The sequence below is a fragment of the Petromyzon marinus genome, chromosome 33, assembly GCF_048934315.1.
Source record: "Petromyzon marinus isolate PM22_M1 ecotype Great Lakes invasive population chromosome 33, UKy_Petmar_22M1.pri1.0, whole genome shotgun sequence".
NCBI lineage: Eukaryota > Metazoa > Chordata > Hyperoartia > Petromyzontiformes > Petromyzontidae > Petromyzon > Petromyzon marinus.
In genome coordinates this window covers 2,659,524-2,725,364 of record NC_133699.1, presented here as the reverse complement: position 1 = coordinate 2,725,364, position 65,841 = coordinate 2,659,524, and the positions used below count along the sequence as shown (strand labels likewise).

At 45.9% G+C, this 65,841-nt stretch overlaps 1 protein-coding gene across 4 annotated transcripts; it reads right to left on the bottom strand.

Annotated features, from left to right (window-relative positions):
* Positions 1-7,483: 7,483 nt before the first annotated feature.
* On the bottom strand, positions 7,484-48,467 carry FRMD6 (FERM domain containing 6). Of its 4 annotated transcripts, none has more exons than XM_032964850.2 (15): positions 48,256-48,467; positions 42,836-43,214; positions 36,122-36,212; positions 35,072-35,151; positions 33,600-33,676; positions 32,107-32,293; positions 30,395-30,550; positions 29,131-29,196; positions 24,020-24,091; positions 21,225-21,399; positions 18,275-18,528; positions 15,910-16,063; positions 14,983-15,120; positions 14,283-14,374; positions 7,484-13,617 (listed from the first exon to the last, which is right to left on the bottom strand). In XM_032964850.2, the coding sequence occupies exons 2-15, from the start codon at positions 42,935-42,937 to the stop codon at positions 13,438-13,440; spliced, it is 1,824 nt and encodes a 607-aa protein (XP_032820741.2). In that variant the 5' UTR covers positions 42,938-43,214; positions 48,256-48,467; the 3' UTR covers positions 7,484-13,437. The 4 variants fall into 4 exon arrangements, with proteins under 4 accessions (XP_032820741.2, XP_032820743.2, XP_032820742.2 ...); XM_032964852.2 differs by lacking the exon at positions 48,256-48,467 and adding an exon at positions 48,026-48,249; XM_032964851.2 differs by lacking the exon at positions 48,256-48,467 and adding an exon at positions 48,042-48,249.
* Positions 48,468-65,841: the final 17,374 nt, after the last annotated feature.

The window sequence follows — 65,841 nt, the reverse complement described above, 5'->3', positions numbered from 1 at the left end:
CATTGACTGCACACAAAAAATACCATTGCTTAAAAATGTGGTTCCGCACTTCATAAGACATTTTTTTCGCTCTGATGATTAAATATGTTAGTTTCACTGTCATGTGATGAACATTACTGTCATGTACAGAGTAGGCGGGGAAGCGCTGCTCGCTCCTGGGTGGACTGGAGGCGACTTAGATCGATCTCAGCGGTAGCTCTATGATATCCCCTTTCTTGAGTTTTTTGTCTAACGTGAAGAGTCGCACTGCTCTGCAAGCTATCCGAATGGATTCTTCGACTCAACATTCTGCTGATAGGATATACAATTTTGGGGGAACATAAACACACCAACATTTCCATTCAAAACATACTGGGCCTGGCCTGGTCCATCACCTGCTGCAGGAGCAGACATTGTAACTTTGAGGATATTCTATCTCCGAACCAATTCGTCCACGTACTGACTTGCTGGAGACATGACCACTCGCACCATTGTCCCTGAACCAGTATCCACTGGGGTCAGCCCTTGAGCTTACGAGGTTTGGGTGTTGATCCACGACCTCCAAGGGCCCCTTGCTACCCCCCCCCCCCCCCCCCCCGTAAGTGCCGATCAGATACAGAAATCGTCACCCGTAGCTTGTTGGAATAATGAGCCACTGTCAGTGTCCTCGACTCTAAAGGTTGCAGCCATTATCGCAGGTGGCCACTCACCTTGTTAACAGGAAGTGTACGTACGTGTGTACGTTGAACTCCTTTCCGCACCATACGCAGCCAACCGCGCTAATCGGAGGTGCGGGAATCACTTGGTTAGCCCCCTGCAACATGAAGCCGGCGACCCGAGCTCACTTCACAACGTGAAGCACAGAGGTGAGGACTGGAGAGTGGTGACGGAGGAAGAGCACATATGGGAGGACAAAGAACGTGGAGAAGTTTGGTACGTCAGCTGACCTGGCAATAAGTTGGACCAGAGGGTGGATCATGACGACGATGATGATCATAGAGTCTTAAGACCTCTTTTTCACGAGTGTCCTAAACACTGAGATAGCTGGCCAATCCACTCAAGAGTGTGTGGCTTTACATGAGAGGAAACTGGAGATGCCTGGAGAAAGCCTATCATGCATATGAGAGGCAGACACTCAACACAGCAATACGTTTGCCATCCTGCAACCCCACCCATAGAACACCTGGCAAACCTTTGAGATCACCCGTCCAAATTACTAACCGGCCGTGACCCTTCGTAACTCGTACAATCCAATGCGATTGGGCGCATTTGTGGCTATTATGGTCCGAGGCAGTGGAAACGCACGTGCTACTCTCAAGCAGGAGCGTACGAAATGTTCAAACTGCCACCAGTATAGAGCGCGGTTTACAGAGCCTAATGGCAATGCTGGTTGCCCTTCAAAAGGGTTTCTTTTTTTAGTGCAATTGTTACTAATTGAATAACAATTCCGTGAAAGGTTTCGGGAGCAAGTGCGGGCGATCCCAACCCTCCCCAACCCCGCGACCTCCCATTTCCTCCAGCCACTGACCGCTCGTTACTTGCGTGATTTCGCACAAATCTGCGGGTTTCGTCTTCTCTTTATCATTTTATTCCCCTACCCAATTAAATTTCAATTGTGCTCTCAGCACCGCATCAAGAGACAAAGAACTTTCCATTCTAAACTCCGCAATGAGCACCCATTGACCCTTTACCAGAGAACAGAACGTCCACGGATGATGACATCACATAATTTACTTGTGAAGGTCACGCCATTTGATATCTCGCAAAGATTGTAAAACCAAAACAATACAAAAATGAGTGGACACTGCCGGATGTGGTGTATGGTTCAGAAACGAAGTCAATAGCGGAATTTGTTTTAACAAAAACGGAACAGTCCACAGAAAAGCATGTACAGACGCATGCTTGGAAATACATTGAGGAAAAGTGGAACGCGTGGATTAGAGAGCGCACACTGAGTAATGGAATAATTTAAACTCTTAACAACAATAAGTGTGCTTGGGCAGGAAACTTCATGAGAAGTAATGATGGTCAAGAATAATGACTGAGGTCCAGCAAAGCAATGGAACGCGACGTACATCTTAGAGACGGAGTGATTAATTCAGCTCGTGCGCAGGTGCCCGGTGCATGATTGCATTATAGGATCATGAGAGATGGCGGTGGCTTGGGTAGGCCTTCATCCAGCAGTGGATTGACCATGACTAATGACCATGACTAATGACAATAATTGAATATTTTTTTTGATAGTATGTCAATAAAGGTTAAATATGTATCAGACCTAGAACAAGCCAAATTTATAGAAAAAATACGGATATAATTTTACGAGGGTTTTTGAGCATTGGTGACTAGAATAAGACCATCAACTCACTGCACTTGTAAATCCACTTTACTAGTTCAGTACTCTGACTGGCCATAATCGCTTCAGCAACTTGATATCCGATTTTAACTAATACTATTGCTTTACAAAACAATGACCGACACAGATTCAGGACTACTATACTTATTAAACAAGTTAAATTAAACGTAAAATTAAACCATTTTGTATAAATTCATATGACCGGGTCATAGGAAAATAATGCAACATCTAAGTTGGCTTCTCGTTCATGAATTGTAATGTTTAAAAGGCAGTATGGTAGTTAACAAATAATATACTAAATAAAGTCAATTATAATTTAGATTTGGTATTCGCACCATTCTTACACCATTCTCATCACAAAAGAAACCATGTTTCACAGGCAGTCTGCGGTATGTTCACAGCAGGGGGCGATGTTGCTACGTGTAATCCTAAATGATTCGTAGCAGGAGGAATTTTCCAATTTTGACAAAAATTTGGACCCAGTGGCCCCACTCATGTTGAATTATCTCAGGGGCTCTCTAACGTCCAAATTCAAGCCGCGAACCTCTGCAAAAAAAAGACAATGCAAACACGCTACCGCTGGGCAGTGTCAGCAATAATGTACTAAATAATTTATCAAGAATAGTCTCAATAATGTTTTGCAAGGAGGGACCTACATTTGGACGTTTGACCAATTCCATTAAAGGCGGATTTTGTCCAATCGTGAGAGTACAAAAGCACCTGGATGATTCTCATCCATTCTACGGGACAACACTCAATCCTCCACGCAAATGCATCGCTGTATTTCCAACTCCTGACCACTTCGCAAGCCATCTTTCACACATTCGAGCACATGCTCTAAATTGGATTGCTTAATCAAATCCTGCATGAAAAAAAAACAGATGCAGTTCAGTTTGTATTAACGCACGTGTGTGTGGCGGCTGTGCATCCTGACAGCACAATGGCATTGCATTTCGGATTTGCCCCCTTGCGAAGCTACGCGCCGGAGAGGTCGTTTTTACTTTTCATAGACGGAATATATATTGCATGCGTGCATGCATTCATCCGTGGCGAGCCCTGACCCTTCCCATGGGCCCATGCATCGTTTGGAAGTGGATGATGGTAGTGTCGATGGAAGGGAACGAGGGAAACCAGAACCTTGGTGGGGGGGGGGGGGGGGGGGTAGAACAAGCGGTTAAGAATTAAGCTGCTGTGACGATGGCTTTCGCCAAAATAAAAATCATAATCCCTACCATGTGCCAAGTTCCTGTGCATTGTACGTTTTGTTTTTACAATGAGGCTCATTGATAGAAATAAACACGTACACAAACCGGCCTCATTGCTGCATGGATTCAGATCTCCCGACGCTTTGCAAATCGTGGATGTTATTTTACCATACTTTGTGCCATGCTGGTCAGTGTGGCGTGATGGTGTCGATCATATAAATTATGGTACAACAAAGGATCTTTTTGTACTCTGCGTTGCTGGCCACCAAGTAACTATGACAACCTGGTGTGCCGGGACAGGTGCCCCCCCCCCCCCTTATGCAATATCCAGGTTCGAGCCGGCTTGGCTTCCAGGATCTAATGAGATCACAGACGCATTCTGGGTAGTGTAGTAATTGGAAGAAGAAACTCCCAGCCCTATAAGCAAGCAGTACACAATAGAATAACGTCCAAAGATATTCGCCTCTTATTTCCCGATGCAGTTAGTCAATGGGGAACACTGACGTGTGTGGAAAAAGAGATTGTGCGAGTGACGGCCGTGAAAGCAAAGCCTTGGAGTATTGGTGGCAAGAGCTGTAATGATGCTTACCGACTTACTTGACAAAGGTGATGGGATTGAGAAGCTACATTGTATGTCATTGCGATCACTAATTAATGCCATCATCGACGGAGCTTTACCAGTTCACCTATTAATTGAACAGGGAGGTTTCTCTTTATTTGCGGCCGCCTGGAACGCTCTTCCTTCCAAAATGAAAACTCATTCATTTAGAACTGCTTTTTGTGTTTAATTTGTTGTCCTTACCCCGCACCTCCAATTAGCACGGTTGGCTACGTACGGTGCGAAAGAAGTTCAACGTATATATTGGATGAGGCACCTCCGTAGCAATTTGGATGCCACAAAAATACTGGACGTCAACTGCGTAGGATTTCACGGTTATGCTGTATGACTTTTCCCGATGTATTTTTGGGTTGTGCGGCACGTGCCGGCTGCTTTTTAAATGAACTCAGGAATTGGGCCAATTCATTTCCTGACGATGCCCTCGAGCACGTGGAGCGATTTGCCGGACACAAGCCGAACACAACGTGGTCCAACCCCAAAAAAAAAACATCCTAGAGATTTTGGATGTCAAAAATTTCACACCGCGACCAAACAGGGGAAAGTGTGATTCTCAAGCCTGTAGCCAGCGTCGTGGGTTCAACTCCCAGTTAGTGTCGTCATCCAGCAATTGTTGCCCTCGTCGACCTAAAGTGAAGAGTGACGACACGGTGACTGGGTGGGCCAGGGGTGAGGGCACTAAGCCGGCACCGCCTGGATCCTGGAATGAAACTCCGGGCAGCCATTCGCGATTACAGTAACCTGCTCTCTTAAGTGCGGCAAGTTTATGGTGTCAGCCCAGTCACCAATAGCTGCACAAAACAAACATTACATCGATGTGTTTTGTGCACCAATAGCTGCACAAAACAAACATTACATTCGATGTGTTTTGTGCACCAATAGCTGCACACTTAAATTCGATGCCAGCTCCGAGAATTCAATATCAAATGGTTGATTGACGTGTGAGAAACGCACGTTGACCGTGTCCCTGGGGTGGATAAAGACTTCAGATGTAGGTCTGTGATTCCGCCAATCAGGGCACACTACTCGCATCCAGAGCTCCAAATGGAAATGTATTTGATCTATTTCATGTCACGCCGGATATGGCCAACCCCCAGGTGAATCGCATTCATCGTTTTCAGGAGTCCTGCATTGAGATATTTGGCAAATTCCATCATGAATGAGCATGCGGCATGCTTGGAGGACACTATAGTACCTACAGAAAGCAGAATGTAAAAAAAGCTCGGAACGGATAAGGTTCAGTAAATCATCAATGTACTGCCATCTCGTGGTCGTGCCACGGCCACGCAAAAGTGTGGCCTCTTTCACTGTCCGACACAACCCCCTGAGCGAATTGCGGGAATGAGTGAATCAGAGGAGACGCACAAATGGTCGAACCGTGAGAATGTTCCCCTTGACTGACCCGGACTCACCGTGACCCAGAGGTAGACTCAGACTGCCACCAAGCGTCTAGTTGGGGTTATGAGCAGCAGAGGAAAATAGAGAGGGCAATGTTGTCCACCAGAGGGCAGTGAGCGCACAGAGCAAAATAAGATTTATATTTACCACCATGCTAAGATCCAGGTCCAGAAAGCAGGTGATGAAATAATATACGCAACAATAAGAGTCGTTGCATTATTACACAATTATCCAATGGCTTAATAAAAACTACGTTCATTAAGCAGACATCAAGCATTGCAACTGCATCAACACACTGGACGAGTGGTTCTTAACCTTCTCTGCAGCCTTGCACTCCCCCCCCCCTCTTTGGTTCTGAATCGTAATATAAAATGTGTTAAATACATAGGTTATGTTGAAACAAAGTATATGTACTGACGTGCCCGTGCTTAGTTTGTGTTTTAGATTATTTACCTACTAAAACATCTGGCATGTATCGCACGCCCAGGAAGAGCATCTCGCACCCCCAGGGGGTGCGTGCAGCCCGGGTCAACTACTGCACTGGACTATGGAAAACATGTTACACAAACGTATTACAATTACACGAGTGTAGAGCATTGGCCATGATCGATAACACTAAAATATTGGAATTGTGCAGTGGATGAGTGGCGGAGTGGTTAATGAACTGCGCTATGAACCTAAAAAACCCGAGTCGGATCGGACAAGGCTAACATTCGTGGCGAGTGATATCTAAACCAGTCCTGGGTCCCACTCTCACGAGCCTGCACTGATCAGTATGGTACAAAGTATGGTTAAACAAGCTCGATGACCGGCAGGGCATTGGGAGATTTTCGTTCCACAGTGGATTGACAAAGCGATGTCGATTGTGTTTTAATTATTTATATACTGTAGAACCAATAAGTTTCACAATGTTTTACTTACGTTTTGATGAATTAGTCATCATCATTACTAGTATATCATGCACACTCCCATAATCTGCATTGGAAGCTTACGGAATTCACCACATGTTTATTCAACACGAGTCCATGCTATAAAAAAAATCACACGTTTTCACTTTGAAATAAAAGACCCATTGAACAAAACTGACTCGTATTGAAACAATGTGACAGGTGCTGATAAAAATGGGGTTAGTGTCAAAGAAGGGGCATTGGAAAGATGGGGGGGTGCTATGCATGTTTTCGAATATTCTCGCAGACTCTGAAATCTGTTTTTCACACGAGAAATCTGAATTTCACTAAAAGTCACATGGCCCGCCAGCTGACAGACACCGCAAACCTTTGTTGTCTTCTAGGAACACAGATTCCATTCAATCCAAGGATTATATCCCCCCCCCAACCCCCAAACCAGCTCTCTTGGCTGCACATTGGTGGACATTTGTGCAGCCCAAAGCCTGCCCGCTCATCCTTATCTCTGGCGACAAAAAAAAACAAGCAACAGGAATTCTCTATGCACTGCTGAATGAATGTCTGCATTAGAAAGGGGGTACTCGCATTCATGTGAACGTTTATAGCCCTTACGTCAACGCCAACAAGATCCCCTCGGCCGATTGGGTGCCTTACAAATGACACAGACCTCCATCTCTGCGAACCGTCCCCAGCATCTTCCACGACTGTATGAGGGCCTACTCACACCGTGCAGGTCTTGTGGGTTATTTAACCACAATTCACCACGCCGGTCAGTGAAGGTGAGGGAGCATCGATGTTGAACAATAGAAGTGTAGTACTGTACAACAATGGATGAAAAACAAGTGTAGTCAGTTAATGTTTTACTTCCATTTTCTGCACCCTCTCTTGGAGAGCCTTAGAGCCTGGTGGAAAAACAGCATTTTATTATGGCAACGTGCAACACTTAAGAGGTCAAAACACGTTCGGCATTTTAAACTCAGCCTGTGATCAATGAAGAAAGTTCATCATCAAATAACTTCACAAGTGGTTTTATATCATAGGTTTAAATTTTATTCAAAAATCTGTAATTGCAGATATATACAGTACTCTGCAGGCTGGGAAATTAATATACTGCACTGTAAATACACTTACAAATCAAAGCACTTAATTGGAGATGCACTGCATTGAATACTCAAACGAAGTTTCGCATATAAACGCGTAGAAAAATATACATTTCAGATATGACAAAAAAAATGTATAAAAAATACTTAACATGTATAAAAAAGGTGCTATTGTAATACTGAAAACATCGGACCCACTTGCAGACAACCCCGCGGAGGCTCGGGAGACAGCGCGAGTCGTGGTTGGGAAACGCGGCACAAGAGCGGTGAATTCCCACCATCGTGAACACGGCACACAACGCTCCCTCCAATGTCCAGCGTCGCAAGCAGGACGGTCCGCCGCGTCTGAGATACAACAGCTGTCCCGCCACACTTCAGGGGATGAATTAATAATTCAGCCAAAGGGTGATCACAAAACTACGCTTGTTTTGCCGACATGGCCAAACCCAGTGCGGCTGTTACATCGGACAGCACCGTCTCCCACAGACCAGACACAAAACCTTGCCACCTAGGGCATTGGCACCACAATACGTAGACAAATAACCATGGGCAGAATCTATGTGAGAATGGCGCCGTCATCTTGGGGTGCAGAGCATGCCGGGGATTTCCTCTTGTGCTTTCGCCGTAAAAAAAACACGTTACTCGTGTTTATCATCATTAACTGGATATTTTTGTGAGCTTGCTAAATTGCCTGCTTCCTTTCTCGTTTATTAGCACTGCTATTGCCCAATGACTCACGGGGCAAAGATGAAGTGGAACTGTTTTAAAGCAGTGTTACAATGACCTCCCGTGAACAATACTTCTCCCAGCGGTCCAGGGTCTATACCAGGGGTGGGGAACCTTTTGTCTTCCAAGGGCCATTTGGATATTTACAACATAATTCGCGGGCCATACAAAATCATCAACTTAAAAATTAGCCTGTTATATTTGGTCAAATATTTCATTAACTCACCCCTAATGTGATGGCTGGAACTGCTTCTCTTTGGCGAGGCGTGTGATGATGTTAGCTGGTATTGATGATGTTGCTACTCGCAACTGCTTGTGCAGGTTTGCTCCAAGATTTATTGAATTTCGAGCCCCGCCTGCGGTTGCCTTGGCAGGGCCAGACCAAATGATTTTGCAGGCCTTATATGGCCCGCAGGCCGGACGTTCCCCACCCCTGGTCTATACAATAGAGAGTTGTGATTACTGTTAAACAGGCAATCGTTAACTTCTCAGAAATTCCATAAATTGTCATGGTTTAGTGTCACAACTCGATTAAAAAATCGATTATTTCTTGTATTGGTTTGACGCATGCCGTTGACAATATTGGCTCGCTTGCATTGTGTTGTGTTGCATTTGCATTGTGGTATACTGAGACTAATTGTAGCATTATCAGCATATGATTTGCACGTAACTTAAGTGTAAGAATGTATGTTCATCGATGCGTTGTTACCTAATTTTCTATGGTATTACTGCACTTAACATAATTTTAAAACTGTTGTGCTGGTAAGCAAGGAAAAAAGCTAGTACACCAGACAATAACATCTGACACTTTGACCATGATGTAAGTATTACAATTGACTCTCTCCATAGTAAAGAATGCCATCGATCCTTGCAACAAACTCAGGGCATGACCGTTCAACAAACCCTGCAATGATCGTGTACAAACTAATTGCCAAATCTGGTCACAAACGTTCATTGCACATCGCCCGTGCTCCGTTGTTAACTAGCTTTGTCGTCGAAATAATGCGAGTGGATATATACCGCGTCACCACAATCTAACGGGGCTCATTGGGAATAAACTGAAACTCGTCCTCCCGGAGGTGAAAGCGATCAGCGTGTAACGCAATAATGCTGGCTTGTTGTTGCCAGCTGCATCTCCACGCCGAGTGTGAACGTCGCACAGCGGCCAGTCCCGGGTTAGCTCCAGACAGCAATGACCACGTGGCACCATATGGTGCGTTCCAGAAATGTCTTGTGACTTTCAGTATTTTCAGTGGTGCGTTATTTTTTTTGTTACCGTTCCTTTTTGTTGCTTATAAATGCTTGCTACAATATAAAGAGCAATAGCAATAATGCAATTACAGCCACCTAAATAGGCATCGTGGAAATAATGATTCACCAGGGCAGCCCACCCCCTGAATTAGCCCGCTATTTCGAGGACACCCTATTGCTCAGAAACATTCGCTGCACCGTCACTTCACCCTGTACGATGAGCACCAAGTTTGACGAGCACCATTTGCGACTCCCGCTTGTTATCAAAATTACAAGAGCAACAAGTAAAAATGCCAAGTTCGTCATGTAAGTCACATTGTGCATAAAAATGATGGACCGCTGCGCTATGCGTCACACAGTCAAGCGACACCAACCTTGCAAGAAGTGTAAACCGCGGTTCAAAGTGCCCCGTCTATCAGGGACGAAGCCACACTTTCCAAGTAGGGCGTGTCCTCTAACTGGCACATTTTTTCCCCGGTGGTTATCGGTGAGATCACAGATAGGATCCACCGAGTTCATCCCCACCTCTGGGGCACAGATGAGTTCTTACTGCACAACTACTAGCTCCCGTCATCAGCATTATCAGCATGTATCAGCTCGTGGACGGGAGAAATACGCAGACCCCAAAAATGTTCGGGTTTTCGTCGAAAACGTTGCGGGTTCTCTTTAGCCGCATCTAAAATATTTGAGGGCGTGTAAACACTCACGACAGCCCCCAGTTGCTCCCCACCCCAGCTATCTGCAGCAGAGATCTGTTCAATGTGAGAGTTGAGCTCAAAGAGATGGTCTTTCTACCATGTGTCCAAAGTGCTCTCCCACACTCCGAACATCACTCACTAAATCACTGCTCTTCAATTACCGTTTCACTATCCTTGTACCACAATAGAGGCCATGCGATGCATGGCTGACAAGTGTGCACAAATTGGTACTGTACAAGCACTGCGCACACAAGGCAAAACCGTCCATGGGACTTGTCTAAGAATTCTGCATTACCGTGCGCTCCGGTGCACTGTGCGCTACTATAATACTGATTTAAGCCTTTTGCTGAAAGAAGTTCACCTCCCTCCTTTCCAGTCTTCATACAAGCCGCCGGGCTGGCTGTGCGACTGATCCATCAGCCTCAAGTCGCTCATAAATGGGGCTGCTGTGAAGATTTAAATTCCACGCGGGACCTCCCAGAGTCCATCGCCTTCCATTCCCACCGCATTTGGAATTCTGCCACTCCTCCATGAGAAATCTTTGAAGCGGAGCACACACGGTCATCACCGCGTCACGGGTGGCAATCTGTCTCTCGTCTTCCTTCATATGCACATTGAGAGCCTTTAAAAAAAAAACAGCCTTTTAAAGCTTGCACCCATGAGCAAGTATGAATAACACATCTTTACAATTTTATATATATACAGGACACGTACGTTACGTGTATATATATTTTTTACAATCTTTTTGTCGACCTTCTGCTGGATGAAGGTCCCCCCCATGCCTCTCTGCCATGAGTTGCTTGACCATACTTCGCCACGTTGGTCAGTGCGGGTCGGTGAACGGGTAGCCCACGACCAGAGCGATGACCAACGCTGCTGGTGTCGACTCTGGGAATCGAACTCGGGTCACCTGGTTCAAAGCGCAGTGCACCGACTACCTACCGTTCCCTCCCACCTACATGCAATTGCACTCCATAATCTAGTACTGCGGGATATTCAATGTGTTTTTTTTTACCCCATTCGTAAAGTTCCTTGGCGTAATATTCTTCACAAACAACATTACACCAAGCTTTGGAGATCACTACTTAATCGAAGAAAAATAAAATCGGTCAACTTACGAAATACCGACGATTAAATTTTCAACGTAATACTGCACTCAAGTCTCTGCTGCAGCACTGCTAAAGTTGGGAAGCCAAACCAAATAGCAAAAAGGTGCAGCCTTGCAATACACACCACTGCTGGCGAAAGGGTCTCCCCCACTAGAGTGAACCACTCTAAACGGTATTTGGCCTACTCTTCCATGCTAGCCAGATGCTTTGGAAGAGGTGGGAGTACCCACACAACCTGCCCATCAATTAAACTGGTGTGTTGATTTACACCGCTGGCTGCACATGGGTGAAGGGCTTTCTAGAACGCAAATTTAACTGGCGACTTTCGGATTGCGAATCCAGCGTGCTTACCATCATCGCACAACGGCATCGTCAAAGCGAAAAGCACGCAGAGGAAAAAAAAAACCACACACACACACTTTTGTAATGATGAGACATCACAGAAACATTCATAAAAGGGGTCGATAGCAATATCCCAAAGAACAATCGCTCACTGCCACTGCCGCCCCTTGCATGACCCCTGCTGACCCCCCATGAGCCCCACTTAAAAGATTCGATGCTCCGGTGGTGCCGCCGCTGCCGCCGCTGCCGCCGCTGCCGCCGCTGCCGCCGCTGCCGCCGCCCTCTGGTTAATAATTGGAGCAGTTTTTCAAGAAACGATTCGGTTTCGCGCCCGCTGATGTAATTACTGAAGCCGTGGCGCAATATATAATATATAATACGAAGAGGGCTCGCTCATGGCTATTGGTGGCATTTTCAAGTAAAAAAAAAATAAAAACGAATGGGACACTGTCGGGGATGCGCTGGTGCGTATATTACGTCGACACACGTTACGTCTCACATGTTACATCTACACACGTTAGGTCTACGCTGCCATTCATTTTACAAATTTAGCAAGCCTCCACATAGTGGAGTGGCAACATTTTCAAGGGCTGTTTTCTCTGTAGATTTTTGAAAACTATGGATGAAGTAACATTTTTTTTCATTATTAGGTTAGAGAGCTTCCTCGAAGAGCAATTATTTCCCCTTTCCTACAATCTGTCATGATTTTCTCAACAGAATACACACTCGGCATTGTTTTAGAATGGAAGCATAATTGATTGCATATGCCCCGTTATGACGCTGCCATGGAAATATGCGCGGGAAGAGGTAAATTATGCACATGGCGCGCAACATTTGACGTTTTTCCAACGCTCGGGTTGAGTACGGAAGCAGCACCTGACGTGCACGGGTTAGTAAATGGGCGCAAGATAATTTCAGAGACTCGGTCGGTCAAGTGCACAAGCATCCAAATCGTTTCCATGTACACCTCCATGCCTCTTCACCACGTGTACGCTTTTGCGTTTGTTTGCTTTAGAAAAAAGGTTCCCTGGCATTGCTACTGGACACACTTCACACCTGCCCAATGCCTTCGCCGCAACATAATGGATCGGTGCCCACCCTGTGGTTCCTGAATTCATCGGCTCTATTAACCCCGATGCACTCTGCAAGAGGGACACCCCATTGGGGGAGTACCAGAAAAGCGGCCGTATTTGTCGGATTAGATTTCAGAAGAAAAAGAGGTTAAGAGCGTAGGGGATCTTACCCGGTCAAAACAAGGGTCATGCTGACCACAAACGACTTTGACGATGAATGCTAGGCTTGACTTCCAAATGGCCTGCACTGAAGCCAACGCTGCCCACATTTGGTCTTCCTCTTATCTATGTATACCACTTTCTCATGAACCCCTTCCAACTACAACCATTGCGGGCACATTATAATACAAGTTACGTAAAAATAAGCGCCATCTTGCTAATTCACATATATATGCAAAAAGAACAACTCCTAAAGCACCCATCATATAGAAGCAGGCCACGCGGCGGTGGTGTTGGCAACCTTTCGTGGCGAAGATTTTATGGCGATTCACCGGCAATCGCAGCGACGCCGCGGTTGTCCCTTTGCGAGAGCTTGCCGGTCGCCCACTTTCGTTTTTTGACGAGCTTCGAAAAAAGTCAAGGCACTGCTTGGCGCGAGGACGACGTTATATATTTATGTATAGACGTGGAAGCCACGGTTCGAAGCCAAGGGGGCCGGTGGGAGGGGGTGTAACTCCAGGGGTCAAACCACAAACTCGGGGAGAGACTCGTCATCCAGCAAGGCCATGGCGGCAGATGACGCAGAGACCCCGGGCCAGGGTCGCCCCGCTGGGAAGGAAGTCTCCGCCAGTTTTGACGTCTTCGCTCCGAACGCCGGGCGAGGGTACCGTCCCGTCTTTGGACTCTGGGCCTTCAGCGCAGCCTGGCCCGAGATCACCCCCGGCCGCCCGAACCCCAAGCCCGCCCGGCACGGACAGTCGAGAGAAAATTGGGTGCACAGTCAATGGGCGCACAGCAATTGTAAGGACTCGATCAAGCGAGCACACAGGTGACGTGTCCCCAAATACAACCCGTGTCCGTTAAACCGTGTAAATCTCACCTAAAATGCAAGTCTTGTGCTTCTCCGGTTTAAAAACAAAAGTTCGGTGAATATGCTTCTGGATATGCTGGCAAAGTGCCCAATGCCTTCACCGAGCAACAATTGATTGGTGTGGCCACCCTGTGTTTTTTTTTCCCATTTAAATCCCGGAGTGGTAGCAGTGTAGTCCCAGCTTGAAAAGGCTGTCGTGGTGAAGTTGGGGTGCGTAAGGCTCGCTGGAATGCTTGCGGCTCAGCAAGAAATGTGCAAGATTGCTTCGCAGAAAAAACCCGTTAAGTGCAGCTTTTTTCAAACCAATAAGAAATGAGGCATGCAGAAATGTTATGCAGAAAATAATCGAATGACAAGCGAAGATGTATGGCAGGAAATGGAATTGCCGTGAAAATATACACGCGTGCACGCTCCATGCCACTGAAAAATGAGGCCACACTCGGTGTTCACGTTCCTTATTTCCGTGAGGTCTCGGTGCAATGGAGGAGAGAACGTACCTGCCCTTTTTGCGAGGACGTTATGCCTGGGCTGCCTTGCAGTAAATCCGGAGACTCTGATAAGCCACAACTCAACATCTTTACCACCAGCCCTACAATAAAACATGATATATTCGTAATAAATTATGATGTATTTTACGGTCACCAACCATGTAAAAAATAAAAACCATATACCTACCTGACATTTCACTAGAATTCATGCTTTGCACTGGTGGAGCTGATAAAGCGGCGATACTGAAGAGTAATAGCAAGTGCTCTGAGCCGGCCACTGCTGAGAACTGGGTTCAAATTCAGTTTTCAGGGGCACCGTGATTAAACCAAGGTTCTCGAGTGACGTGAGTGGATGGTCTCAGCCCGGTTACAATTGTGTACAAAAAATCATTTTAAAAGAAAAAAAAATTCTCAACCAGGCTAATATTCAGTTGTGAGAATTTAAAATAGTTAAAAGTCATTCAACAAACATGTCTTTGTCTGCGCAGCAAATGTAAAAGTGCAGCACCCCCTAAGTGCGTGCCGAACAGAGGCCACTTGAATAGATCTCAGAAGCAGTAGTATACCATCTGCTTCCACTGGCTATTTCTCCAACAGTGGCTGATGCACAGCTGTGAGCGATTTACAAATTGATTATTTGTCTCATGACATGATTGGCCAATAGCGCAGTAGGAATAAACTGTGGGCGTGCATGTACATTCGTCTTTACCGGCGTGCGTGTTAACACAGGGAGTCTCCAGGTCCTCCTGGGTCACGTAGATGTAGGTGGAGGAGATGGAGTCATCCGTGCTGTCCGCTCGCTGGAGGAACACCAAGTCGCTGGGGTCGTCCACCAGCATCTCCACTTCTGGACGACCGGGAGGACAAAGGGCAACGCGCGACAGGTCAGGGGGTCACAAAACCTCCTCGTGGAATGCCCACTCAAGAGTCGGCGAAGCAGGGGCAGGCCGAGACGCACTCAAAGACGATTTCGCGTGGTGCATTCCGTAACGTCGCGAAATTACGTCACAAATAATCAAGTCACCGCGAGGTGCGCGCATGGCGTGTGATGTCATCGCTTAAGCCGAAAAGGTTTATTTGTTGTACACACAGGTGATGTCATTGTGAGGTTTGTTCCTCTGTTCCTCACCGAGCCCTCACTCTGTACACAAAAGTCCAGTCACTAACACTCAGCATCACAACACCATTCCAATGATTTAGCACTTTGTCTCCTCTTGAAACACATTCCCAATTTGAAAACTACCTCAAATTTAAGTGAATGCTTTCCCCACGATAACTGCCACTGAAAGGATCTCCACACTTCAATGAGCATTGGACAGTGGTCAGCCCAACTGGCGGTACCCCGAGCCAGTGATAGACAATGACACATTCAGCACCAGCACCAGTCCCTCCACATGACACCAACCAACCGTTCACTTCCCACAAAGTGGCTGCCATTTCATAAACCACGGAGCTGCACAAATCGCACCGAACTGGGATTAAAAACACACAAACCCCTTGTGAGACCAAATCGACCGTCGGGCAGAGTATGAACCTTTCGGACTTTGCGATCGCGAGTCAAGTGGTCCACCACAGTCGCCGTTTAAGAAGAACACGTTGGGTGGGTGGGTGGCGGGGACGAAACGGAGGCCCTCACCGTGGAGGGGAGAGTCGCCCTCGTGGTGCTCTTGCCCGGCACTTCCGACGCCGGACGTGTGCGAGCTGCCGTGGCTGTCCACCGAGCTGCACGCCTGCAGTGGCCCCTTGCGCCCGGTGGAGACGCACGACATCCTCTCCGAGCCGGGACTCCGCTGAGGCGGGGCGGGGCGGATGGACGGGGGAGGGGGGTCAAGAGCGCCAGGGCAGACCAAGTGGACAAGGCAACAGTTAGCAGCTGCGAATGAGCTTCGATCGCGGGCAGTGTCGCGAGGCAGGCCAAAGGCAACGGACGTGCAGCAGCCACGTCGATTGAAATATCTCTGCAGCAGGTAATAGGCACCCCTAATATAAGCACAGTTCTGATATAAGCAACGCAAGTAGAAGCCAGATTGTAAGCGCACATAATAGAAGCACATTTATGATAGAAGCAACACAACCTTATATTATACTGGTGGTGGTGGGGGGGGGAAGGCATAAGGCAGCTTCTGACGTAAGCGCACTTTGGTTATAAGCACACATGACCTTGCTCCTAAGGGGGGTATGCAGCTTCAAATCTACTTAAAACTAATCACCCAGTTGTGCGTTTGGTATCATCTCGCTACGACTGTGGCCGTGCCTGCAGTTGTCGCCACGATGGATGGACGATGGCCTGTCTCAGCCACGTAACTCGCAGAGAGCAGTGAGGCGCTGCTCGCCAAGCCGTTAATCCTCAAGTCTGCCCATTTCTTTGCCTGCTCTCTCCACTATCTCTGTGACAAAACTGTGTTCACGGCGATGGCACCTATGCTTTTTTTTTCAAATCGTGCTTGTAAAACAAGACCAAAAGCAGCCACAGGTGCGTTATTTACAACGTCAATGCAAGTTGGATTGCAGGCACGTCCCACGTGACTCGAGATTCAGGTGTACCCCGCTACTTAAGTAGAATTCTACTGCCTATACTCTTTGGTTCTATTCGGTAAAGTCACGTAGGTAAAAAAGAAAACAACAAAAATCACGACGTTTCGGCCACAACACAAGTGGCCTTCACTTGTGTTGTGGCCTTCACTTATGTTGTGGCCTTCACTTGTGTTGTGGCCGAAACGTCGTGATTATTGTTGTTTTCTTTTTAATTTTTTGCCTACGTGACTTTACCGAATAGAACCAAAGAGTATGGATCCTTGCAGTCACGAAAGCTTCAAATCTAGAATTATACTGCCTCTTTACTGTTCAGCAATGGTTATAATTGGTTTGCTTCTTCAAACTGCAATACAGCAATACCCCGGAATTCCCGGACGTCAAAGTTACTTGATATTGACAGCATAGGTGAAGTAGCCAGTGGCCCAATAGACTAATACCACGTGAAAGAGCCACTGCTAAGACCCTGGGTTCAAACCCGGGTTTCAGCCACTTGCGATGAAACGGCAGTCTCAAGTGTAGCGAGCTATTTGTCTTTGGAGTCAATAATTCCAGGATGAAACATAGTGAAGTTGGGTTTCACTTACTTAAACATATTCCAGCTCACACAACGTAAAATTGTTTTGGTTCAATTGCCAAATGATGAACATTGTTTTCAAGGCATACAAACGGTGTACCTACAGTATGGATACAGTGGCTATTTAAAGTGGCTTCAGAACAAGTTGCGTGAAAATAAATATTTTCATTCTCAAGAAAGAATGAAGTTGAGGGCCCAAAATTGGAGTTTCATTGGTAAAATTCAACGCAGTACAGATATTTCAACAAAGCATAAGGAACAAAAGTTAAAAAGTGTGCAAATAGGCGTGGAGAAACGCAGTACAGACATTTCAACAAAGCGTAAGGAACAAAAGTTAAAAAGTGCGCAAATAGGCGTGGAGAGACGTGTGATTACATTGAGAGACAGAAAGATAAATACAAGGATTTGAATACGTATCATAGGTTAGTGACATCATTCAAACTCCAGTCTTAAGTGGGCTTGAGTAGGATACGTCGCCAGAAGGGATGATGGCTGATGAGCGGGCAGAACAATTGACTGGCAGCCAAAGGAGGGAACGCACCCAAGCTGGCGTTCACCACCAAGAGTTGAGCGACAAGATCAGCTCGTTTGCAGGTGCCGTGTGGATTGCTACGTCACAGCACCATGCCGGATGTCGCCGCCTGAGAAGGCCTTCATCCAACAGGAGACGGATCGTCCCCGACGATGACAATGACAACGCTTAAGACATTGTTGCCGAGAGAGTCCGAATGCATGTCGAACTTCTTTCGCACCGCACGTAGCCTACCATGCTAACCGGAGGTGCTCTAGAAAGCCTCGTGTCGCCTCGCGGTAATGACGACGACTTCACGCAGAGAGTCAAGAAACAGCAAGGAAGGTTCGCTTTTCAACGAGAGAGCGAAACGTCGCCCACCGGGAAGCGCGAGCAAGGCTCCTTCCCCGGCTGGGTTTTGGCGTCCGACTCGATGCCCGACGTGTTGGTGCTGCCCACGCTGCTGAAGGAGCCGGCGCCGGCCCGGCCGGCCGCGATGCCGCCCGCGACGACGCTGCCGTTGCCGCTGTTGGTGCCGCCGCTGCACTCGCCGCTGCTCCTGGCCCTCGATCCCAGCCGCTCCAACTCCATCTCCAGGGCGTCGCTGATGTAGGACTCGCGGTATCGCTTTTGCGCTGAGCGGTGAGCGGGGGTGGGGGGGTGGGGAGATTGAATGGGGGACAAACGAAACGTCGTTGATGCGCCCACCAGCGGTGCACGGCTGGTCTGTATATATCGGTGTATACATGTGTACGTATATGTGTACAGATATACATATATCAATAGGGTGCGGAAGTCCGTGAAGGTGGGGGAGGGAAGGAGGGTGAAAAAAGGTCAAAGGTGCAGCCCTGCAATTATTCGTTCATGTCACTGCTGGTGGAAGGTCCACCATAAGAGACAGCCAGGCACCTATGATTAGTCACCACCGACACCCGAAATTCTTGAATTTTCTATAAAGTAAAAATGATTGCTTTCAGATTGCGTATGAATAGCTTAAAATGTAGTGGACAAACAAGGGAGCAGAATCAATCACATTTTAGCCTTTCAATTTTGTTTATTCTAGTTCGTGGTGAATATTGGCTAAAACATATTCAACCAATATACTCCCACACCTCCGATTAGCACGGTTGGCTACGTGCGGTGTGAAAAAAGTTCAACATACATATACAGTGAGGGAAAAAAGTATTTGATCCCCTGCTGATTTTGTACGTTTGCAAACTGACAAAGAAATTATCAGTCTATAATTTTAATGGTAGGTTTATTTGAACAGTGAGAGACAGAATAACAACAAAAACATCCAGAAAAACGCATGTCAAAAATGTTATAAATTGATTTGCATTTTAATGAGGGAAATAAGTATTTGACCCCTCTGCAAAACATGACTTAATACTTGGTGACAAAACCCTTGTTGGCAATCATAGAGGTCAGACGTTTCTTGTAGTTGGCCACCAGGTTTGTACACATCTCAGGAGGGATTTTGTCCCACTCCTCTTTGCAGATCTTCTCCAAGTCATTAAGGTTTCGAGGCTGACGTTTGGCAACTCGAACCTTCAGCACCCTCCACAGATTTTCTATGGGATTAAGGTCTGGAGACTGGCTAGGCCACTCCAGGACCTTAATGTGCTTCTTCTTGAGCCACTCCTTTGTTGCCTTGGCCGTGTGTTTTGGGTCATTGACATGCTGGAATTCCCATCCACGACCCATTTTCAATGCCCTGGCTGAGGGAAGGTTCTCACCCAAGATTTGACGGTACATGGCCCGGTCCATCGTCCCTTTGATGCGGTGAAGTTGTCCTGTCTCCTTAGCAGAAAAACACCCCAAAGCATAATGTTTCCACCTCCATGTTTGACGGTGGGGATGGTGTTCTTGAGGTCATAGGCAGCATTCCTCCTCAAAACACGGTGAGTTGAGTTGATGCCAAAGAGCTCCATTTTGGTCTCATCTGACCACAACACTTTCACCCAGTTGTCCTCTGAATTATTCAGATGTTCATTGGCAAACTTCAGACGGGCATGTATATGTGCTTTCTTGAGCAGGGGCACCTTGCGGGCGCTGCAGGATTTCAGTCCATCACGGCATAGTGTGTTACCAATTGTTTTCTTGGTGACTATGGTCCCAGCTGCCTTGAGATCATTGACAAGATCCTCCCGTGTAGTTCTGGGCTGAATCCTCACCATTCTCATGATCATTGCAACTCCACGAGGTGAGATCTTGTATGGAGCCCCTGGCCGAGGGAGATTGACAGTTCTTTTGTGTTTCTTCCATTTGCGAATAATCGCACCAACTGTTGTCACCTTCTCACCAAGCTGCTTGGCAATGGTCTTGTAGCCCATTCCAGCCTTGTGTAGGTCTACAATCTTGTCCCTGACATCCTTGGAGAGCTCTTTGGTCTTGGCCATGGTGGAGAGTTTGGAATCTGATTGATTGATTGTTTCTGTGGACAGGTGTCTTTTATACAGGTAACAAGCTGAGATTAGTAGCACTCCCTTTAAGACTGTGGTCATAATCTCAGCTCGTTACCTGTATAAAAGACACCTGGGAGCCAGAAATCTTTCTGATTGAGAGGGGGTCAAATACTTATTTCCCTCATTAAAATGCAAATCAATTTATAACATTTTTGACATGCGTTTTTCTGGATTTTCTTGTTGTTATTCTGTCTCTCACTGTTCAAATAAACCTACCATTAAAATTATAGACTGATCATTTATTTGTCAGTGGGCAAACGTACAAAATCAGCAGGGGATCAAATATTTTTTTCCCTCACTGTACATGCAGTTCAGAGTCATTTGAATTTTGAAAAATGTGCTACTGGTGCCAAAAGTGGGGTCCAAAAAAATATTTGGAGAGTTAACAACTGGTTGACAGGTTCCATCTATGTTGCCAACCAATGGTCTATCATAAACAGATGGTCATTGCCCGTGAGATCGGCAGTTCACGAGCATCGACTTCAAGCCAGCCTGACTCTGCTGATGAGACACTGTTGTCAAAAATGGTCCAGAGTTTGTACATCTCAATACAATGCTGGTGAAATTATGCAATCCCAGAAGGCTGTGCGTCTGATGGATTGAGTAAGACTTTGATTTATGTAGAGAGACAGACATATGAAGGAGACGAATTGTCTGCTTATTTATTATTATTCATACTCTCCACAAACGATGCAAACGATTATTTTGAGTTCTGAAGTGCGTATTAATGCACGTTCATCAACTTTCACACCGTACGTAGCCAAACGTGTTAACTGGGGGTGCTAAGTCTATAGGCAGACCGGCCTCCCAAACTTCTACATGACGACCGGAAGCGTTCGTATTGGGCGCGCAAACTCTGGACTCACCCTCGGAGTCCTCGAGGCGTCGGAGATGTCTGAGCAGCGGCTGCACGGTCATGAAGAGACGGTGGCTGGTGCTGAGGAGCAGCAGGAGGTGACGCGAGCGAAGCGGCGACCCCGTGTAGAACACGAGCTTCCGGGCCGAGGGCAGTCCGTCCGGCTCCATCTCAAACTTCTTCCCCTGCGCACCAGCATGAGCACGATCGTCATTATCATCAATGTCAGCCATGATCCATCCACTGCTGTTGAAGGCTTCCCCCCCCCCACCCCTACAAGCTGTCGCCATCCCCATTGTACATCCTAAAATGGCACTGACAGTAAAAAGAAACCGCTATCACCAAGCAGAGTGCCACGTCGTGTAAGGGGATGGTCATGTGATTATAAAACCACACGCTTGTTTCCGCAGTCACTTAAAAAACTTACCCAAGTAGGAGAGAGATTGCTTTTGCGTTTTTGAAATTAAAATAATTTCCGGCCACTCTCAATCGACCAAATGAATGAAGGCCTCCTGATTCCCATGTCGGTTATGGGAGTTTTCCTAACCATACTTCACCACGCTGATCAATGTGGGTTAGTGTAAGAAGGGAGGGAGGAGAACAGGACCGATTCAGATATAACTTGCCACTGATGTTAGCCGTGGCCAGGAATTGAACTCGGGGTTGGCGACGTACTCCACTCGCGGGCTCCTCAATACCAAACATAAAACAATTTATTTTTTTATTTGGATGTAGCCCTTAGCGGTGGAGAATTGCTTATGCAAGGAAGTCAAGTGAGGCTATATATCTTGGACCGTAAGCCATGGCAGTTAACTGGTTACGACAACTATTGTACCTTGCGGTGCCATCCAGAGATAGCATTGCTTAACCCGTTTGATCTGCGCCTACTCAAGACAAAGCCTGTTTGTAACCTCATTGTCTCGAAGGGAAATGAAAATGACAAGGGCTTCTGCTCTGATAAAATTGTTATGCATGCACAAGCAAATGCAGCGTACACAGTAATTTATGAGTGTCATGAAAATAATAAATAGTAAGATGAACAGCCCAACTTATTTAAGGTGAAAATGTAAGTCAATATCCTTTAAGGAAAGGTGCTCACAATGGAGAGGGCATTGTTTTCATAATAAAGGTTTTTGGGTTAAATCGCGTAAGTATAAATGTGTCAAAACCCTATCAAATCAGTAAGGGATTTGTGACGTTAATAAAACGTCAATTAGTTACTACTTCAACCCACCGGTGTGTTTGAAGAGTGAATCCACAACATTTACAATTTGAATACGACGTTTCGCTGGTAATTACATCCAGCATCATCGGCCGATTTGCCAGAATAGTGTTAAACTGAGGGTATTGTTTTGTCTGGCTTGTTATGTTTTTATTATTAAACTGGATTTATTAATATAAAAATTAAAAATACATTTCAGCCAACATGTGTGCATATTTTATATATGCTGCAGAAATTAACACAGGTCGAATTATACAATTCGTGGGTATTCAGTTACCTAACGCAGTTACCCAATTCATCCACTTGGCTCCACAATATTTTATTTAAGCACAGGTCTCTCTTGAAAAGGAGACTATTTTGCGCAGTTGTTGTGTGCGCACAGCTGTGCAGGTTATTGCTTTCGGGAAGTGCGCTGTATTTCCTCGCGCGATGGTGATTGATGCCGTGGATTCAGGGGGAGGAGGGGGAGAGGATTGCTCCAGTCGTACAAGGCAGCGGTGGCTGCAATTGAACGAGCACAGGGCACAATGAGACTAATTTCAGAAAAAGGGAGCCTTGAATTTGAGACAGGCCCAACTCGGGCAGGCATTAAGCGACGGGAAAGTGAAACCACTGGGTTGAATGGGGGGAGGGGGGATGGTGGGGGAACAATCCGCAATTAATATATACGGCACAAGCAATCTCTCTTGAGGTCACTAATGCTTTTTAAATGAAGCACTTTAACTACGCCGGAGAAAATATCCGCATCGTTGCCGTGGAATTATACATTGTACTTTGGTAAAATAAATAAAAAAAACACCGCTTGGCACTTTGTGGCAGAAGCCTTGAGCCAGTGGAAGCACCGAGCAAGATGGAAACGACTTTGCCTGGTATACACAGGAGGTCGTGGGTTCGAACCCGACCCTGACGCCTGTTGTGTATTTGGAATTTGCATGTTCTCCCTGTGGTCGCGTTAAATTTTCTCCTGGTCCTCCGGTTTTCCCCTCCACATTTAGAAACATGCATTTAAGAGTATTCGGCTGCTATAAATTTCCACGTGATAAGCCACTTCGTTGAGCTATCATTTGTGGCCAGGTCGCTTCTGAAAAAGAGCTTTCTAGCTCAGTGAGCCTTACCTGGTAAAATAAAAACTTTTTTAGTCTTAGTTAACGCTGAGGGCTCCCAAGCAGCTCAAAGGCCAAATAGATATTAGACGGCCTCCACCAAGGCCATGTATATCCATGTTCTCATACCATCTTCTACTACTCCATCTCGTAATAATCTCTCCTATCTATGCGGTCTGTTTTGGCTCTTCTCTCATCTACACACATCTTTCTTTTGTCCAAATTTAAGACTACATTTAGATATTTTACACCTTTCATCTACACATATACCTCGTCTACATATATCTTCTCTCGTTACACTACATCGCTGTTGTCTACATCTCTTGTCATAACAATGTATTTTTATTGTCGACCAACTGTCTGTCATCTCACTCGTGTTTGAAAAATAAAATCTCCTTAGGGCTTCCAAGAGGCCAGCACCACCACTGCTGCTATAAACTAATTAATGAATCACGCTGGCATCGACCTGTCACTCCTTACCATGAATATGAGTTTTCCAACATTTGACCACGGGAAGTCGTACAAAAGCTGCTGGCTCTCGGCACTCAGTCCCTGTGGAAACACACACACACTTGCGAATTACAATCCCGCACACGCAGCATTATGGCATTTTGAAGTGTAAAAGTAAAAAAAAGGTATCTCATAGGCAGAGTAAAAAGGCAGCACACAGGCACTGCCTTATCTGCGATCGTTCAGGGGGGAAATGTGCAATGCAAATTTAACCACCCATAATGCATTTGTTTTTATTAAATCGAATTAAAAGTAAATGAGCTCCAGATTGGATCTGTTGTCTCATTGTATCTACTGCCTACAGAACAAATATATATAAAAAAATCGGATGCATCATTAACGCTCCCTTATATCCAGGGATTAATTTCAGCCGGGTCTGCCCGAGGCAGCGGCCCCTGGCACAACCCATCCAGTATACAGCACCTCTGACTATGGCTGCGGCTACTAGTCACGTGCCTAAAATATAAAATCAACCAAACGATTTTTATTTTACCAGGTATGGCCCACTGAGCTATATAGCTCTTTTTCAGAAGAAAACTGGCCACAAATGATAGCCCAACGGAGTGGCTTGTCACGTGGACCCGGATAAAAATCCACGCGACCAACGGGAGAGTATGCAAACTCCCAAATATTGAGGCTTCAGAGTGGGATTGAACTCACGGCCTCCTGTATACAATGCAAGGCAGTTAACATGTTGCCACCGTGGTAACCCTAATATAAACTGCATTAGGCTGACATTTCTGACAATGGCCTTACTTCAGATCTAAGATAGGGAATCGAGTTATACTGACCTTTTAGTTGGAGTTTGCATTTACACTGAGGCCCTCAGAAAACTGGGGACTGTTGGGAAAATTGACCAATGAGCAGCTTTGAATTAATATTTGAACAGTTTACCATTTAGTAGACATTGCTTATCAAGCAAATCGGAGGAAAGTATAAATGGGAAAATTAAAATAATTAAAAACTGACTTTCCATATTGCAGTTCTTCAGTCGCATGAAATATATATTTTTTTCTCATTTTCATATGTTCATATAGAACAATGTTCATGTCATTTCAAATTTGTAAATTCGTCAATTCTATTATAAGTGTCCCAGTTTATCCCAGCGTCCCACAGTATACTAAGTAGGTCAATCTACGCCCTCGCTTTGCTGTTTTAAAGAAAGGCCATTGCCTGAAACATCGTGATTGTCGTCTATCGTTCCGATGCAAGGCAGCAATAGGGTGGTCGTGGTGGAGAATTTTTATTATTCACGTTGGTGCACGGCTGCCCATTCTGTTCCTTAATTCACGTTGCTGTTTATTGTATGCGCATCGTTTAGCAATCCTGCTTTTCATAAGCAAGCCACAGGTTTCATTTGTTGCTTTTAATAACAAAAAAATGTCAAGGCATGTTTTTTGTGTAGAAGCGTATTAATTAGTTAATTCATTCATTGCTGTACCCTTTTGTTCCATTTATTAAGGTGCAATCTCTAGCCAGAAGGTATGATGAAAAGCGATTGCATATTTTACACCATCATTTCGAGCAACAGCAGCACCTGGTGACACATGACTAACAGCAACAACAGCTACCATTCACCACTAAATGATGGTGACATCATCCCACAGCACGTCTGCCAGGCGAGGTGCACGTTGAGACCACGTGCTGTACTGAAGGCTCGCTGGTAAATGATCACAAGATAATCCCGGATGTTATGGGTTAACTGACTGAGATGACCGAGAGATGCACCACCGCTCCCCAAACATGCACACACGGACAAAACAAGTACAAATGTGCCCCGTGTAGCCTTTAACAGACTGCTGGGGTAAGTTGTTAGCGAGCACCCATAATGGCCAGCATGGTGCACGAAGGGGTGGTATGGCCAACACCATGTACATAGATTGACCTGTGCCAAGCTTGGTGCATTTACAAACGAGCACTGCGAGACCCGCATGAAGGCGACAGCAGAGGCGTACCGGGGTGGGGGGGGGAAGAGGGAGTGCGGTCATTTGACTCCAGAACCCAAATCATTTTTTTTTGACATCCATCGTAAGGTCATTGACCATTTTAGAAATCTGTAATGTGTTATAAATTTTGATTTAAAGCTTTCGTGACTGCAGGGATTCATATTCTTGGTTCTTTCGGTAAAGTCACGTAGAAGGGATGATTGCTTGTGTTGCAGTCGAAACGTCGTGAGAATTTTATTGTTTTATATTTTTATTATTTTATTGTTTCCCTTCTACGTAACTTTACCGAAAGAACCAAGAATATGTTATAAATTGTAAATAAGTAATGCCTCATTCTTGATGAATACCTCTTATTAGAAACATTTAACAAAATAAAAATGAAAACTTAATTTACAGGCAATCAATATCGTTTCCTGAAATTAATGACTCTGCACTGCCGTTGAAACAATTTCCCCCCTCCAAATTGTTCAGCTGGGTGCGCCAGGGGTGATACCGCCACACAAGCGATGGGCATTTGGCAAAATAACTCATGACCAGAGCTGATGTATTTCCGGCTGCCAAGCCATCATAATTGCACATGGGGGACCAATAACGTGCAGATATGGGGAAAGGTAAGATACAACTTGCCAAGAGCAGGGAGTTTGGCCTGCAGGAAACCAATTAAGTCTCACTGAAGCAGATTAATTCTGAATCGTGAGTTATCCTGGAGAACATCGTACTCAGATTGTAAATGTTGTGGCTTGGCTCTCCAACACACCGGTGTGCTGTATTAGTGACGAATTGGCATGTCCTGTTTACGTGACCCTTGCTAGTTGGCTGTGTCGGGTGGTGGCGAGTTTTATCGACACATTTATATATTTACGCGATCTAACCCAAAACTAAAAACACCCCTCTATTATGGATGATATTGGTCACGAAAGCCTACGTGTTAAACAGATATCCGATGAGCTATCGAGCTCTATTCATCACAAATATACAGCATGAAGATGATACTTAAATTCAAATGATAAAAACAGGTTTTGTTTGGAAAAAAAACCTTGTAATGCAAAGCAATCGTAAAAATAAACTAAAACTCTTAATTAGTCAAATAGTGGATGAGGGGTTACCCGTGCTGTGTCGGTCACGGGGGGTTGTCACCACCCTGACTAGTGAAGACTGAACCAGAGGAAAAGCACTGGTCTAGTTGACTGTGGCCTAATCCTATGGTAAGCAGAGTGTGATAAATGGGGAAAATAATTTGTAGACATAACTGACAAATCCTCGAATGAGTTCGCCTGGAATTTGTTTTTCGGGTGACAGGTGCCGCTCCAAAGAGATTTTCGTGATTTACTCTGCAGAGTCTAAGAACATATGGCCATATCTCATAGCGAGGTGGCATTACAAAAATGGATTATAGCTTCAATCGTGCAGATCTTTTGAGCGATATCCCGTTGTGTGCGATTTTTCTCTGGGTGCTCAACTGTCTTTCCACGTGCCAAACAGGCAAACATTCATGAACAGCATTGGGAAAATATCCACAATGTGCAGGGCTCCCAGAAAAATAAAAAAATACACTTTTATTGAGATTCAGTGAGATTCCCCTGGGTAAATAACAGACATTTTAATCATTATTGTTATGATGCTGCCATGGTTGCAATGGTTAGCACTGGACTTGCAAGCCAGAGGTTGCCGGTTCGATTCCATCATCCGGCGCGGCAGTTGAAACAATGGTGGGAGGGGGGGGCGAGTTTCTCCAATCGCGCCCCAACGCCTTTGTCCATCCAGCAGTGGAAATGGGTTCTCCACAGTTGGTTGGACCGGCAGATATGTGGCCAGTGTGGAGGAGTAGGCCAAATACTCTCTAGAGGGGTTCTCTAAAGCTCCATCTATTGGAGGCCCTCCCTGTCAGCAGTGTCTTGAGAAAGCAAATCGCAGGGCTGCATCTTTACCTTTTGACCTTTTATTATTGTTGTAACGGAAGACTCTCATAAAAAAAAAAACGCTGCTGTGATAGAAGTTGGACCAATGAACAGCAGCAAGAGGTCACAATGAGCATTTCCCAAAAGGTGTGTGAGAAACGGACAAAATCCAATCCATTCATCAAGTAGGCATTGGTTAATCTGGCATCAATCTGAACGGACTGCACTCGGCTGAGACAGCATCCTTTCTAACGCGACACACGTTGCGTTGTCACTGGAGAGACCCAAGGTATTTCATCCCTTAAGATGAAAATAGAGCTGTTTACACCGATGCCAAGCATTATTGATGAATATCATGTTGCTCCACAAGGCAGGCTAGGAATGCCTGGCCCGAGAGAAATTCCACCGGCTCATGCCGTCGTGGCTACACACACGCGACTCGCGTTCCAAAACTATATTCACCGACGAATTCATATTTATAGACTCGTTAATGTGGGCGCAACAAAGCAACCTTTGGTCTAAAAGAACTCTCCAGAAAGACTAAACAAAGGCCTCTGAGAACGCAGTCAGCTGTCCGTGGGGGTCCAGACATGAAAGGGTCAAACTGTAAACATAAGAATGCTGACATGCCCCAACGAAACTCTAGACTGGTGAGAACACCAGAGACAGTTTAAAACTCACAACCGTTTTGCCAAAGCGGTAGTAAACAACAAAATGTGACCAACATGTGAACGCACTGTATGTGCTATATATATATGTTTTGTGGATAATATTTCTTTTGAAATGTTATCCGGGGTTTATATAAACCGACCTTACCGCTCCAAATCAAAACCAGTAACAGCCACGAAAAATATAAATTCCACATTTTCCACGCCGCTGTTGCTAAAATCAAGGCCAGTGTCCGGTGAACAGGCGAATGTCTGAGATAAATACATTAGCCCCCTGCACTGACCCCACTTCGTATATTTTCATTGCACATTATAGAGGTTCACTTTACATAGACTCTCTACCATTCAACCACCCTGGGCCCACACACCCTCGCACTATATAAACTACCACCATGGATTTAAAAAAAAAATATTACAAAAAACCGCCCTGGCTCAGTCCCAGCTTTATTCAATATTTTCACTGCAGCCAAGTCCGCACCACGGTGTTGAAGATTTGTTGATATTCTTTTCGGGGTTCCATTGAATGGAGTGTTTGGGTAGGGGTTGAACCTGCTGTGTTAGGCACTGACCTGGTAAATCTGGAGACCTTTAAGAGTCAATCCTAACAGCAAAGTGGGTTCATCGTCTTTCTTCTCCTGGTGGAATGAGACAAAGACAAAGTGTAGACTTCAGCAGACTGTTAGGGCAAGTGCTGTTAGCGGGCACCTATGAAGGCTGGCATGGCACACGAGGGAGTGGGTGGCCAATTCCATGCCCGGCCACTTTGTCTCGCAGTGGTGATGTTTTCACACCACACCAGCTGAACGATCGCTCCAGAATGAGAATACACAAAACATTACAGCATATGGTATTAATTAATAGGACGCCACTGTATTAAAATCAACAACATATAAATGGAATCAATATAAAAACAAAATGGAGCACCAACATCATTGAAAACAGTGAATATTTATTCACAACGCTTTAGTCTTCTGTCGTGCAAGTTTGAAAAGAATTGCCGAAAAAACGCATTCAAACGTGAGGTCAACAAAGATTGCGTACACGGGGGAAACACAAGCATATAAATGCATACGTGTGACTGACATATCAAATACTGATGGCGAACAGATAGACACAAAAGACCCCCGTATAGCCTTAACAGACTGTAGAAGCCAGTGCTGTCAGCGAGCACCTACGAGGAAACACGCACAGAAACAAAAGGGTAGGCAGGCAAGAAGACAGGCGGGACAAAAAAACACAAGACAACAGACAAACAGAAGTGGATGACACACGACAGGCAGCCGGCCAAATGCAGAGGCAAAAAATATTGACCAACATTCAGACACAGGAAGACCCATACACTCACAAGCAGCTCGGCAGAAATCCCACACGCAGCAATGAGAGGCAAAAAGTGCAAATATGCAAATAGAGGCAGGCAGACAAATAAACAGACGAAGCACCAAACTAACACAATCAAATTTCCCCGTATAGCCTGAATAGACTTTTGGGACAAGTGTGGTTTAGCTAGCACCTCATGAAGGCCGGCACAGCACATGAGGGGGTGGGATGGTCAGAACCACGCCTGGTCATCTTTTCCTCCTCAGTAGCGATGTTTACACACTGCACCAGACATTAATTTGAGGCTGAGTTGGCCTAGGGAAGACCCAGGACCGGTTCAGAAAATCGTCACAGGTGTTGGCCTATGAGCGGGAATAGAACTGGGGTCGCTGGGGTCGCTGGGGTCGCTGGGTTCGTAGCGCAGCGCGTCAACCGCTGCACTAGCACTCCTCGCAACTAACACGCACACACACACACAAACAAGCAGGCAGATACACAGGCACAGCAATGACCAACCTTGAAGAGGGCATAGAAGTGCACGGGCACATCCTCGAGTCTCGCCGCCTCGCGGATGTAGCATAGCTGGCTCTCGTTGGCAGACATTCCGGCCTGATCCTGGTGCATGGCTGGCACGTGCCTCACGATGTAGTCGCCGCCGCGCTTCTTGATGACCTACAAAAGGGAGGGTGCGGAGCCGAGAGGGTCAGTCAAGGGGACAGCACAGCACTTGCCGGCCCGAGAGGGTCAGGGGACAGCACGGCACTCAGAGGGCCGAGAGGGTCAAGGGGACAGCACGGCACCCAAGGGGCCGAGAGGGTCAGGGGACAGCACGGCACTCGCGGAGCCGAGAGGGTCAGGGGACAGCACAGCACTCGCCGGCCCGAGAGGGTCAGGGGACAGCACGGCACCCAAGGGGCCGAGAGGGTCAGGGGACAGCACGGCACTCAGAGGGCCGAGAGGGTCAGGGGACAGCACAGCACTCGCTGGCTCGAGCGGGTCAAGGGACAGCACGGCACCCAAGGGGCCGAGAGGGTCAGGGGACAGCACGGCACTCAGAGGGCCGAGAGGGTCAAGGGGACAGCACGGCACCCAAGGGGCCGAGAGGGTCAAGGGGACAGCACGGCACTCAGAGGGCCGAGAGGGTCAAGGGGACAGCACGGCACCCAAGGGGCCGAGAGGGTCAGGGGATAGCACGGCACCCAAGGGGCCGAGAGGGTCAAGGGGACAGCACGGCACCCAAGGGGCCGAGAGGGTCAAGGGGACAGCACGGCACTCAGAGGGCCGAGAGGGTCAGTCAGGGGGACAGCACGGCACTCAGAGGGCCGAGCGGGTCAGGGGACAGCACGGCACTCAGAGGGCCAAGAGGGTCAAGGGGACAGCACGGCACTCAGAGGGCCAAGAGGGTCAAGGGGACAGCACGGCACTCAGAGGGCCAAGAGGGTCAAGGGGACAGCACAGCACTTACGCCACACCTCGAGATGAGCAAGCAGATCCCGTCGTTACACCACTAACTGTGGTGCAGATAAAGTGGCTGCGTGGCTGAGGGGGTCACAGTGCTGAACTGGCAATGCTGACAACCTGGGTTCAAATTCGGGTTTAAGTTGAGCCTCAAAAACGCAGCTCCTAGTAAAGTCCAGGTCGCTCGTTAGGTTAATACAAAGCGCTGAGATAGCACCACCGAGATCCAAGGTTCAAATCCAGAATCAGAATATTTATTTATCCTGGAGGAATTTGATGAGCTCTAAAGCTCTTTTTGCACAGAAGTCTAGTAGCGGTGGGTCAGCACATTACAACAAATACAAATTCCAGCCACCTACAATGAAACCATATCTCAAAGTGTCGCTGAGTTTATGGTCTCAGCCCAGTCACCAATGACCCATCATAGTTAAATGTGGTCTTCCAAATAATTTAGCTCTTCGATTTGAAAATTGCAGTTGTATTCCCCTCTGTATCCCTAATGTGGATAAAGAGGTCTAATGAAGCGACTTCAGAAATAACAAAGCTTTAGATGTAAATCAGACGGCCCTGAACACGCAGCCTGGTCCATCCAGCAACATCATGACCGGTGCTTGGCTGTTTGGGTTGCATCTGAATTCCTATAAACACTTGATGAAAGGACTCCACCACCCAAAACTTTTCACACGGCAAAAACCGATCGTATATTTTTCACAAAGGGCGGAACTGACTGTGTGTGGACGCGAGCCAGCAGAGGAGCACAAAGCACCTACCCATGCTGGGAAGTACGCCTCTGGCTGGAAGTAGCGGCCCTGGTGCCTGGAAGGCCGGAAGTCCCCCAGGTCGGCCTGCAGGGCGTGCGCCGCGAGTAGGAAGTACGCCTCCTCCCGTAGGGCGCACTGCGAGCTCAGCACCTGGCTCTTCAGGTGGTTGTAGTAGTAGAAGCGTGCCACCCTGTCACTGCGCAATACCCGCCGAGCAAAACCACCCAAGCAACACGCAGACACACACACAGGTCGTGAGTACACAATGTGTCCGCGTGCATCTATGCGCGCTGGCAGCTTTCTTACTCTGAAAAGAGTTCCTGACGAAGCTTCCACCGCCTGGAGCGAAACATTAAACATCATTCCAAACAAGACACAGCACAACCTAAAGACATGGCAGAGAGCTGTTCAACAGCAATAACAACAACAATCGCAATTCGTCACCAAGTGGCGATGACGTCTCCACGGCACTTATGCCAGGCTATGTGCCTGGCACATAGCAGGGCCACGTGAAATGTCGAATGCCAACTGGCAGGTCACGGAACAGACCCAGGTGCCATTAGTTGACTGAATGAGATGACTGGCAGGTGCACCAGCTGTGCCCTCAACTGTGCCAATTTCTGTGCTTTAGCTGCCCGACGCTCCACTCGTTGTTGTGAGCGTTGCTTCTCTGCCCTCCATTGTTGCTGGAGGGCGACTGCCTCCAACTGCCCAGGAGCGTCCCTCCTTCTTTCACAGAGGCCGATCTTGACACCAATGGTACCAGTCATTAGCCAGTCCACTCAACAGCAGAAGCGCAAACACCTCTGCAATAGTAATGTCACACAATTACACACCTCCACCTACATCGCCGCTGATAATTAAAATGCACTCCCAAAAGACTATGTGCAAATATGAGGAAGCGGCATTATATATTTCATTTTCACATTTATACGTTAATATTCTCCACAAACTCTCCTAGAGATTATGTTGTATTAAATTAAGGGACAGCATTGGCAATGACACACCAGCACAAGTAAATAATGCAGTCCATGTTTCATGCAATTTAAATCAGTTTACTCAAAATTGGGTGCAGTAATCATCGCACTGCACTATGAATCCAGCGACCCCCACGGCAATTTGACATATTGTCACAATTCAACATTTGCGATTACATCCTCTAAATTATTTAATTGCAAGCACTGCATGGATGACATTTAATGGCAATTTTCAGATTCTTAGCCCTTCTAGACAACAAGACTCCTTTGTAAAGATGACCGATTGTATGTGTTAGAAATAAACGTACATATTGGCAAGCAGAAAGTGGGGAGCATGTCCGAAAAGATGACCACAGAAGAGATGGAGCAATGAGATCAGTTCATGTGCAGCAGCATCAGCAGCAGCTGTGATGAATTGTTGCATCGCAGGACCACGAGAGATGGCGACGACTTGGAGAGGCCTTTATGGTTAGCGACGATAGACTGCACAAACTCACAGATGGAGACTCACAAAGCCAAAGTTACCTGATCAGCTTTCCGTTCTCAACGTAGTATTGCACTCGGAAGTGAATGTTGAAGGGCGGCCCAAAGTGGTCAATCCCCTGCAAAGAAGAGAGGTACTTTCAGACAGCGTGGGCAAGACAAGAGCCCCTCACCCACCACTCACTCACTAACAAAGACCTCCAAATAGCCGTTATGGGGGGGAGTGGTGGCACAGTGGTTTGCCCACTCAGCTCTGAACCTGCTTAACTTGTGTTCGATTCTCAGCCACAGCCAACATCAGAGGCAAGCAATACCTAAACCAGTTCTGGGTCCTCCCTCTTCAACTCCCACCGACCAGAGTGAAGTATGGTCAAACCATGACTGAGACAGTGTGGGGAGGGCTTCATTCAGCAGTCGGGCTGTATATTATTACTCATTATATTCATAGCTATGACGTACTTCCAGGACAAGTGATTTTAACACGTAGGCTTTTGCGACCAATATCATCCAAAAGAGGTTTTTGGGTTAGATCGCGTAAATTACGAGATCTAACCCAAAAAACTCTATTATGGAGGGCAAGTGATGTTTGCAGTACATAATGCAGGGAGTGTGGTCAACATCACACCCGGCCACCTTTGTCTCCCCATTGGCGATATTTTACACACTCTGCCAGGTCGTCATTTAAAACAAAGATCCACCCTGTAACCTTGAGAAGACTGTGGTTTTCACACCTGATGATGATTGCTTGTGTTGCAGTCGAAACGTCGTGATAATTTTATTGTGTTATATTTTTATTATTTTATTGTTTCCCTTCTACGTGACTTTACCGGAAGAATCAAGAATATGAATCCCTGCAGTCACAAAAGCTTTAAATAAAAACTTGAAAAAACTGTTGGGGCAAGTGCTGTAAGAGAGCCTCTATGAAGGCCCAACATGACACATGAGGTGGTGAGTGGCCAACACCACACCCAGCCGCCTTTGTCTCCCCAGTTCTGATGTTTTAACACGACACCAGGGACACATTTAAGGCCGATTCAACCTCAGAGAAGCCCAGGACCAGTTCAGATAATTGTCACTGGTGTTGGTCGTGGGTGGGAAATCAAACAGAGACCACAGGGTTCACAACGAACTGCACTAACCACTGCACTACCGCTCGCCACGCACACTCGAACACACACACACACATAGCCGCTGTCACTTCCACAACGAACATCAGAATCCAATTAATCACGGCCCAAGCGTAATGCTTTTAAAACTCAATGACCAGTTGCATTTTGGTCACGCAGCAGGGATGTTTTTTAATGCTCGTTTATTTATTTATTTACCTACTTCGACGAGGTGGGGGTGGGTGCTCATTCAGTCGGGTGCTCAATGCTCTTTTTCTACTGTGTTTTTTTTTCTTTCCTCTGGCTGTTTCTGTTTTCTCTCTCTCTCTCTCACTCTCTTCCGCAGCCTTTTGAAGTGAGAGCCATTGTGACGCTGTCAGCGCGCTGGGTGGGTGAGTGTGTGCTCACCCTGCTGGCTTCTTTCTTCCACTCCTTGGGGCAGTACTTGGTTAGCTTCTGCTCAAGGTCCATGAAAATGTGTTCATTGTCTGCACAAAGAGGGTGGGAGGACGGAAAGCGCCGAGTTGCCCAAATCGATAGCGCAACGCAGCACGTCTTCATTCTGCGCGACGCCCGCTATGGGCAGCATATTGCACGCACGCGACAGCCCGTGTGTGTTGACTGGACTTCCTGTAATCTTGTGCCCCCCCCACCCCCGCCCCTGAATCAACCCGTGTAAAATCCCGTTATCCTCCGAAACTTTCCACGTACAAGGAATTGACCTGGAAGTGTTGGCACATTCATAGTAGTGTCCGCGTTCAACCCGGCGCTTTACCACTCGGACACGCATGCTTTGCGCGGAAATACAAGGACAATGCGACGCCACTCTCACGCTCCCCCAACACATCAAATCGCATCAGAGGCGTTTCGTTTCGCAAAGCAAATGGCCATTGTGCACACACGGTACTTCTGGTGATAAACGCATCGCCAAATAATTTGTTCACCAACTCACGGGCCAAGCAGGCGTTGTGCTTTACTTCGATGCTCACAAGCCCGGCTCCCCGGCCTCACCAAGCTGCACTGATGAGTGCAGTGAAGTATGGTGAAATAACCTCTCCCATGCCCCCGCAAGGCATGGAAAGGCATTCATCCAGCAGTAAATGGACGAGGTGGCTGTGCACACCCATGCACGGATGAAGCTAACATGTGTGATGCGCCCATCACAGTTTCGTGGTCTCTGGGCGGTCAGAGACCACAAAACCTGGAACAAGTTACCTGCAGATGTTCGGGATCCATCCTTGAGTACGAGCCAGTTTTTCAACAGACTTTAAAAGCAGTGTTGTTAAAAAAAAAGATGACTACTATACGAGATGAGCGAGCATTCGTGATGGACTGGACTCACAAGAGCATGTGATAACAAGCGCTCGGTCATCCTTTCTTACGAATACCAAGTCGGTGGTGTTCATGTTGTAGTCATGCCGTGTTCATGCGAACGAATGAAAGGATTTGAGAACCTACTTGTCAGAACGCTGAGCCCAAAGAAATTGGGGTCCTTCAGCTTGAGGAGGTCGCACACCTGGGAGAAGAGCTCTCGGCAGGTAGTCTTTACCTGGTGCAAAAGACAAAGATCCCCCATATAGCCTTAACAGACTGTTAGAGCAAGTGCTGTTAGCGAGCAGCACCTATGAAGGCCAGCAAAACAGATGAGGGGATGGGTGGCCAGCACCACACCCGGCAACATTTGTCTCCCTAGTTGCGATCTTACACACCACACCAGGTACTCAGTTGAGGGTGATTCGACCTATGGGAGGCCCAGGACCAGTTCAGATAATGAATCGTCACTGGTGTTGACCATGATCGGGTCGTCGGGTTCGAGTTGCCGGGTTCGCAGCGGAGCGAGCTAACCACTACACCGTCACTCCCCACATATACATGTACCAACACACTCTTCCTGACACATTTAAACAAACATCACGATAGACATATCCACACATATGTATGTGTGTAGAATTTATTTCGCACCATAAGTAGCCAAGCTTGCTAATCGGAGGTGCGGAGGAAGGACAACAGACTGAACACAAAAAGCAGTTTCTAAAGAAATGAGTTTTAAATCTCAATAAAAAATGTATTATAGTATCCAGATACACACCAACACACACCATTTAGATACACCCCATTACACAAACAGATATACACATTCAGATACACACATCCCGACTATGTGATATGCATGTCTGTGTATATCTGAATATGGTGTGTGTGTGTGGAGATTTTCTGAAATGGTTCTGGGCCTCTCCGACTCAGCCTTAAATTAGTACCTGGTGTAGTGTATAAACATCGTCACTAGGGAGACAAAGGCGGCCGAGAATTGTGCTGGCTACCCATCCCTTCATGTGCCATACCGGCTTTTAGAGGTGGTCACTTACAGCACTATCCCCAAAGACTATTGAGGCTATACGGGGGGACGCTATCTTGTCTTGATATATGTCTATAGGAACATGGTATGTCTCTGGATGTGTGTTGGTGTGTATCTGAATTTGTGTTGGTGTGTATCTGGATGTTATATTATTAGTTAATTATTACCTCTATTATGGATTATATTATGTTTGTTTACCCAGAAAGCCTCATTCAGTCTCAGGATACTGCCACATTTTTTGCATCTTGACAACCATACTGAGTGACATACATACCCGCAAAGAGAACGCAGCTTTCATTGCGACCCATCATTATTTCCCAGAATGCAACACGTTTTATTGCGTTTCTCATTACAACTGAAGTAGAGAAACAACTAGAAATGTCCCTATCGCACAAGCTATCCCCGCCCCCACCAATAAACCTCAGGATCTCAGGTCAATTCCCCCTCTGAGTAAAAACTGCAAGAGAATTTAAAACCAAGGTCTGGCGTTTTTACTCCCCACTATTGCCAATTCAATTGCAGGCCCTCTGACTAAACATTAACGGAATGTATGAAAGCACGTGTCGCACACCCACTAACCAGTGGGAAGGGGGAGGGTTAAATTTCTACAATAGACTACATAAGCAGCATGCTACCTGGGATGTGAATGGTGGAATTTCACTTCACTGCAGTAGCGCGCAAAGCCGTTGAACAAATCACGGTGCAAGAAACATGTTGCTCATCGATCTATTGTAGCAATTCAATGCCAGTCAGGCCTATGCACTGGCCAGTGGCATAGCTATCCAGTGTGCAGGTGGTGCAATGACACACAGAGGGGCCCGTGAGTCAGAGGGCGGCCCAGGCAATGGGCTTCAAAGAGGAAGGGGGATACTGGGCAGGGTCGGAGCTCATTCAATTAATTGCATGAGGGCCTACGCGGAAGCACAGTAAACCACTGGAACTGACTTATAATTAGCTTTTTAAAAATACAAAATCAATAAACGATTTATCAAAATAACTTTAACAATTACATATTGAATGTGATATGGATGCGGGGGGGGGGGGCTCATTGGAAGATTCCAAGAATGCACCACGACAGAGGTTATGAACCAGAGGCATGCATTTCAAATGTGGCATGCAAGACACCCAAACTCCCGAACATGCCAGTGGCCTTTTATGCAAACCGATAGGCATGTCCAAATGCATTTACAACGTGACACGTATACTTCCACACACACAATGTGCACACAAGCTGCATTTCATCGTAGCATCAAAATTATGGTTGCTGATGTCGGTTTTGGAAGAGTTATCAATACATTGCACGCAAAAATTCGATAATTCGATATTATTTGTTTGCCGAACGTATACGAATGTCCAATGACAGATGTAAAAGTACTGCCGTGTGTGTGTCTGTCTTTGTGTCTGTTGGCCGTACCACACGAGGGCTGACGACAGCTGCTGCCGACTGGTCCTCGTTGAAACGTGCCGAGTGGTTTGAATGTTCGCACATGCCAGTCGGTTCAATAGTTACTAAAATTGAACTGGGTTCCACCATCAGTTCTCGGGTTTTTAGAATGTATTCTAAAAATGTATGGTTTTTAGAATGTATTCTAAAAACTATCATCGAATAATCAATAAGCAATTTCCCATCCGACTGCTAATTATACCATTTTACCTGTTTAATCCATTGGTCAAACATCATTAATGTAATTCTTACATTAAACTAGTGACCCTTAAGAGCTATGGGATGTATCAGTGATGTATTGAAAATCACAGTATTATAGGAACATCATCAGCTATGATTAATCGGTAGCTGAATCAAGACCTCACCAAACAGTTAGCCAATCTCTAACAATCCTGCAATGTAACAACACCACCTGAACACGAGCTGATTTTATGGCTCCATCACCCTCGTAATAAGTAATCTGGGACAAGTTCCAGTCCTTGGCTGCCACTCCTGTCATCCCCTAGAGACAATTTCTGTTTAGGAATCAGCATGCACTACAGTCATTGTGAGCTGGACAAATTCCACATGGAAGTGTGAATCGATCTGTAGATGTGTGCAATGTTTATTAAAGAGTGTGGTACAAGAGGAAAAGTGTTGTAAGATTGATTGACATGGGGATACGGGATGTCTGTGACCCACAAAAGGCATGAGGTTTCCCTTCTGAGGCCAATGTATTAATACATGGAGCATGCAAAAAACTGGGCTTACGTTTTTTAGAACGGATATTAATTTTCACCGTCCACTTTTGCACTTGGGCAAATAATTTATGAGAAGAGGTGAAGAGCGCTAAGCAGTATATCATTTCGGTTCTCCTGCTGGGAAAAAAAAACCTCTCCTTCATATTATGAAGCCAATTAAAACAAAACACAACGTAGCATAATAATTATATATATTTTAATTACATGCACATTTAATCGGATTCCAAAAAGTGGACCGTGTAATTTTGGAAAGATATTTAATTTGGACGTTTCATCCGTCATACAAAGTCCCCAGATATAATAGCATTCCCTGCAGCATGGCTGATTATATTTCTGGCTGATAGGGCTCCACACTAGTGCCATTAATCCCGATTACTTTAACAAAATTCTGGCCCCAACATCCATTCTGCATCCAGCAGATTGCACTCATTTCAATCATTTTGACGATTGCCTTCAAAAGCTCGGCCAACAAAATCACGTTTTTTTTCTTCATGAAACTGAAGATGCCCTTGGCACCTCAGAGTTACGGGCATTTACGTCCCTGAAATATTGTGCGTGTTATAAATTGCATTGTTATTGTTATTAAACGTGCCCTATATTCCCCAGATGCGAGACATTTTCCCGTCGTCCTCATTAATTATACTTTACTACACCCGGCTTCGCCCGGGACTTGGATTCACCACGCCCAGCCGCCTTTGTCTCCCCAGTGGCAATGCTCACACACCACACCAGTTACTCGTTTGAGGCTGAGTCGACCTAGGGGATAATCGTCACCGGTGGTGTCCGTGAGCAGGAATCGAACTCGGGTCGCCGGGTTCGTAGCGCAGCGCGCTAACCACTACACTACCGCTCTCCCCACACACACGTGCGCGCGTCCATAGGTACACATACACGCGCTTGCTGCAGACACACAACTTTCAGGGTGCGTACGGCAGCAGTAAACGACTCAAATAATAAAGCAATGCTGCGCGAAGAACGCCTTAGACCTGCAACACATTTGTATGGCACTTTACCCGTGGAGGGTTGGGGGGGTGCGTGACATCAGCAGAAACACTGCGTTACGCTTCCGCATACGGGTGACATGACAGATGTGACGTCACAGCTCACTTGCCGTGGTGCAAATATATATGCATTATTATGCCCACCCCCCCAAAAAAAATACAAAACTTTATTTTTATAATTTTTGCATGGTGTACAGTCTGGAAAGTACCCACATGGCAAATTTTAAGTTTGTTGCATGTCGGGAAGTATGCTAAGCATTTTGAACAATCACACATAATCACAAATTTCCCTTTTATATATACAGTAGATGACTTAACGATGCTAATATTTAAGGAAAGTCAAAACATTAATTTATTTTTCTGGAATGTGTTACTCCACTAAAATACAGCGTTAATAACAATAAATAATCCATATTTGTTTTTGAGTTGGGTTAGTTAGTTTAATGTCAAAATTTGTGTCATTGACCCTCCACCACCCAACAAAGATGTTATTAACACATGCCAATATATTTCTAGCATTAGATTTTTCATTACTGAATTCAAAATTTAAATATGACGTTGCGTTCAAACTGCTTTAAGCTCCATTAGGTAGTGAACTCGTAAACTGAGGATGCTTAAGAACCACATTCTCCACAGAAGTCATAAGCAGGTGGGCATCACTCAATCAAAAAGATGGGGTCCACAGAGACTTGCACGACTGGACCAGTAAAAACGTACACGTGCGTGTACAGCTCTGCAGTCAATTAATTACTGGATGAGGGCCTCCGCACGCTGTGCGGGCCGTGGGAGTTCTTTAATCATACTTCACCACGCCGGTCAGTACGGCTTGAAGGCAGGGGAGGACACAAGCACAGCACGACAAGAGATTCTGCCACACTGCCCTCTGGGACGCTCGCCACGTAAGCTTATTCCCCGCAGCCTCCGATGACAACTTGGCGTGCACAAATAAAATATATCGCTCGTGATTGGAAGCAACCACGGCGAGGGCACCGATCATCATTGAGCAGACCTCGCCGGAGTGTTCAGCCACCCGTGAAAATGCACACAGCTCACTTCCCGCGAGTAAGACCTCGGCGTGCCAAGACGTGTTTGGCAACGGCGGCGCGGGGTATTGAAGGGACAGTGGTGGGTGGCTGCCGCCGTCTTCCCCCCCCCCCGCCCCGCACACAGTCCCAAGCCAAGCCTTGACTGGCAATTAGATCTTCGTTTTGGATGCAGCACTTTGTGAAGTGGGCTTGCCGCCGTGGGGTAACGGTTGGCTCGTCAGTTCAATTTAGTCGAACTGGCCGTGGCAGTTTAAACAATGGGGAAAGTTTCTTAAATTCACCCCGCACCTCCACCCAGTAGGATAAATGGGTACGTGAGTTAGTTTATCATGTTGTGGGGTGTAGAGTAGTCAGCCAAAATACCCTCGATAGGAGGCTCTTCTACAAGCAGTGGAATGAGTAGCCATTGCAGGACTGCACACTTACTTTGACTGGGTAGTCTGCTTCTATACAAGCTCACCGAGATATGGTACTGTTGCATCGGTCTGAAAGTTTTTACAGCAACTGTGCTACACATGTAGTGTATGTGTTGGCAGCAATTGGTGTGCACATTTATGGGAGATTTTAGCTGTGAATGCATGCAAATGTTGTGTTGTATGTACGTATATGTTGAACTTATTTTGCACCGTACGTAGTCAACTGTGATATTTATTACCAAGAAAAGACAATGTAGGCGATCGCTCAGTCTCATAGCTCGTGAAATGAGAGTTAACGCTCGATTATCTGTCGACAGCATATTACCCCGGTTGCAAAATAACAGCTGTTGACAAATTAAAAATATAATATATCCGAATTAATAGCTTCTCCTTATTTGTTGTTGATCAGTACACAGTACCCAGGTAATCATGGCCACATCGGCAAGTAAACCGATTAGAGTACTTTAAAAGGTAACAATAAATAGATGACCCCTTATTTGTATTCAGACTCATTTACATGTCTCGATAGGTTTACGTAGCCGTGATTTTGAGCTATGTAATTTTGAGATGAACCCCAAGCAACATGGCACAATCCAAAAATGCACCGGTCAGATAATTTACATATGTTATGCATTATCTGTGTTTTTGTTTAGCTGCACCACAACCCTTTCTTCCCTCTGCATTATGCCAGATAATGACTCTCCAAATGGGGCGTTTGGGTTGTACCGGGTAACAAATGTTTAGGATCATCGTGCCGATCCTGGATAAGCTCCGAGCACGAGGAGTGAGACATCAGACAACCGTGCCAAACAGCTCGCGGCAACAACCAGAAAAGATATCGAAGAGCTGAGCAGCACAACCGTAACAGCCTACACGCTAGTTTGACTGCACAAAACAGCCCTCTCTTCCAACGCATAGGCTTACGACTATGCCGGCTCACGACTCTGCTTCATTTACATTCGTTTTGCATTGTGCGTGATTTTGTTTTCTCCGGGCCACCCATTCTTCGTTCCTCCCACCCATTATCCTGGATAACCGAGTGATGATTGTACACAACTGCCACCTATTCTGAATCCTGGGCTCACTATCGCGCGTGCGTGCGTGTGTGCATGCGTGCCACTGGGTGCTCTGTGACTGCAGCGGTGGTGGGGTGGGGGGGATGAGCTCACGGGGATGATGATGGAGAGATCGTCGCCGGTGGGCAGCAGCACTCGGACTCTCCTCCTTTCCTGCATCCTGCGGTTGTTCTGGAAACCCAAGCGTCCACTCATGGCTCAGGGGAAACACTCGGCAAGGGGGCCCAGTGGGGAGGGGGTTGGGGAGAGGGGGTCACAGGGAGCTTGCCCAACCCCTCCCCTTGAGATTTCTAAACTCGCCTTTCACTGAACCCTCCCCTCCACTACCACCCCCCTGCCTCAAAAACCACTCCACGACAGACACACGCAGCTTGTCCGTCCGTCCGGGGTTTGAGATTTGCTGCCGCAGAGTGATCGGGGCCTCAAGGTCCACCAACGTGGGGCCGCCAAGCCGTCAGCAGCGCCATCGCATCTGCGGACAGAACGCATTCGCTTAACATTTGCCAAAAGCCATGATAATAACACGATGAATGATTTACAGCCCTTGTCAATGAATTGCTGGATGAATAGCTTCCCAAGTCATGTTGTGTTTGATTCTACTTCACCACGTTGGTCAGCGCAGGGTTGGTGAAGGGGCAGAAGGCTCACGACTGTTTCAGATATCACTGGTCACTGATATTAGCCGTGGCCATGAATTGAACTCACCGAGTAAATAGCATTGTGCACACAATCCATATATATTAGGAGTTTTTTAAATGTTAAGCAATTAATGTCCACCTGTGTAATATTTAGAGGGTGTTTTTTAATCCTTGTTTGAGATTTATTCATAAGCTGCTCACAGCTGATTACAGTACATCATATTCCCATTTGACAGTGGGTGCTATGATAGCGTTTGAATTAATTTAGCTCAGGACCGGCTTGCCTGCAAGATTAGCGTAGTCTCAAAGCCACCCTTGCACAGCAGTCATACGTTGTTATTATTTTGATCTTGAGCATTCACCCGTGACATTTCATTTTGCCTTCTGCATGTCGGTGATAATGGCAGTTTTGGTTCAATGAAACATATCTTCATAGGACATTTTATGTAGCCAGGGTGGGATTATTGTTATGGTTGGAAAAACATCTACAATGGTCTTGAAAACCCACCGTAGATCTAAATGTAGTTCCAGAAAAAAGTCGAAAGAGAAAATGGGTTTTCATGAGGCTGCGTTGCAAACTTATATTCATGTACACATTCTGACATTAATTTAGCATGACTTTATCCTGTGTAGAGTTATATTTACAATAATAGAACTCAAATCTGCTACTTTATGTTTTTTTTATGAGATGGAGAAGTGGTGCAGTCGTTAACGTGCCGTAATATGAACCTGGTGAGCCGAGTAAGATTCCGCTGCCACGGTAAACAGACGTGCCACATGATATCTGAACCAGTCCTGGGTATATTCCACATGTATCAACTGGCAATGACCAGCCACGGTGAAGTATGGTTAAACAAATCCCGTAACCAACACAGCATGGCAAGACTTTCATCAAGCAGCAGCTTCACAAAGGGCCTGTAGTTAATGTCGCGATTATTAAACACCAACTCTCAATTGCTGTATACAATTGAGCTTCATATACTAAGATAGTAATCCTTCATATAACTGTAAAGCATTTAATAGCACGGTAAATTTATAAGACATAGCCCGTACTAATCTGTATATCCTGCAGGGTTTATATTTGCCAAATAAATCAGATTGAAAATTACAAAACAACTTTCATTCGGCAACAACAATAACAACAACAACCGCCATTCGCCATTAAGTGGCGGTGACGTCACCACGGTGCTTGTGGAAGGCTGGGTGCACGTTAAGGCCACCGTGAAGTGTCGAACGCCCGTTGGCAGGTCACGAGGCAGACCCAGGTGTCATGGGTTGACTGAGATGACTGGCCGATGCACCACCTGTGCCCCCTACTGTGCCATTTCATTCGGCACACACACACACACTGCTGCCCCTTCTCAAAACATCTCGCCACACTCCACTACTCAAAGCCATAATCTCACCTCCAACCTTTAATAAGATGAACTATCAGCCTCAAATATCTTTCAAAAGCATAGTATTAATATTTATTTTTCTAAAGTGCATGCAGGGGGGCGGTGCGGGGGGTTAGTCCGGACACAATGTCGACTGTATGCTCCCCCCAGCATAAAAGGAAATTCCACAAATTCTCCGAGCTGAAAGACATTGGATACTGTCTCCGCAATACAATTGCCGCTTGTTGCACGCCTTCCTGGCCACCGCGACGTATCATCGCTGAGATGAACTGCGTAAGTCACCGAAGCCATCCCAGCACACAATTAGCGGTTAAGTAGAAGCCTCGGACACACTGGCTGGTATATATATATAACTTTGTTGAGAAAGTTGCCCGGATCTAATTCCACAGACGTAGATTGTTTTTGTTGCTGTAACGTTTTCATACTCTGCTCCTTTTTGGCAGCACAGTCTACTCCACTTTGCTTTTGTTTGGACTTTTTAGCATGGGAGTGCTCATGTCGCTTTTAGCTTGCGGAGCAATATGCTGATTTACAAATAAAGCATTGGTTATTTTTATGTACTTTATTCAGGGGCATTTTTTTTAAGGTTAATGTAAAAGGTGCAGCCCTGAAATGACTTACACACACCACTGCTGAAGGAAGGGTCTCCACAAGATGGAATTAAAGGGTCCCCCTATTGAAAAAGGTGTTTGGCATACTATTCCACCGTGGCCGGGCATCTTGGCAGAGGTGCGAGTACCCACCACTCACCCCACCACACGTGACCGGAAAATCAATGAACTGTGGTGTTACCCATTTACACTGGCGGGAAGAAACGTGCACCATTGTTTCAACTGCCACGGCGCGCCCAACGAGATCGAACAAAACTGTCAACCTCTTGATTCCAAACGCCAGCGTTGCTCACAATGACACTACAGCAACGTCAAATTGCGAGGGTAGAGGCACTCAAATTGAATGGATGGTTTGCAGGGAAGTGTTCTCAGCTTTTGTTTTCTGGGAATGTTGGCCAAAGGTTTTTGGAAAACACAGACATTCACAGATTCTGATAATCCAACACAGGAAACACCCCAAGAGAATGGCCTGAACCAATGCACATCAGTGGATGGGATCAAGATTTGGCTGCTGCAGGGCTTAACTGCGCTCGGCCCTTAACAAACTGGGATGCTAAAATAATAATCACAGTTCTGGGAAGGATATTTGTGTCCCACACAGCCCTTGTTTATCTCAAAATCTTACAATCAGATAGCAGTACCATTATAAATAGTAAACAAACTTTGAAAGGCATTTTTCAAACCACAAGCTTAATTAAAAAAAGATGTCTTTGGCTAGAAAAAAAAACACTCTACAGGATAGGTTGGAAAAAACTGCAATGTAAACTATTCCTAATTGCTCACACGTATAAATAACGGCTGTAATCATGGATTGCACACGAGACCGGACCAAACCTATTTCATAACAAGATGCTCAAAAGATACCTCCTCCCTTTTGGCAAAAACTTAAAACATTTAAGCTGGGGGGTCTCACGGGGGGGGGGGGGGTTTGTCGGACTACAAACCCCCTAGTTAGACCCATCTTGAAAGTTCCATCTTAATTGTATCAGGCTATTTAATTATATTGCAATTCATCGGAGTGAAGCAGTTATTGGCACACTGCGCTCTGAAACCCGACAGCTGACGAGTGATGTCTCAACTGGTCTTGAGCCAACAACCTTAAACAACTTGCACTAACCAGCGTGGTGACGTAAACTATACAACTATAAACATTTGTATTTTATCAGGTAAGGCCCACTGAGCTATATGTAGCTCTTTTTCAGAAGCGACCTGGCCACAAATTATAGCTCAACAAAGCGGCTTATCACGTGGAAATTAATAGCAGCCAAATACTGTAAACCCATGTTTCTAAATGTGGAGGGAAAAACCGGAGGAGAGAGAAAAATCCACGCGACCACAGGCGTCAGGGTCGGGATCAAACCGACGACTTCCCGTATACCAGGCGAGATAGTTAACATCTCGCCACCGTGGCACCCAAAAATTCGATCAAACAGTCCTCGCGGCCGACATGACATGTCGTAGACATTCATTCAACAGTGTATTTAGAAAACTGTAAATTATTGTCATGGTTGCAATAAGAGGAGCTATGACTTTAAACAAATAAACCATTATAATTTTGCACGTAATTTATGACATCTATAAACCATTTGATAATCCTCCGTATACAGTAACAGTGCGGATACAATTACAGAACTCTTCTCACGAGCAATGATGCCGTGTTTATCATCGTTTGCAAGTTGACGCCACGAATTCAAATAAAGCAGATGGGGTCCTGAGCTGTGGAACTCCTCACAGGAAATTGCTGGAATTTTTCCCAAATCACAGAGAACAGAGCCTCAGCACAACCACCACATCCAATACGAAACTTTTTTTTTCCACTCTCTCCATTTTAATACCCGAGTGGAGCCCTAAAAAAAAAACCCACAGATTTCAGCAATACTGTGCTGTAACCACGTCGAACATATTAACGAATTGCGATTGCCTTTAAAAATCGGGGATTATCGGGAAACAAGGGTTGATGCTGATTGAATGTGATGCCCGTTAGAGCAGCAAATCCTGGCTTTAGGGCTGCAAACAAAACCGCCCCGTGGAGTTACACAGATGGCTAAATATCTCGGCGTGAGACTCGGGGATAGTTTCTGCGGCAGGGGAGAGTTTTTAATCCCCCCCCCCCCCAGAATGTTCATTCTCAAATTAAAAAACCAAAGTGGCAAATTTTAAAAAGAAAAAATACATACACACAAAAGATAAAGATTCCACCCCCCCACCTCTATAGCCTCAACCGACGTTTCGGGCAAGTGCTGTTAGCGAGTAGCACCTATAAAGGTCGGCACGACACACGAGGGGGTGTCCTGGCCAGGACCACTCCCGGCCGCCTTTGTCTTCCCAGTGGCGGTGTTTACCCACCGCACCGGAGAGGGCCCTGGACAGCCGCCGCTGTGGTTGGTGGCCGTGAGACGGGAATCTCTAACTCGGGTCCGCCGGGGTACAGAGTGCGAAACGCGACAACCACGACACAACCACACACACACAACGACAACGTCTCGTCAAATAATCTGTTCGTCGCGTCATTTACACTCATGACGGGAGGTTTCTGTCTCGCTCGCTCGCTCCGTCGCACTCGGGCATCGTGTCGTGACATTTGAATAAAAGAGCAACATTCGTAACAAACAAAAACAAATCACAGCCGAAACGCACCGAGACCGCTACCCACCGCCCCAACGCTTTGATTCCATTTGCTTCATTTTCCTTTCAAAAGTCGCCCCAGCTCTCTCTTTCTCTCTCTCTCGCTCACTTCACTTCGTCCTTCTTGTATCTACACAACTTGCGAACAAACACTTCTTCTCCACGGCGCGACAATGAGCGAGCGAACCGCGGCCGCCGCCCCGTTACACGAGGAGAGTTGTGCGCGATAAAAAAAGACTCACGGGTCGCGAAGAACGAAGACGTTTCCGCTCGTCTGTAAGGATACAAGGGGGGGGGAGGCAGCCTCCTTACACTTCTCGTCACGACCACCACCACCACCAACCAAACAACCCCCCCCCCCTGTCACGTCGCCATCCTCGTGGCAGAACCCGAACCACGCGCGAGCCTCTCCTCTGGCCGCTTCGCGCTGCGCGCAGCGTCTCGGGATCGGTCCATTATCGACCGCAGATGGAGGGGTGTTGCGCGCGCGCGCGTTTTCACAAGTGGGTTCGTCGTTCACGTGCCAGGGAACACAACAAAAGTGCCCCCCCCCCCCCCGAAAAAAAAGCCGAAGCTTTTACTTGGGAATGTATTTCATGTTGGCGATTTAAAAAAAAAAAACATTTTTTTTAATCGTACGCTTCGTACACAAGTGAATTGTTATTTGTGTAAACGGAAGGCGACGGAGATTATTCGTACTCAGAGTGAGTGTGTGTGTTTTTCCTTCCCCGTGCATTCGGTGTTTATGAACACATGGTACGGTCTTGGGAAGAAGAAACTCCGAGCATAACACTGGCGACGCGCGTGTGTGTGTGTGCGTGAGTCTCAGAGAATAAAGCGAATAACGTTCCGGTGAACTTAATGTTGTTGTTGTTGTTTTTTTACAGCTAACATAAGCAATAAAAAATGCTCAGGTCAAAGGGAAATATCTCGGCGTCTTTATATGCCAAGAGACACCCAGGTAGCACGGGCAGGAGGGAGGTAAAGCATGACAAGTCTCACTCGGTGGAGTCCCTTTTAACGAACGGGCTTTGTGAGTGAGATTGAGCCGAGAGTGTGGCGCCGGTGATGGAACAGATCAGGCCACACTGCTGCTGCTACTACTCATCAGAAGCCAGGAGGGGGGCTTCAGGAATTGTCACCAAGGTGGAATCTTGAGCAGTGGCGAAGCGTTTTGATTTTGGTGGCGTTTTAGTTTGATGTGCTCGGTTTTTTTTCCCCGCCCTCGCTTGTAATTTTTGCCACTTAGGATTATTTATTCGTTAGTATTCATGATTTGTCCCTTTGTGCTGCAAAATTTTTGCTTTATTTTTACGTATCTATTTACGTTTTATTCTTTGCCCCATATTTCCGAAGTTTAAAACTTTTTTTTTTATTATCGTAACATTCACTTTTTGATTTGTATAGCTTTCTCATTGTTATTCTCATTCACAATATTGTTAACTATTGTAAAATGTTTAAGATACCTTATTCGTTACGAGTCTACCTTTGTAAGAAAAAAAGGTGGTGCAATTGGCCTACAAATATGGTGCATTGAAAAAAAAACTATCCCTTCGTCAATCCACCATTGGTTAAAGGCCTACCCTTGCTACATCATTCAAAGGGGTTGTTTGACCATACTTTACCACACTCTGTTGGTGATGGGAAGGCCCCTACACTGGTTAATATAATCGCTCGTGACTGATGCAAGCCGTGGCGAGGAATCTAACTCGGGACACCGGTTTAAGAGTGCAAAACACAAACTCAATGTGAGCAAAGCAAATCATGAAACAACAAAAAAAACATTCCTTCCCTCTTTAAATAATTATTATATTAACAGCACCACAGCCACCACCGTTATAATTGTTAAGTATTACAGTTGGGTCAATGCATTTCAGATAATTTCCCTCGGTTTTCTTCACAGCCTAGAGAATCTGTTTCAAGGAAAGCTGCGGTTAAAAGTATTTTAAAAAATCGGGAGATGGAAACATGTTAAATGAACGACGCAATGACCCGTTAGTGCTTTTCTCTCTGCTGGAATTTATCTGGCTCGCATCCCAAAAAAAGGTTGCGGAAAAGAAGAACTGTTCAGCCACAATCTGACGCGCAACCACCACCCATTGCCTCTACTTTTTCCTTTCATGATCTAATTTTAAAACTGCATTTGGAATAAAATATCAAACGGCGAAAAGCTACTACCAAGGAAGAAGGCCAAATCAAATGCTAAACGACCGGGTGTCATTTCATATTGGAAGAGGAGCTTCAATGTGTGACGGATGTCGAGAAGATTTGACACCCCAGTCACTCTGCCCTCAAGCCATATTCGCTGCCGCACCCTAAGTTTGCTTCATACAGGGGTGGGACACCATTCCCTTATTGGGGGGCCCTAACACGACTTTCACGCATGAATACACACCACTCGTCACTCACGCCCGTCACTGCAAAACCCCCGCCGAAGTGACCGAGTGCACTAAAATTATGAAGTGTGTTTCAGGTCGATTATAGGCCACTCTAGAACACTTAGTATGGTTAAGATGCTTCCAGCGATGGATAAATATAATTTGCGGGCAGTGTATGTGGCCATATGAAATTAAGTCATGGACCAGATATGACCCATGGGCTAAAAGTTCCCTCATGCCTATTACATAAATTAAGTTTTATATAAACATGGTGGGTAGTGGTCGTGAAGTGGTTAGCGCACTGTGCTACGATACACGTCAACCTGTGTTCGATTACCGATTATAGCGAATATCAGTCATGAGAGATATGAACAGATTCTGGGCCCCTCCCTTCACTAACCCACACTGACCGGTATTATGAAGTACGGTCAAACAACCACCATCATGCCGTGGGGAGCCTTTCATCCAGCAGTAAATTTACAAGCTACACGCATGTTATATTTAGTAGTCAGTAATTATATTGTGCAAATCTTAAAACCGATGTTATCTCGAGTGCACAATGCTCGTGCATTGTGAGCCCCATTTTAAAGTTCAGTCTTGGATATTCTGCAGAATATCTTGAACATGAGGGGGTAGCGAGTTCCCGATTGATGGAACCACAGAGAGCGAAGCTGCGCGGTCCCAATGTGGAGTAGCAATGATGAATATTGTTTTTATAGGAAGACACCAGTGTCGTTTACCGAAAACCCAGCTTTCAATTTTAATTGTTAATCTTAAAATAAATAAATATTTCACCTCAATTCTACAAAACATAAATTCTTCCAAATACTAGACTGTCCTCATATAATTAATTATATTTCTGCACTTTTCAATAAAAAAACATTCTAGTATTCTGTTTCATAAATAATTGAGAAAAATAAATTAAAACTCTCTAGGCTGCGATATAAATGTTGTGCAATCCTTGGTAACGATGCTGGAGACTATAAACCCCGTTGCTCACAAAAATACTCCACAAAGAGGAGGAAATATCCATTTCCTTTTTCATTTTTTCCACTCTCGTAAAGACCCAAAACCCTTGGCTCTTCTGCCTTATTTCCACAGACATTGGGAACTGTGCTGGCTTAGTGCTCGATTGAGGCCAGACTTCACGAGCCCGCATTTCCACGACAATCCTCCCGTACTAAAACCGATCTCAAGTGAACCGGGGACCTTAGTCCTTGTGGCACCGTTCGTACACCGTGCCACAAGCCGATAGCCACGATTGGCTCCAGGCCGACCTCAGACCCACGGCATCACTGGGTCAACTCAGAAGCGAAAGCGCCCACATGTGATGGCACGTGCTTGGCTCAACTTCCCTTCCCAACCATGCATGTGTTATTATAGCATGCAAGGAAATTTTAAAATACAGCGGTAGATTTTACTTTATAAATCGTGTAATATAAGCAATGCTTATATTCAATCTATGCTAAATGCAAAAAAAAACGATTTACAAACCCTACTCCAAACTCTGGAGCAACATCTTGGGGGAGGCCTTTATCCAGCAGTGGAATTTCCATGGCTGATAATGATGACGACGACCTCAACCCCGTTAAGGGCAGGGAGGGGGGCAGGGGAACAGCCAAGCCTAGGGAGCTCCAAAACTCATGGAACACGGGGACCTCGACCCGTGCATGATGGAGCTCCAGCATCAGAACTGGGTCATCCCTGGGCCAGTGGAGCCTGATTTGTGGAAACGATGCATCAGGGATACCAGCTCATCACCTAGAGATGTATACAGGCCCACCAAGTCACACGGCCTCCTCCAGGCAGACTGTTTAAGCTCCCGAGAAAATTAGATTGCAGCACATACCAAACATGACTCTCAACTCAGACATTTCCTACAAATTCCAGTGACCTGCAGCCACTTAACCCTGTCTGCTGCTAACAAAAGGGCCTTGGATCTGTTGGTGGGATTGATGTGCCAGAGAAGGTGATGGTGCGTTGAGGTGGGCCAACCCTTTCGTGACCCTCCCAAACGTTCTCCTTTCCAAATAGCCCTCCCTATCTGCATGCGTGAGGGTGTCTGGAACTTTGCACGGAAAGCCAGCAGTGACAGCTTCACAAACTTCACAAACAGCAGCCTTCAGCCCCACGCACACCCACCCACCGTCTCATCATCCATCCCTCTTCTCCCCCCTCCTCTCCCAACCACAGACCCCCATGTGTCCCTTGTCCAGTGATAGACATCTGCATTCAATCTCGCATCCCACTTCGCAAGTCGAAAGGAATGCTGCATATAATAATTAATATTAGTTTGTATTTTTAAAAAGGCTGCAACACGCAATTATAACAAAATATAGTACCAACAATAGATGCAACAGAGGTAACAACAATCGGAATGTTTTTAAGCTGTAATAAATAAAAGTTACATTTTGGATGAGGAATTACAATGTGGTCTTGTGGGTCTCTGCCAAATAAAAAAAGTAACTCGAAAAATGTGCTCATTTCAGGGAACAGCAAATGATAGCGTACGACTGCTGTCTGCAAGCAATGAAATGATTGCCGGTGTTGGCACAAAAGTAGACTTTTCAAGACTCCTCAAAGAGGCGGGGGTGCTCAGCACTGACCACGCAAGAAACACATAAAAAGGGACAACAGTTAAAGAGTTTAAATAGTTGTTTTTTTACTAACGAGGCCACTCCTGACTTGGAATATCAAGAACATCAAAGCACATCAGCAGTGACAAGTGTCCTTTATGCCTTCCTAGTGAATTTAAGCTTTAGTTCGAGAATTTTAGCTACAACACAATTTATTTGACACTTGAGACTTTCATCTCATTAACTTTCCCTTTTAAGCTATTCCACCAAATAATAAAAAGTCCGCATTGTTTTACGCGTCCAGTGCCCTTCCTGTGGCGAGCAACAGTGAGGTGTGTGGTTTGAGCCACTTCACCGTTTGAAAATGGTTTTGACAAAAAAACAAAGCCACGAAAATAGGTTCCAGATGCTGCTTGGTTTGACGGTGAGCAGTGGAGGAGGTATCAGGAAATGAACCTCGGCCCGAATGGAGGAAGCAATATCAACGTAACCCAAAAGCACCGCATGCATTAGCGCTGCCAGAGTTAATGTAACGCTCGTAAAAGCTCGCTTTTAATATATATCTAGAGAGAGAGAGCGAGCTAATGCGGCTCAAATTTTTACACCAAAAAAAAGGGGGGACGGGGTGGGCAAGAATGTATATGTTTCTCAAAAATAGTTGTGGTTACAGGAAGAAGAAATTAATAATCTACATGTCTGAGATAAAATATTTATGCAGCCTCGCATTGCTCCTACCTATTAGTGGTAGGCCGGAAAAGTAATTTAAAAGTGTGTGTGGTTTGCTGAGGAAATTGTGGACCATTGACCAATGTGTGTTAATAGTTAATAGGGAGGAATTGTTAAAAGGACAGGAAACTTCGAACAGGTTTTCTCTCTACCCAAACTAATTAGTTGCAAGGAAATTACTGAACAGCATTCAACATAGCGCAACCATTGAGAAATTCGTCTCCTTGTGACAGAAGAACAAAACACTCGCAAGGAAACCATTAAGCATATGCTTGGAAAAAGGGAGAAAAACAATCATCAAATGTGTGTACGTGCGTGCCTGTTGTTGCTCTTTACCCAAGTCACCCTTGTACGAGAAGGCCTGCAGTCTCTATGGGATTTCGCGCGACACAAAACGTAGCCAAATTTTTCCAGAATCAGAAGTTATCAACAGCAAAAACAAAACTCTGGATAAATGCCCATATATATTGAACTGTCGCGAGCAATGAACTTAGCAAAGAGATGAAAGCCTGGAGTTGAAATATAGCAGAAATAAAATATGCTCAAAGTCAGCTGATGTATCTTCATCACCACTGGAGACATATACGCCATTCGGTCATTCATCCAACAGGAATGTTACGGACCACTCAATTTAGATGATTGTGTTGGATCTCTACTGAAGCTTCCTTTGCTTGACTGTATGTTGCATACACAGTGCCGTGTTTATGATCTCGGTGGGCAAAGGCAAGGTAAGGGGGAGGGGGAAGGCGGGCTAAGGGATGTTTAAAAATATATAGATGTCTCGTCACAATTCATTTCAAGCTCTCCACAACCATCCGGCCAGGCTCAAAGACACCATCCCAAACCAGAAATAGGACAGTGGACTCATCCCCTTTCCTCTCCCCACTGCCCCCAAAGCCCCCCCCCTCCCCCCATCTTCCCGATACTTCAATTTCTAGAAAAAAAGTATCATGACCACCACGTCAGCAGCGATTAACACCCACACCTCCGATTAGCACGGTTGGCTATGTACGGTGCGAAAGAAGTTCAAATACACACACCCCAGTTACTACACTATATCCAAACTGACAAACGTCCACAAAGTTTACACAAAGCATGGTTATTGTTATTTGTAATCTGCTTTTATTTATTTATTTCCCAGCCCCGAAATAATTATGGCAAAAAAAATCCGTTAAATGTTCACACCAACAAAAGTTTAAATCTCTGTCTTTAGGCAAGGTATATAGGGAACTCTGTTGCACGAATGCTAATTAAAAATAATGGGCAAGAGCCTCAGCCAAACGGCCCTGGAGTGGGCCCACATGGTAACTGTGCAACTCGGGATAAGTGTAAACAGACCTCAGCATAAACTCCGGGCAACGCTTGCAGGGATTCGGAGTCGTGCGCGTGCCGCAGAGCCTCAATTCCCCACAGCACAGGGTTGAACATAAGTCAACAAGGCCGCTATTTAAAATGACAGCAATGATGCAAGCAGTGGTGTGTGCCTGCATAAACAAGCTCGGACGCTGTAACTATTAGCCTGCATGCATTGTGTGGTGTAGTTGTGTGTACATGCAGTAAATATCTAAAAACTAAATGTATCTGGTGAATGTTCCTTTGAGTTCATGCTGGCAAAATCGTGCCAATTGTCTCCACCACAAACTGCCGAGGCGAAGAGTAAGTTTGCTAATTGAATCAAATGCGTTTAAAAATCGGACAAAGTCGAGAAAATTCCACTTAAGAAATTTAAAGAGCTGCATGGACAGGAGTGCATAAGCAGCAGTCCTGCTTGCTATTCAACATAATCTATGCCGTGAGTTTCTGACTGGCTGCTGGCTAGACTTCCCTCCACCCATACAATTGTTCACTCGCTGGGTAACTCTTATTAAAGATAGCGCCACCAAAGGAGGTGGGAGTAACAAATAGGGGAGACCGAGGCGGGTTAATTTAAAATTACTGTAACTATTAAGTTTGTGCTCTCTATTCATGGAATTGTTTTGCCACGATATTATTTAAATAATATAAAATATACCAGCTCACAATACATGTTATCTTGGCATTTTATTCCGTAAAAAAGCAGTGACTTCTTGTGCTCCGATTACAGGATTGAGAGAAGGGTATATGACAAATACAGCTGTCTCTTATTGTCCGGTAGGTTCTCTCCGAGTATAAATAAAATCAATAACCACATTTGACCATCAAACATATGTATGCCCCTTATTTTAAGTTCTGTGCCAGGAGATCAATCGAGCAGACACCTCCGGATTGCAAGTTCAATGTTCCAACCATGGCACTGTGCCTCAATAATATAATATTGTAGGCACTGCGCCTAGGCAACTGACGACGTCTTTCCAGCGGCTGGACGAAGTACCGCGTGACACAAGCGGAGTGACAGCGGCGGTAGTAGTGACACGGGGCAGCAGCAGTAGCAACTGTTTGCGTTATTACTGAAGGCCTACGAAAGAGAAGTGCCTGGGGCCCACAAGAACATTAATACACCCCTGCATGGCTGCATCTCCTTATAGAATGTGCAGCACTGTACGAACATTCTTTTGCAAACAATAACCTCAGTCCAGCTCGTCACAGCGGTTCCCCCAAACAAATTGCGAGACGCAATTTACACGAACGACGGACGCTTTTCATTGTCATTTCGAAACGCCACAAAAATGCCGAAGGCGGTGGGGTCTTCATTTCGAGATGTCGGCCCGCCCAACACGAGCGGCTCCAAAGGGCCCCGCGCAATGCCATCGCAAAATTAGAACACGGGAGGATTTCCTTCTTTTTAATCCGGGCCACTTTGTTTTCACAACTGTTTCTGAACGCGGGCGAAGAATCTCACCCGATTTCCCATCTAAGGCAGCGTCCCCAAAGAGAGGAGCCGTGCGGTGATGGCGTAGGGTAACAGAGACTCTGTGGCTTTGCCAACGCTGCATGCGTGGGTTACATAAACAGGATGGAGCCTCCACGTCCACCCCCCCCCCCGCCCTGGGCTCCGAGCCCTCGCCCCAAAGGGTTTGTGGGGGTTCCCCCCCCCCCCACACTTCGTAATGTTGTAAAATGCGAAGTTATGATTTCGCGAGAAGCCCGGGCACAAGGAGTGGTTTGGCCTCAAGCGGATGTACTGTGCTGTGGCCCACGACTCCCCGCGTTGTGAGAGGTCAGCACAAGAGTGTTCAGCGGGCAGCAAGGCACAGCAGCAGCTGTTGCATGTCGCAGCTGTAAATCTGTTCGGGGGGGCGGGGGAAAGAGAATGCTACCAAGTCAGTTTGGCTTCGTGTGAAAGATGAGCTGCATGGTGAAAACTCAAGAAATGATTTGAACAGATTCCACTCATTCAACTGTATCTTACTCCCAACTGGTTAACGGAAACGTTGACTGGACATGTTACACTGCACTGCGATGATGCTGGTTGTAATTACTGGCGAAACGTCGTACTCAGATTGGAAGTGTTGTGGATTTACTCTCCAACACACCGGTGTGCTGTACAGTAACGAATTTACATGTTCTGTTAACGTGACAAACCTTTCTAATTGGCTGTGTCGGGTGGTGGCGGGTTTAATGACACATTTATATTTACACGATCTAACCTAAAAAAAAAATCTCTTATGGATAATATTGGTCACGAAAGCCTACGTGTTAAACTTACACTGCACTGTCTTAACATTATTTATGAATCTAAACAGCTTCCACTCAGTAAACATATAACTTTAGACCAATGTTGGCCCAACATGCCATGTTTACTGGGCAGTAGTTGATGACTTGTCTATATTAGTCATGGGGCGGCATCTCACGTTCTGGTACAAGAGGAGTGGAGCGGTGAAGGTGATCATCACACTGCACTATAAACCCAGTGACCAGAGTTTGATACCCGGCCAGAGCTAACATCAGTGGCGAGTGCTATGGGGCCGTCCATAAATGACGTCACGCACCTGGGGGGGGGGGGGGCGTCAGACATTTATGACGATGTGTGACGAGGGGAGGGGGGGTTGAGAAATGTGACGTCACATCAAAATGCTCAACTTTAACTAAATATAGACAACACGTTCTACTTAACTAAATAGACTTTTTAATAAATGTTTTCTCCTACAACATCAGAGTGCAGCACCACATTAAATACGCACTACAATGACAATAGTTTAAAACAATTTGAAGCATGTTTTATTTTTTTTTGGGTGGGGAGGGGGGGGGCAGAGCTTTGTGACGTCATATATGAGGGGGGGTCTGCCTTTTGTGACGCCGTGTGACGAGAGAGAGGGGGTCAAAAATCGTCCAAAATCGCGTGACGTCATTTATGGCCGGCTCATATGTGAACTGGCCCTGGCGGCCCCCCCCCCCCCCGTCACCAACCCACATTGACCAGCGTGGTGAAGTATGATCCAGTGGCGTAGCTGTCCCAGTGTGAAGGAGGCACAACTGCACCAGGGCCTCAATGGGCGGAAGGCACCAGGTGCCAGGCTACGAATAGGGGGAGAAATTGGCCATGGCAGGACCCCCATCATTTAACTCCTTGCACCGGGGCCCGTGGTCAACCGTGTGACCGCAACGGTACGGTCAACCAACACCGCATGAGGAGGCCTTCATCCAGCAGTGGATTGACTAAAGCAAACATTGTTTTCCTTGAAATTACACGCAGGGTGGCGCAGTGCTTTGCACAACTGCACTATCAATCCATTGACCAGAGTTTGTGGAAATAATTATTTTTTTTACCAAACATGTTTGCGACGGGTACAAGGAAACTTCAATATAAAAATATATTTATGTTGTGGGGGGAGGGGTGGGGGGAGAAGCACAATAAATTGAACAAATCAAAACGTTAACGACCAATGCCCATGACTGACGTGGTAAGTGGTGTGGAAGAGTTCTTCATGCAATCATGGACTCACAAAGGGCGATGCAAAAAAATGATACAAAGCAGCACTGGGATAAAATTAGATATTTTTCGACCGGTTAAATAAAACGTTCGTGCCCTTGAGTCAATTGTTCCGAGCCTTGTGGGTTACAGATCGGTTGACCGCTCTGAATATAAAATACATTCGATCGATCAACGGGAAACGGATGACCCAGGAGGCTGAGTTCAGCAGTTTGAGACGCAGGGACAGGTGGACGGTGTCAAATGCATGGGCGCCATCTGTGCCGTAACCCTTCTCCACAGCCGCACAAGTAACCGAGACAAAAAATATTAAGATTATGTTCTTAAGCAAGCTATCATCATACCACAACACTGTGAACGCATGACAGTAGACCACGTCACTGTCTTGTGGAGCGGTGGTGAGATGTCATCTTCCTCGCCTAGTATACAGGAGGTCGTGGGTTCCATCCTGACCCTGACGCCTGTATATTTGGAGTTTGCATGTCCTCCCCGTGGTTGTGTGGATTTTTATCCGGCTCGTCCGGTTTTTCCCTCCACTTTTAGAATCATGCATTTAGAGTGTATGCCTGCTTTAAATTTCCACGTTATAAACCACTTCGTTGAGCTATCATATGTGGCCAGGTCGCTTCTGACAAAAAAGCTCCTGTATATAGCTCAGTGGGCCTTACTTAGGAAACTTAAATAGTTTAATTTTATATTCTTGGTTCTTTCGGTAAAGTCACGTAGAAGGGAAACAATAAAATAATAAAAATATGAAACAATAAAATTATCACGTTTCGACTGCAACACAAGCAATCATCATCAGGTGTGAAAACCACAGCAAGAACATTTTCTTGCTATGGTTTTCACACCTGATTTTATTGTTTTATATTTTTAGTATTGTATTGTTTCCCTTCTACTTGACTTTGCCGAAAGAACCAAGAACATGAATCGCTGCAGTCACGAAAGCTTCAAATAAAAGTTTAATTTTAGTTTTAAATAACTGAAGCATTCCACACAATTGGAGTGAACTCCCGGGGACTCTCGACACGAGGTACACCGCAGGCGTCATGGTGGACACATGGAGGTTCGGAGGAAGTGCGTGCGTGTCTGGGAGTGTTATTGACCCAGCTCAAGCTTCTGCCGAATTATTAAATATTAAATTACGGGTGATACCTTTTACGGACGGACACCCTCTTGACAATCGAAAATCACAATAAGTAAGTATTTCACTGCTTTGCTTCCATAGCTTGAAATAGGCACATCACGATGAACCCTTGTAATTGGATGATTTGTCACAATTCAGTTCCAGAGTACGTTTTATTTTATTTTCTTTCTACCGGCTGCCACATTGCTGGGCGGCACACCTGTAATCCAGTGCTGTGGAGGCGACGGTTCGTGGATCACCCGAATCTTATTAAACTCCATTCCCGCGGACATCAAGGTGCCATTCTCTGGCTTGTCGGAAGATTAAAAAAAACAGCAAATGTGGGCTGTCATCCGTTTCATTTTGTATGGGACACATTGTTTCCTCCCCTTTGAATGCATGGGTTTTCTCCGAGTGCTCCAGTTTCCATCCACACGCATAATTAATTGACTGAAAACTTCTTAATATAAAAAATATTGTAATTGTATACAATGAAGGAAAGAGAGTCCTTGGACTCAATTTGGCCTCTTGGGTAAATACGTAAAGGTTATAACTAGTTGTGCCATCAGTCATTCCATAAGTCTAAATGTAACTTGGCACAAATTGTATTTTTTGGTTTTATAAATTCTAACATACATGATGTATAGCATGTACTGTGACCATAAGATTCTATTTAAATTGACGAGTCGTTGCATTGTTACATGCCCGACCCCATCGTCTTAACAGGTGCTGGCGCAGTGCATATGCACAGCGCATGTCTGCGATAATTCATGCTTCCACACTTGCCAGTCTTTTTAAACACCAGAATGTCCTTGTAATGGAAAGAATGTTCGGCCGCTTGGCTTTCGCGATGGAGCTGCGGGTGTAAGGTTGGCGTTGGAATCCCATGACCCAAAAGGGAACAGGGCCCTGGAGAGACCCAGAATGCCACGCAAGTCACACGCACGCACCACCGCTAGGAAGCACTCTTTTGACGCTTGACATTTCAAACCACAACTGTCGCAGCGACCAGATTATATCGAGCAAACTTCAAATCGCACAAGTCAAACGAAAAATAATAATATTGCACGCGCATGTCATCAACCATGCCGTAGAAATATTTGCAACATGTTCCTTATATCATCAGCCATGATCAATCCACTGCTGGATGAAATCCTCCCTGAGCCGCCGCCGCTGCCAAATCTTATGATCGTGCGACTTAACGATCCACCCGGTACCTGCACACGAACGGATTTCATCGCTCCATCTCCTCGCTGGGAATTATCTCTGGCGAGTTGCATTCATGGCCGTCACTTATTTATTATTGTTGACCATCGTCCATCATCTTTTAAAGTAGCATCTTCTGCCCAAGCCAGCTTACATTTCTTAACACAGCAATTTGAACAGGCACATTAATTCACCTCCCTACGTTTTATAGTGCCCGTGTTGCTCTGTCCGTCTGTTAAATCACGAATTGTTTAGCTACACTGCATTGGAAGTGGTGCACATGCACAAATACATGAAAACTCAATACATTTGTCAATAACAGTGGCCTTAAAAGTATACAATCGGCGACGTTTCAGGCAACAGCCCTACTTAGCACATGACAATGCACAGTAGTTTCCAGCATGCAGCTCTCCATATGCTTATTTGCACATCTTAACCTATATTTTGTTTCATCATTAGACCTCCTTTGCCAGTACCAAAATATAAGAATAAGGTTTTTCCCCTTTTTTCTGGCAACAAAACTGAAACCTTTTTACAAGGATTCATGTCTGCATTCACCACAATACCTGCAGTCAAAATGCAAACAAAAAACATACTATTATAATATATGCATTGTCCTTGAAACTGATTGGTCCACACCAAGGGACGGCTTTTTCTTTTGAGCCTCGCGTTTAAAGGTTTTAATGAACTACAACAGCACATAACAAATAAACAAATTTTAGATCACACCCAGTTGTTGGAGAACACCTAGGAATCTCTCAAATCTCATAATCAATTGCGATATGTGGTGGCAAACAGTTAGCTTTGCCTTAGAGACGTTACGCCAACTCTGTTGTGTGGCCCAGTCTCATCCTCCTCCACTCTTCTCACCTGCAGAGTTTCAGTGTTCTAAAAGGATTGCTCATTGGACAAGAGGAACTGGAAACGTTAATGTCAGCTGAAAATGTACACATTCCTTTGAACGGCATTTGTGCACTAAATTTGCTGGAAAATGGTGCATTTTTTTAAATTGGAAAATAAAATCACTTCAACGGTTTAATAATGTGGCGATACTGCATTGGCACTGGTGCACAAGCACAAATAATAATAATAATACCACTGCCATAAAAAAAGTAAATTTCTATTTTAGGCTCTACCTCTCTGTGCTGTGATGAAGGGCCATTTCCCTTACCATCACCAATTATATTGTTTAACAGCGGTCAAGTCTTCCCACTAATATTCAAATGTAAAACAAACAACAATTATACAAAACCAACCGACAATTGCAATGCATTGTGCGAATTGGGAGAACTGAGGCGACTACTGCATTGGATTTCTCCACCGTTTCGTTTCGGCCTTCCGACGCGCTTGAGTGGTCGTACCGCAAGTCCTTGGCCACGATGTCCAACGTTGAAACTCCTCGTGTTCTGGCAGCTTATTTAAGAAACTGAAATCTTTTCATTGAAGTCCTCGTTATAACCTTTCTGCTTTTTCGCATCCTAACCTACTTTTCCATTATCCCCCCCCTCCGCCAACCTCTCCCACCAAAATGGGTCACTAACCAAACGTGGCTTGTTTAAAGGGCCTGATTAAAATTCTATGGAGAGGGCTCATTCCCAGGGGAGCAATTCATTATTTCTCTGGATTGTCTCTGTGGACAAAACAGAGCTGAACCTGAGCATATCGGGTTCCTGGGCCAGGCCGCGACACCGACAACGTGACGCGAGCAACTCCAAATAAAAAGCCCAATCCAGCCGCCTCTCCATCTTTAGACAAAGCGGCTATGAATACCCTTGGCACCTGTCCCCCATCGCGTCCCAAGAATTCTGGGTACAGAATTCTGGTTGCAAAATTGTATGTGTGTGTGCTGTGCGTTCGTGCGTGTGTGTGCATCTCGCGTATCTTTGTGCACGTATCTCCGCATCTCTATCTCTGCACGTGTGTGTGTATCTCCAATATGGGGAGCGGCAATGCAACGGTTAGCGCGCTGCGCTTCGAACCCAGTGACCTAAGTTCGATTTCTGCTCACAGTCAACACCAGTGATGATTTAACACGTAGGCTTTCGCGACCTATATCATCCATAACAGTTTTTTTTTGGGTTAGATCGCGTAAATGTGTCGTTAAACCCGCCACCACTAATTGGCTGTGTCGGGTGGTGGCAGGTTTACGCGATCTAACCCCCCAAAAAAACCTGTATTACGGACCAGTGATGATTATCTGAACTGGTTCTGGACCTCCCCAAAGTTGACTCAACCTCATATAAGTAGCCGGTGCGATGCGTAAACATCGCCACCCGGGAGACAAAGGTGACCGGGTGTGGTGATGGCCACCCACCGCCTCGTATGCACCGTCGGCCTTCACAGGTGCTCGCTAACAGCACTTGCCCCAACAGTCTGTTAAAGGCTGTAGGCGGGGTGGGGAGGGGGTGTCTTTGTCTTTTGCGTCTCCGCGGTCTCTCTGCATCTCCGAGTGTCGCCACCTTGAGGATCGGGTAGACCCCGGGGGCACAGCGGTAAGAGAAGTGGTTCGAACGGCGGCGAGCGAGCGAGCGAACGAACGATCGAACGATCGAACGAACGATCGAACGAACGATGCCGAGCACGCGTCAGCTGGAGCAACGCGCGCAGAATTCCAAACGTTGCACGGTCACGTCACGTGGAAAGCAGCACTTGTTCGGTTCGTGGGCAAGCTGCGCCTTCACACCAGCGGGCACAGCCATTGGTTGGGCTATGCATGCGCGTACGTATGTTGAACTTCTTTCGCACCGTACGTAGCCAACCATGCTAATCGGAGGTGCGGGGGAATGATAACAAATTAAAACACAAAAAGCAGTTCTAAAGGGTGTTATGGATGTCATGATACCCCGGACATTTTTTCTTAATATGGCCACGAGTCACCAACATATTTTCGGATAAAAGTAACGGGTTTTTTTTTTCCATTCTGCGTTTTTCATTCTTTGACAAGGCAAGGTAAATACCTTGAATACACAGTAGCAGCACGAACACTCGTCTCGGTACAGAGTCAGTAATTGTCGTGGACTAGTTCAGTTTAACAGTTATTAAATAGGTGTGTGTCGGTACTAAACATGGTGTCGCAACAGTAATTCATGGTAGCATTATTATTATTATTATAACATAATAGGTCAATGTGCATATGTAATCTCAGTAATAACCGCCGTCAAATATTCGCTAGTAGAAGAACCACAACCTTGAAAAGCGTGGGAGCCACCCATTCGCCACACCCTGACAAACACTGTTGATGATAACCTGTGTGTGCGTGCAAGTGTGCTTGTACAGCCCTTGTGTTGAGAGTTGGACAGTTTTCCAGATTTAATGTTTGCCAGGGGTAAGTGAAACATACCAGGGACACGTAAAAAAAATCAGTCATTGTCAATCCACTGCTGGACGAGGGCCTCCCCATGCAGTGCAGGTCGTGGGGGCTATTGGACCATATTTCGTCACACTGAACAGTTGGCGACTGAGGGCGCATAACATGTTCCTTTACTCGATGTAGTTAATAAAATATGTTTTGAACTTTAAACTATTTTTCATAATGTAAACGTATTTATTGTTACTGGGCGATGTATTCGTTCCCGCGATGAATTGTGTGACACCGTGTCTCCGGTTAGCTTACATTGACACAGCATGGCTCTGTGGAGACCTCGAAATCCAGGTTTCCCTTTAAATAAATACATCTTCAGTCTCGATGGGTTCTTACCCGGTTTATTTTGAAACGTTTATTGCAATCTCTCAGGCCATTTCCTTCCCATCGTTCTTAAAAATCTTCGAGAGGGGAAATACTCGTTGTCGAATGTGCTTTCGGGTTGTGCACAATTCAATTCCTGAAGAAGCTCCCAAGACAATTGGGCAAAAACGTCGGACATCAAAAGGCCGGACACCACACGCTACAAACCCGGACGCACAGCGGCGGGGAATGCAGAAAACAACCACGAAAGACGACGCGATGGCAAAGGAAATAAAAAATATCAGCAACCAACACGGCATGGCACATCTTGCGGGCTTCGAGCAACGTACCCAACGTCAAAACATCGGATCGGAGACCCCAACCACCACAATCATCGGCGGGAACGGTGGACAGTGCTTCACCGGGATCTGCACAAACGATGGAGTATGCGGATACCCAATGCGGAAAGTGACTGCAGCTATGAACTCAAAACCCATGGAGCCATAGAAATTCTGACTGCCTGAATATAAACATGAAGGTGGTGGGTGGATTAGTATATCTGCAGCTACCCAACTCTCAGGACAAAGCAATCGAATGGCTAAATCACTTCTGAGGCTCTAATAGTTGCTTTTTATAATAATGTTTTTTTTTTGGGTTAGATCGCGTAAATATTAATATATTGTTAAACCTACCACCACCCGACACAGCTGATTAGTAAGGTTTGTCACGTAAACAAAACATGCCAATTGTGTACATGTTGTGTGTTTACTCTCCAACACACCGGTGTGCTGAGCAATAACCAATTGGCATTAACGACACATTTATATTTAGATGATCTAAGCCCATAAAAACCTCTTACGAATAAGCCGACGTGTTAAAGCTGCTTTTCAAAGCAGCCATAGGAAAGTCGAAGGGAAATCACAAACCACACCAACAACTATGTAAACGTGTACCAATTAGGACTTTATTTCAAAATAACTCCGGGGGATTATAGCAACAACAACAAAAAAAACCTTAGCCCACAGTTTGCCATCGTCCGTGTGGCCGTTGTGGCAGACAACCTGAGCAAGGCCTTGGGGAGGGGGGGGGGTGGCGATACGAAATGAGCACCAGTTGTCATGGCCACCTTCAAACCCCGTGGGCCACAGCTGCGACAGAACGCCTTGTGGACGGGCATTCTTTCAACCCCAGCCCTCCTCCCACATAAGAGGCAGCCGCGGGCAAACACACGGGGTAAAGAACAGCCCCTTTGTTTGGGCCACCGGCAGCAAAAGAAATGTGCCCGGGCTCACAACTCTCCCAA

Bases quoted from the DNA above. Each gene is read 5' to 3' on its own strand.
- FRMD6 (XM_032964850.2), bottom strand. From the start codon at position 42,937: ATGAGTGGACGCTTGGGTTTCCAGAACAACCGCAGGATGCAGGAAAGG. The intron at 32,294-33,599 runs GTAACTTTGGCT...GGTATTGCGCAG, and splicing joins GAGAACGGAAAGCTGATCAG to TGACAGGGTGGCACGCTTCT. The intron at 24,092-29,130 runs GTCAGTGCCTAA...GTGTTTCCACAG, and splicing joins AAGGTCTCCAGATTTACCAG to GGACTGAGTGCCGAGAGCCA.